Source organism: Lampetra fluviatilis, chromosome 35 (genome assembly GCF_964198595.1).
Source record: "Lampetra fluviatilis chromosome 35, kcLamFluv1.1, whole genome shotgun sequence".
NCBI lineage: Eukaryota > Metazoa > Chordata > Hyperoartia > Petromyzontiformes > Petromyzontidae > Lampetra > Lampetra fluviatilis.
In genome coordinates this window covers 2,663,692-2,735,379 of record NC_136309.1, presented here as the reverse complement: position 1 = coordinate 2,735,379, position 71,688 = coordinate 2,663,692, and the positions used below count along the sequence as shown (strand labels likewise).

Here is a 71,688-nt window from a genome sequence, read left to right as displayed (position 1 = left end):
TTCCTCGCACACCTCCAAACACTCACTTCTTGAAACTGGCCAAATATCTTATTTGCAGGAACCTTTGTTACCGAGGCTCTCCTGGGTTTCTAATTGGCATAGTTGGCATTCTATATTTGCCTGCAATTGTGGATTTCCAAAACGATAACTTTTACGGTTACCAATCGGTTATCTGCAATAGACAGAGTTAAACCGGACGCCCAGCAGACTTATCCTTGAGTCGGTCTTTACCCCGTTTTTACCACTGGCACATCCGAGCTGAGCCAACGTGGGGGGGGGGGGGCATCGCTGTACTTACTGGTGGCTTTCCATTGGCCATGCGCCGTGCCGGTAATAGCAGCTGTCTCATACACAGAGACACATACAGAGATACACACACAGAGACACATACAGAGATACACACACAGAGATACACAGAGATCCATACACACAGGTACATATACAGAGATACACAGTTACAACATTGTGTGTATATCATCTTGGTTCTTTCGGTAAAGTCACGTAGAAGGGAAATAATAAAATAATAAAAATAAAACATAATAAAATAATTCTCACGACGTTTCAGCCACAACGCAAGCAGCCGTCCTCAGGTGAAGAACAAGTCTGTCGGGAAGACAGTCACGAAAGCTTTAAATCGAAATTGTGTGTATATTTTGCGTGTACTGTGTGTGTGTACTGTGTGTGTACTGTGTGTGTACTGTGTGTGTATTGTGTGTGTGTACTGTGTGCGTGTACTGTGTGTGTATTGTGTGTGTGTACTGTGTGTGTGTACTGTGTGTGTACTCTGTGTGTGTACTGTGTGTGCTTCTCGGTAGGCAGCTGTCTCGACGTGCGGTTTCGCTTTGTTGCCCCCTTTCCTTGGAACGTTTCTAACACGACTGCTACCTCCGCGTAGAGCGAGTGTAATCCTGTACCTTGACACTCAAGCGCTTACGTTGCCTTCCGATTGGGTCCGTCTGCCAGGCGAGGCACACCATCAACGGCATGCGCAAGTGCTTCCTCTTCCTGTTGCAGTGTCAGCTGTCCCTGGTGCTGCTGCAGGTCGGTGCACGCTTCACGCTCGGCGACTCGCCAAACGCGGCGGGGACGTGGAGCCGTTTGTGCCGCACGGCAGTCGGACGAATTGTCGCGATTCGGTGTCACGATTCTGTTCCGAGAATTGACACCTCTAATTGGGGAAGGAGTTGGTTACGAGCACACCCCATGAGAGCAAGGCCATTGTGCGTGCTTAGATTCACACCTATTCGCACCTTCGATATGCACGGTTGGCTACGTGCGGTGCGACAGAAGTTCAACATACATGCATACATCCGAAAGAGTGTGCTTGTATCAGAAGTTTCACTTAGACTTCCCCCACCGGTATCATGTAGGCACGTGGTGTGAAAACACTGGTCAACAAAACTTTTTTTTTTTCTGGCCTGGACTTTTGCAGCTGTTTTAGACTAATTTCAGGGTGCTGATTCCAAATCTGATCTCAGATTTGCTCCATCACATCTCATTTTATGCTATCGGCATACCCCATTTTCATTGATTTTACCCGAAATTAACTCTGTCACTTATGATTGCAAGTTGTTGTGAGTCAGTGACTGCTTTAGTGTTAAAATATGGTGCTGTATTTTTAGGATAGTGTGTTTATAATATTATTTTATGTAGATATCCACATTTATTTAATATTTTTCGTCTGCAGTTTTTATTGAAAATGCAATATTTGATATCTCAAAAACCTGATGTGATCGACAAAAACTGATGCCAGATTTGGAATCAGCACCCCAAAATTACCTTAAAACCGTTGGAATACCTTATGCCAGAAAAAGTGTGTTGACCAGTGAAATATGAAGTGTGCTTATATCCAGCTTAAATTCTATATATCGTTAATACCATCTCGTTTGCATCGTTGATCAAACATTAGCATAGCATTAGCATAACGATTGCATGCAATTGGCACGAATTGTAATTAACTTGATACCGCACGCAATGCTTTCAACGCACGCAGTGTGAGCTGAATGTCGATAAGATATAAGAAAAAAAATCGAGTCATAACTCAAATGTGTTTTTTTATAAATTTGTGGCAGTAGAATTTGTTCACGTGACTTAGAGAGGGAGCAGAGTAACTCAAGGACTCTCCTGCCCCCTCCTGATTTTAGACGACTTCTCGGAACCGCTCTGGGATTAGCTTACCGGGAAACGGCCCCGTTGCCTAGTGGCCCAGCCCAAGTCGTGGATAGCAAGTTTGTGAATAACGAGGTGAATGTCTGTAAAAGTGATTTTTGTTTGCGTTGTGTGTGGCAGGTCGTGAGCTGCCTAGTCCAACTGCCGCCACCACTCAGCACGACCGACGTACTGTGGATGTCGTGTGTGTCACACCCGCTCATCAGGTACGATTATAAACTAAACTAGAAACTATTTTTACTACCAGGCAACGCCCACTGAGCTATATACAGCTCTTTTTCAGAAGCAACCCTGCCACAAATGATAGCTCAACGAAGTGGCTTAACACGTGGAAATTTGTAGCAGCCAAATACTCTGAACGCGTGATGTTGATTCTAAATGTGGAGGGGAAAAAACAAAGGACTCGGAGAAAAATCCACGCGATCACGGGGAGAGAGACACGCAAACTGCAAATATGCAGGCGTCAAGGTCGGGATCGAACCCCCAACCTCCTGCATGCCAGGCGAGGTGGTTAACATCTCGCCACCTTGCCATCCAGGAGTTCACAAAAAAAAACTGATTTTGATTCATAGCCATGGTGAGTGATGTATATTTATATATATACATGAATTGGTCACGTGCGCTCCATAGACCAACCTACACTGACCACCGCGGTGGACTGACAGATAATTGCGAAAAAATATATTCATAAACGACTTTACCGAAACAACCAAGAAGATGAATCCCTGCAGTCACGAAAGCTTTAAATCCAAAAATGATATCTGCTTGTTCAGATCATGGAAATTGTGACGGAGCCACGGTCGAGGGCCCTCCTCGTGTTGAATTTCCACCCCGTTCCTCTCCCTCCCCTGCCCCGTGTCTCCGCAGCGTGTCGCTCCTCGGCAAGCAGCCGGACAACTCCGTCATGACGATCGCCACCGGCAAGAATCTTATGGTGCTGCCACGCAGGGTGAGTGCCACAGTGGCAAGATGTTAACTCTCTCGCCTGGTATACGGGAGGTCGTGGGTTCCATTCCGACTCTGCGGTGTCTCTCCCCGTGGTCGTGCGGATTTTTCTCCGGATCCTCAAGTTTTTCCCTCCACTTTTAGAATCAACGTGCGTTCAGACTATTTGGCTGCTATAAATTTCCACCTGATAAGCCACTTCATTTAGCTGTTATTTGTGGCCCGGTCGCTTCTGATAAAGACCTACACAGCACAGTAGGCCTTGCGCCTGGTAAAGTACAAATGGTTTAGTTTAGTCTGCAGCGTCTGCTCCGCATCCACCGTCGACGCGAACTCGACTTGCCGCTCTTTCTCTTGCAGCGGCTTTTGGCTCGGCCATCGAATAAGAAGGTCATCGCATCTCGCGCCTTCAGATGCGCTTCTGCGACCGTCTGGAACGATATTAGGAAGCCATCGGAGCTATGCACTTTTAAATCTAGATTGAAAACTCACTTGTTTATAACTGCTTTTTGTGTTTAGTTTGTGACATTTTCCCCCGCACCTCCAATTAGCACGGTTGGCTACATACGGTACGAAAGAAGTTCAACGTACATACGTGCCGCCCCCATTCCCCCCCGCCCTTCGCTCACTGTGACAGACGGTGCACTACTACGTACTCTGCTTCCTGGGCAAGTTCCTCCCGTCCGTGTGCATTTACCTGTGCTGCTTCGCGCTCACGCTCAACGGCTTCTGCCGGGCGGGCAGCAAGAGCGTGGGAAACCACAACGCCACGCACTGCGACTCCTACCCCTTCAGGTACGGACACGGGGGGGGGGGGGTGACCGGTAGCAGAATGTGTGGTCCAGGTTGTGTGGGTGTGGTCTGGGTCGTGTGGTCTGAGTGGTATAGGGCAGTGGTTTTCAGCCTTATTCGGCTGCTGTACTACCCCCCTTGTTGAATTTAGTTTCAACCGAGTATAACCCCCCTTGCCTGACCCAACATGGTTCTGAGAAATAAATGTATCAATAATTTAATCAATTACCCATTTTGTGAGGTATCCTAACTTGAAAGGAACTGTTATTGTTTTATATTAATATTATTTTATTATTTCCCTTCTACGTGACTTTACCGAAAGAACCAAGAATTTGAAAGGCACTGCGAGCGAGGAAAAAAATTAAACGGACGCTCTGCGTGCATGACGTGATTTGTTCACGCTCGCTGGTTACTCTTGGAAACCCGCTCTGTTTACCATCAATGAGTTTAGAAAGGTATTTTATATTATTCGAGGTTACCCTGTGGATTTAAATGTTATCGTAGTTATTTTATATTGGCAGACGCATCCATGATTATTCACCAATGGCTCACGTATGATATAATTTCACGCATTTATAAATCATCTCGCGTACCCCCTGGGACATTGCCACGTATCCCCCAGGGGTTCTCATGCCCCCGGTTGAGAACCACTGGTGTAGATGGCCAGCCGCGGTGTCGTTAGGATGGTATGGTCTCCCATCACCAGGGTGTGAAAGGCTGCACCAAGGGTGTGGCCTGTGTGGTATGGATGTCCAGCAGAGGTCGCAAACGGGTTTTGATTCCTTACCCGTACCCGGCCGCACCAGGGTCGCAAATGGGTACCCGTACCCGTACCCGGCCGGGTACGGGTAGCCGTTCCCTACCCGTACCCTACCCGAAATGAGTGACAAACGGTTACTCACCAGTGACTCACGGCCTACCCGTACCCGTACCCGGCCGCACCAGGGTCGCAAACGGGTACCCGTACCCGTACCTGGCCGGGTACGGGTAGCCGGGTATCGGGTAGGGTACGGGTATCGGGTACCCGGTTGCGACCTCTGATGTCCATCCGCCACACGGTGGTCTAGGTGGGGTGGCCGGCTAGTCCCGGGTTGTCGTTTGATTGCACCGGGACATGGATGGCAAGGAACCACGGGTGGTGTGGCCTGTTCGGGGGGTTTGGTGAGTACGAGGTTTGTTCTGGCCGGTGTGGTTGTTTTATACCGAGGTGTTATCTCCGTGGTATGGATGTCCAGCCGCCACGTGGGTGTTGTGGCTGGTGTGGTGAGGATGGTTTGTGGTCTCCCATCACCAGCGTGCGGTTAGGATGGCACCTTGGTGTGGTGTGGTGGGTGGTGACTGCGGTGGCGTGGGTTTATCTGCCGATCCTCGTGTACGCTTACCGATCTAACCCGTGCGCTGTTCTCTGCCACCACCACTGCCACCATCACCACCATCATCTCTGCCACCACCACCATCACCACCACCAGCCAGTTTGATGGCACGCTGTGGTTCGGGGATTACTCCAACGCTCTGCTCCTGGCGCAGAAAATCACCGCCGGCTTCCTGCTCCTCAACAGCCGTGAGTGGCGTTTGATGCGGGGCTCCGGGAGAGACGCTCCGTTGGGCCGCGTGCTGAAAATAGTAATGGTAACAAATAGCATTTAACTATCGATTCACTTTTAACTATTTAGAATTTTATAGCTCTTTTTCAGAAGCGACCTGGCCACAGATGATAGCTCAACAAAGTGGCTCATCGCGTGGACATTTATAGCAGCCAAATACTCTAAACGCACGTTTCTAAACGTGGAGGGAAAAACCGGGGGACCCGGAGAAAAATCCACGCGACCTCTGGGAGAGAGAGAGACGCTCAAATACACAGCAGGCGTCGGGATTGGGATTGAACCCACGACCTCCTGTATACCGGGCGAGATAGTTAACATCTCCTAGCCACCGTGATGATGATGAGAGAGAGAGAGACGCAAACTCCAAATATACAGCAGGCGTCAGGGTCGGGATCGAGCCCACGACCTCCTGTGTACCAGGCGAGGTAGTTAACATTTCCTAGCCATCGTGATGATGATGAGAGAGAGAGAGACGCAAACTCCAAATATACAGCAGGCGTCAGGGTCGGGATCGAGCCCACGACCTCCTGTGTACCAGGCGAGGTAGTTAACATCTCCTAGCCACCGTGATGATGATGAGAGAGAGACGCAAACTCCAAATATACAGCAGCAGGCGTCAGGGTCGGGATCGAACCCACGACCTCCTGTGTACCAGGCGAGGTAGTTAACATCTCCTAGCCACCGTGGCGCCCAACTGCTTGGTCTCCACGAGAGCGAGTGCTCGAGAGCCGCTCTAGAGGGTACGCGCCCTTTAACCTCTCAGCAGCCGGACTAGCCGCAGCGACGTGTGTGAGACGTTGTGTCTGTGCCCTTGGCAGTGTGTGTCCTGGTGACCCACGTGCATCGTACCCAGCCGCTCTGGAGGCACAGCCCCTTCACCAACACGTGGTGGACAGCAATGGTGCCCTTACTGTGAGTACTATGCAGATTGCAGCCAGCCCCTAGCCCTTACTGTGAGCGCTGTGCAGATTGCAGCCAGCCCCTAGCCCTTACTGTGAGTACTGTGCAGATTGCAGCCAGCCCCTAGCCCTTACTGTGAGTACTGTGCAGATTGCAGCCAGCCCCTAACTATTCCTGTGAGTACTGCCTCATTAATCTCTCTTCCCTAACCCTTCACTCGCATGGAGTCGGGCTGCCATGCTGCCATTGCTGCGTGAAGGGCCCAACAGTCCCAGCCCTCGCACTGATCCTTCACCAGCACACTGCGTCATCCCACCCAGCACTTGCCAGCAGCCCGTCGTCAATAACACTCGGTTGTGTTTAAATGTGAGGACTGGCCGACCCAGTCCTAGACGTAACCCTTGGCTTGCATCGAGACGATAGCAACCTCACAAGGTATGCGAAACGTTGCGTCGTTACATCAGCAGTTGATGTTGCTGCTCAGGAGGCGCCCAGGTTTTGTTGTTCCACTGCAGCAACCGAGCCGAGACGTGCTGCTGATGTGTCTTTCAATACGCGTGACGTCGTACCTAACAATGGGGTTCACTCGACTCCCCCCAACCAACACAGATTGCCGAATTCATCACAAATGTGTGGAGTATAGAAACGATAAGAACAATTCTTGAATGGAATCCCGAGCGTGACGAGGAACGGCCTGCGCCAAGCCAGTCCGGCCGCGGGCATGTCCCGATCACGCCGCACGCCCCCCCGTGCCCCCCCCCCCCCATGACCCCCGCCTACCAGAGGTCGCAATCGGGTACCCGATACCCGTACCCTACCCGATACCCGGCTACCCGTACCCGGCCGGGTACGGGTACCCGTTTGCGACCCTGGTGCGGCCGGGTACGGGTACGGGTAAGGAATCAAAACTCGTTTGCGACCTCTGCCGCTTACCCCCCCCGCGTGGCCCAGCGTGACCCCCCCCCCCCCCGCGTGGCCCCACGTGACCCCACCCGTGCCCCCGTGTGACCCCCACCCGTGCCCCCGCGTGACCCCACATGCGCCCCGCCCCGCAGGTTGGCGCTGCAAGCGGTGCAGGCGGCGGTGGACGTGCAGCTGTGGCGGAACGGGGAGAGCCTCGTGGCGGTGTGGCTGGCCGACGTTCCCGTCGTCACGTGGCTGCTGGGCTTCCTGTGGCTCATTCCGCTCGTCGTGGTCAACGAGCTCATCAAGCTGCATGAGATCCGGTGAGCGTGCCCCTGGCGGCTGCTGCTTTAATTATAGATCATGAATACAAAATAACGGTCAGTCAGCGGCCATTTCATTAGGCTTACACGATTACTATTGCTACTATTTACTGCGCGTGTTTACCCAGGATAGCTTAACTGAGTCTCACGACTCGTTGTCAGGGAGGGTCCTGCAAAGTGTTCACAGTGGGGCGGCGGTGATTGCAGCTTATGTCTTCCAATCGAGTAAATTTACATCATTGGAACCTCATTTGCCAGTAAAAAATATGATAATTGTTTTTTTACCCTTCTATCTGGCAACAAAACTGACACCTTTTTTGGCGTCATCTGGTCCAACCCATGTGAGACTAGGCTCTAAGGAAAGCTGTCTCCGGTGTGGACCAATCAACTTCAAGGACAGTGCACATTATCAGAGTTATGTTTATTTTTGCATTATGACTGCAGGTATTGTGGTCTATGCAAACATGGTGTCAGTTTTGTTGCCAGATAGAAGGGTAAAAAACCAATTATCATAAATTTACATAATTTACTTAAAAGCTATGGGGGGGAATATTGTATTCCAGTTGTTTTATTGCAACCCTGGCTGCTGGGCTGATGGAGGTGACTGTGGTTTGCTTGGGGTTAAGTGGCTTGTGGGGGGGGGGGGGTGGGGCGTTGATAATGACACTGAGTCAGCGCCACCAGGATGCTGTGGGGGGGGTTCAAGTCCCTTGGAGCTGGGACTCACGACGGCCGCGTCGCTGCCACCGCACTAACGACGCCCTCTCTCCTCCCCCCCCTCCCTCCCGCTGCGACAGGATGCGCGTGCGCTACCAGAAGCGGCAGAAGCTGCAGTTCGAGACCAAGTTGGGCATGAACTCTCCCTTCTAAGCGCTGGCCAGGCGGCGCCGGTCGCCCGTCTATGCCGCCCACCGCTCTGCTGAGCTCATGGCGAGAGACGCGCTGTTCACCGCCGTGCTGTTCACCGCGACGTTCACCGCGCTGTTCACCGCCGTGCTGTTCACCGCCGTGCTGTTCACCGCCGTGCTGTTCACCCCAACCCCCCCTCCCCCCCCCCGTTGTCCCGGACATGACAAAATCGACGGACACCACGCCGCCAAACTTTGCCGGCGAGCACCTCCCTCCCTTCCTCCTGCCTTATCCTTGTTTTTCCCTGTTAGTGCGTTGTCTCAAACTGCAACGGAGGGGAATCGGCGATGAAAACCCAATACCTCTTTATTCTAGTTTGCTCTTTGCAACCGAGCCACGCCCGGGGGCCATGCTGAGCGAACCCGGCACGGCTCGGTGCATAGCGCAACGTACGAGCCGAGATGTAAGCGTGTACGTTGAACTACTTACCGTACGTAGCCAACCGTGCTAATCGGAGGTACGGGGGAAGGACAATAAACTAACACACAAAAAGCAGCTCTAAAGATATTAGTTTTCAATCGAGATGGTTTAAAGAGACGACGCGACGTGACGAACGCGTCGTTCGCCCCTCCGCCCCTGGCCCTGCTTGGCCCCCCGAGTCAGATTCAGATGCTGTCGCGAGGGCCCGCGTATCACGGTTTGGTTCCGGCTCGGCACGGCAAAGTGCCGGCGGCGGCGAAGCCACCGTAACGTGTGCCGCGCGGTGCCCTGCCACGCTGCCCTGGCTCGAATGCGCCAGTAGGAACAAATGGGTATTGAGAGAAGGATGAGTTTCGATTTAAAGCTTTCGTGACTGCAGGGATTCATCTTCTTGGTTCTTTCGGTAAAGTCACGTAGAAGGAAAATAATAAAAATAAAACATAATAAAATAATTCTCACGACGTTTCGGCCACAACGCAAGCAGCCGTCTTCAGGTGGAGAACAGGTCTGTCGAGAAGGCAGACAGCTGCTTGCGTTGTGGCCGAAACATCGTGAGAATGATTTTATTATGTTTTATTTTTATTATTCTCGCACTCGACGGCGGGAAGTTGTCAGCGGTTGTGCGGAGACTGAATTCCCGCATGGGATTGTGGGAAATTTACCACTCTCTCAGGAAAGGCCTTGGCGAGATAAGAGCGCCGCCCTTTCTACTTGTGCTCGGTTAACCACTGGGAGACTTTCACTCCGGATGTAATTATTACGTCACGCGTGTGTGTGTTTTGGATACTCGTACGCGCCGTTTGTGCGCACATTATTCTATGAGCTATATATCAATAATTTGCCTTGCTGCAGTTTGGCCAGGTTATAGGGATGGCTTCCCTGCTCAGTGTATGCAGTGTCCCGTCAGATTAGCGTATTCATTGACAGGTTCATATACACAAGAGGACAGGTAGGTGCTCTTACTGAAATTTGAGTCGGGTAATTTATTATCCAGTTTAGTCGTCGTCATCATTAGCCGTGATCAATCCACTGCTGGATGAAGGCCTCCCCAAGTCACTGCCGCCTCGTGATCCTGCAATGTAACACTTTCGCCTGGCTCCTCCACACGAGCTGAGTTCACCGCCCCATCTCCATGGTGCTCTACCTTTAAAACAAATCTCCCTTTTGCGCCACCAGTGACACCTTCACTTTTAAATATGCAATCAAACGAAAAAGGTCTTGATTGATTTCATGAATCCATTTCATTTTCGATGCTACCATCAGTCGTGCCAAATGTTTATTCTGTTTTATATCTGCTTTGGTTTTCATTCTTTAATTTTATCTCTTGACCTGGCTTTCGGATGCATTTCTCAGACTTTTCACCTTGGCCAAACTGCACAGCCCAGAGATGGGCCCTCATTCCGCACACGGGCCAAACAGAATGTGTTTAGTACAACGATCAGAGCGTTGGCCTCATTTTCTCACGTTCAAAGGTCGGCCCTGAAAATAGGGAACGCGACCACAACGTCCGTCCAGCAATCGGATGCCGTTGCGTGCAACTTGCAACTTGCAACCAGTTTCCTACCTTCAAAACCAGTCGAGCCTCGTTTTGGTTACGTCGAAAAATAATGGGGGAGGAGGGAACGGTGGGTGGTGGGGTTGCGGTTGTTTTTACGTTTATTTATGAAATATTTGCTGTGTGTTGCATCAATACTCACGTAATAGCGGAGGGCGACCTCCACACGTGGCAACTCCAGGGTTGGTGCTACAAACGCCACTTACGGGTTTTCCAGTTTCAGCCAACACTCGCAGTTGGTATAGTTATTCACGATAATGTAGAGACAAAACGCATAATAATAATACTGATGTTCTATGGGTGCTGAGCAGATGAACAGTTTCCAGACGAGCTCTCTCCATGGTTCGCGACGTGGCTGACAGACGGCAGTACGGCAATACATTCATGAATCTATCTGATCGGAGGTTTGGAGCATCGCCACTTTTTCATATGCGTGGGTATCCTCCTCCCGCACGCCACGCAATTGTTAATGAAATTAGCCAAGCGTCCTCAACGTAGCAGGACCCACCTGCAAAAGAATATTGTGACGCGGTGAGGCTTTGTTTCTGCGAAAAGGACTTTAGTATGATTACTATTATTGCATCAGCGCTGCCATCTGGTAGAGGGAGTCCTAACGAAGTCACAGCTATTGCATTACGATTGCACTCCTCGGATAAACCAATCTCTTGAAACCGAGAACACCTGGAGTGGAGTTTGTGGCCTGCCCCCAAACCCGGTCACAGACTACCCAACTCGCACACCTCGGCCTAGCAACACGCTTCGGAATAGTTGTTGTTGGTTGTTATTGCCATAGAAACATCGATGACTGGATTTCCCGAAACCCGGTTTGCCATGGCAGGGCCACTACGCTATTGGCTGCGGCGCAGACGGGCGGGCCTCTGATGTTTGGGGATCGGTTCGAGACGGTGTCGTTGCTTCATTGAGGGACATTTACTGTGGCCGAAATCTCACGCCTGTGGCTAAGTTGTCAAGTTTTACGTTTGTCGTCGAAAAACGAAAATGTGCATTTTTAAAAGCGTCTCCATGTTTAGTTGCATATTTTAAATGCGTGTGTTTTAACTGTGCCTAATAGATCAGGGATGAGTTTCAGTAAAAAAAAAGATTATTTTGAATTGTGTCGTGTTTGTGCTAACAAAAGTGACGTAGTTACCTGATGCCACGTGACCTAACTTGTGTGGTGGGGAAAATCTCGGAAGTGATGCGATTCGAGTGACACCATTTGCCGTGATGTCACGCGGAAAACAGCAGATCATTATTGACACGTGTTTTTTTTGTCTTTTTTTTTCCCACCCGGATCGTCTGAATTTCGTATACTTCGGATTAATCGGAAAATTGTTAACGCATGCATCCCCTACAATGGATGCTCTTTCTCGAATGTAAAGGAACTTGTTTGTTCTTGATTTGAAGCTTTTTGTTTATGCTACCTGCCATTGTATGCATCAGATGCACTATGAAGACATCGCCCCGCCCCCCCAAGTTGTTGACTGCTGCGATGGTTTCACGACGCGCAGCCTCGCGACTCACATTTGTTGCACTTTCTAGGGTTAGGTTTTCCTCGAGTAAAGTTAAACCAAAAAAACAAACAAACAAAAAAATGAGTCGATCAAAATTGCTGCATGTTGCCGACAGGATCGAGGTCACCTGTGCAGACGCGCGAGTGTTCGCCACGACATTTTTCACGTATTTTCGAGTTGTACCCCAGATGCGAAACGATCGGGCGTCGTGTTGAACAATGATGCGGCACATCGGGGCCCGTCCATAAATGACGTCACGCACCAGGGGGGGGGGGGGGGGTCAGACATTTGTGACGATGTGAGGGAGGAGGGTTTGAGAAATGTGACGTCACATCAAAATGCGCAACTTTAAATAAATATAGACAACACGTTCTACTTAATTAAATAGACTTTTTAATAAATTTTTCTACAACATCAGAGTGCAGCGCCACATTAAATACGCACTACAATGACAATAGTTTAAAGCGATTTGAAGCATGTTTTATATTTTTTTGGGGGGGCAGAGCTTTGTGACGTCATATTTGAGGGGGGGTCTGACTTTTTGTAACGCCGTGTGACGAGGGGGGGGGGGGTCAAAAATCGCGTGACGTCATTTATGGACGGCCCCATCCCGAAACACGTCCGGAGAGCCTGGATAGCGCAACCGTGGAAACCTACGCAAGTGGGTTTGTTCGTCTCCCTGGCTTGAGTTTTACCCTGACACCAAAGTCTTTTCTCTACCTCCTGAAAGAACAAAAACTAAAACTTCCTGAAATCCATCCGCCAAACGTCCACAAATAGTCCTGAGCAGTGCCCCCCAAACCAACCTTTGGTCCGTAATTCCGTGGGAAGTGGTCCGTTGAACTAATAATAATAACAATACGTGACATTAATAATTCGCCTTTCTACAAGGTACTCAAGGCGCTGTACTTCACAAAAATATATAAATCATTGGCCAAGGAGAGGAAAAACACAACTATCGAAGGGAAATGAATAGAGAACCAAAGGCGAGAGAGAGTTGGGGGGGGGGGGGGTTTAAGCACCACCGCTGTTTCTCTCCCAATCGCGGGCAGCACTGGGCAAGGCGTTCCACAGATAGAGAGCGGCACAGGCCACCGGCACGGGGCAATGCCCGGTCTGGGGATGGCACATGGCACCGGCCATCGGGGAACGAAGCCTTCGCTATGGGCCACAGACATCGTGGTGTTGGTCGGTCAAATCTGCGAGATCGCTTGGGGTTGTGCCAACTTTTTGAGAGCCCTACAGGTCATGAAGGAGGACGGTAAAACTCCCACTCGGAACTGTATCGGCAGCTGGTGACGAGAGGCCAAGACTGAACTCGTATGTGCGCATGCTGGGAGTTTTGATCAGGGGTCCAGCGGTGGCTATGAGATGTTAACTTCCTCGCCTGGTGTGCAGGAAGTCGTGGGTTCGATCCCGACCCTGGCGCGCGTTGAATATTTGGAGTTTGCGTCTGTCTCTCCCTGTTTGTCGTGTGGATTTTTCTCCGGGTCCTCCGGGTCCTCCGGGTTTTCCCTCCACGTTTAGAAACATGCGTTTAGAGTATTTAGGCTGCTATACATTTCCAAATAAGTCATTTTGTTGGGCTATCATTTGTGGCCAGGTCGCTTCTGAAAAAGCTACATAGCTCAGTGGGCCTTACCTTGTAACAAAATGAAAAAATGTTTTTATAGGTTTGAAACCAATGATGTTGGTGCCTTCAATGTGGCTTGTAAATTCTTGCTCTATGGTCAATATTAAACGGGTACCACCACTCTGTCAAGTTGAGCTTTCGTGCTGTGGAGAGACCTGGCTTTCGCCATACGAATGTTGACATTTACATCACCTGCTCAGGAGCGCCACGCACAGCGAGTGTCGCCTAAAGCTCGTTAGGGCAGCGAGACACTTTGAAGTAAATCAATTGCTGAGCTTGTTGTAATATAACCCCCAAACTGTTTGACTCTTGCCGGCCAAAACAAGGCCATAATAGATAGGGTGTTTTGGGGTTAGATTGCGTAAATATAAATGTGTCGTTCAACCTGTCGCCACCGAACACAGCCATTAAGTAAGGTTTGTCACGTATACAAAACATGCAAATTTGTTACGAGTTTAGCACACCGGTGTGTAAACTTACGACATTTCCAATTCGAGCACGACGTTTCGCCAATAGTTGCAACCAGCCTCATCAGGCAACATCCAGAATTGAACATAACAAGGCCGTTTGCTTAATAATACCCGCAGTCTAGTGATGTTACGTGACGTGCAAGGCATTATGGGATGGACCAGGCCAGACGTCACATTAAATCGCCTGTTGCGCGTGTTGTCATTGCTCTCGTTTCAGTTCCGGCCTGCACAACACATTGCTGTTAGTCACGCGTGTCTCGTCACTTGCGTAAAGTGTTTGAATTGGTCTGACTGCGCATTTCGGCAAGTCCTCGTTTAACGCGGTAGGAGTAGATGTGTTCCTGGAAAGTGTCGCGGTAAGCGAAAAACTTGTGAAGCACGAACTATTTCCCCCTAAATGATTGTAACGATAAGGTTTTAAGAGATACGATGTACTACTTTTACTACGCACGCATTGAGATGGCACGACTAATAACTGAGGGTACGTCACCGTTTTACGTTTTCATTCCACGTACTGTATCGCAGCGCACAGTCGTGCAACTGAAGTAGTTGATGATGATTGCTTGTGTTGCAATCGAAACGTCGTATTCTATTATTTAATTTAATTTATTATTTTATCTTTAGACGTGACTTAACCGAAAGAACCAAATAATAATTCCTGCAGTCACGAAAATTCTAAAATTAAGATTAGTTTGTCGACCGCTCAGAAACTGCGTCATAACGGGGCGGCGCTCGTTCCGTGTTGTGCGAAAACCGTTCCCCGAATGTAAGAATCGCGTTCTCGCGAAAACGGGTTGCGTGAACACCACCACGCGTTAAGCGAGGACTTGCCGTGTTGACGTCACAGCGTGTCACAATCTCCTGCAGTGTGATTGGCCCAAGCCCACGCTGCTGGGCGGCGAGGTGGAGCTGATGCTGTGGCTTCTCGACCAACGATCAATGATGAATACTGTTCACGTGTTTTAAACAAACAGATAGTCCACCGTCGGCTGCATTATTATTATCGAGGCTTCACCCCCCCCCCCGTTTACTATGCGTACGTACATTGTCAGTAGACCCCCCCCCACACACATACGCAAGCGTACGCGTTTGGGTTAACCCCCCCAATCTCCCCTTCATGCGTACGTACTCAATGGATGGCCCGCAGACACCCCAGCGCGCTAAGCACCGTGGGCTTTGCTGGAGGACGTCAATGGTTCACGACGCGTGGGGGGAGAGGGGGCTTGTGACTCCGTCGTGCAGTTTAAGGAGGTTAACTTTGTGTGGCTCCGTCGCGTGTTTATTTCGGTGAGCTGTGTGTGTGTGTGTTTTTAATAAAAACCGTTTATGTTGTGGTAGAAGCATTGTAATGCAGTCCAATCGTTGTTTCAGTATCAATAAAACGTATTTTACTATGTACGTCTTGTTAAACGGGGTTTGTTTAAAAAAAAATCATGTGCTGTATGTAATACGCGACAGTAGATCGCGACTGGGTCATAGCTTATAGTGCAGTAACAGCTATGCCACCACTCTGCCCAAGTAGCATTCTAAGCGCGTATAAATACACCATCGTCACAATAAGTCAACCGAGTCGCTTGCCTGCCCTGAGGTTTCACGAATACGTTGATAGAACAGCCTGCTACCGTTTACCAGGAGAATTCGGAAGCCACTGGATTTCTGCACTTTTAAATCACCTAGTTTGAAAACTCGTCACTTAGAACTGCTTTTTGTGTTTAGTTTGTTGTCCTTCCCACGCACCTCCGATTAGCGCGGTTGGCTACGTACGGCGCGAAAGAAGTTCAACATAAAGACAAACACACTCCGCCATGTATTCATCATGTGTGTGTAGTAGTGCATCGTATCTCGCCAAACTTTATCGGTACATTAATCATGGGGAAATTATTTTCGTTTAACGTGACATTTTTCAGTAGCGCATCTATCGCGTTAAACGAGGAATTGCTGGGCAGTATCTAATCAGATGACATTTTTGGAAAAAAATCCCTTTCTAGGAAGTTGACTCGGTTTGAAATGTCAGCTTATTACACGTGTCATAGTTTATTAGGGATTGCCTATTATGAACAAATGTAGTCGTAGTAGTAATAATTGAGATTTCCTAACCTGAATTATTTCAGCAATCCCAACATACAACAACTAAAGACGTGTGGCCAGTCTCTATTCACCGCTGAACCAATGCTTGCATCTTAAGGCCACCGTACAGTCAAAATGTAAGTGAAACACCGTTTAGTTCAGTAGTAGTAGGTTTTTACCCTTTTAAACTGGTACAAAACTGACACCTTTATACAAGGCATCATGTTTGCAATAACCACAACACAAGTAGTCAAAAATGCAAACAAAAAGAAGCAACTCTGATAATGATAATAATATGCACTGTCCTTGAAGTTGATTGGTCCACACCCGAGACGGCTTTCTTTAGAGCCTAGTCCCCATTGGTGTTGGACCAGATGACACCAGAAGGCGTACAACTCAAACACAGTGCAATATCAGAGTATTGAGAGCTCGGGGTAAGCATTTACATTATGAGATCTCTTTTACCAGTGGCAAAATATAGTAGTAGGTTTTTACCCTTTTAAACTGGTACAAAACTGACAGCTTTATACAAGGCATCATGTTTGCAATAACCACAACCTACTACTATATTTTGCCACTGGTAAAAGAGATCTCATAGTGTAAAAACCGTTTAGTTCGTGAGCTGTGTATATCTCCGGACATTATGTAGCTTAGACACGCACACGTTAAGCTCGCTCGTAACAAAGAACGATCGTGTATCCAACAAAGTCCTTGCTAACTTTTAAAACGCAGCCACGAAACACAATTGCAGTGTGTCAATTTAATCGCATAAAACTCATGCAAATATGGTTTCCCATAAATGTAATGTTTGACTTCTTTTTTCTTGGAAACGTGATATGAGGTGAGATTTGTTTGTGTGTTTTTTAACGTGCAAAATAAATAAAAATTAACTCGGCGGATAAAATAAAAAGTGATTCATTGTTAGAGCGGCAGCAGCAGCAACTAAAAGCACAACGCGGTCCGTTACGTCAGCCCGCTGAGCCGAAGCGCGTTTTTTCTCCTTCACACACACACGCACACCGGTCGTTAATTCACTTCTGAGCCGTGAAATGTGTTCGCCGTTATGGAGTGCCCCCTCTCCCCTCCTCCGCTACCCATCTCTGAAGTTTTGCATTACTCATCCGTAATGCCGGCCACTGAGTCAGCCTCGTAGCATCAACCGGGATAGATGGGAAGGGGTGATAGATGTATGATGAACTTCTTTCGCACCGTATGTAGCCAACCGCTCTCTGAGCCTCCCACTCTAAATTCTAGCCTGAACGGTCAGCAACTCCCCCTCTATCCCCGACTTCAACATTCTCGGTCGGAAATTATTTATCAGCAGCGGAGTGTTGTTGTTGTTGTTTTATTTGCCGCGTTGGCGAACGCACCGCACGCAGCCAACCGCGCCAATCGGAGATGCGGGGGAAGGACAACAAACTGAACACAAAAATGAGTTCTAAATAAATGAGTTTTCAATGGAGATTATTTAAAAGCGCATAGCCCCAGTGGCTTTCTAATATCGGAACGAAGAACGTTCCAGACGGCCATCTGAAAGTGCCGCGCGATGCGCTGACCGCCGCCGTCTTTGTTCGACGGTTGAGCCGAAAGTCACTGCGGTGAGGATTCAAGTTTTTCATTTATTAGGTATAGCCCTGTGAGCCATGCGGCTCTTACGTCGGGTGCGACCGCAACAAACAAAATATGAACACAGAACATCTTAAAGCGACGACGCGTAACAGAAACATCCTGGAATAAACCAGCAAATATAAAAAAACGTATTCAAACGCTGTGTGTAAAAATCCCAATGTGGTGCAAGTCAACAATAAAAACCATGAGACAATTTAGATTAACCGTGTGTTTTCGAATCACCAAAATAAAGCTATAAAACCAATGTAACAACAGTAATCATAGGAAGTGTGATTCAAATTTAACAAAAAACGGAGTTCGCGTGATGATGGTTTATGCTCCTGATATGCTCCTGCGCGTCTCTTCCTTCCGTTCGCGGGATCTGTGCCCTGACGCACAAACCGTCTGCAGTAGCCAGAGGGAGCTAAGGACAAATGCACAAATGAGAGTACAATGGAAATGTGGGTGTCTTCACAGCCTTACCTCGCAATACGTGTAGGGGGCGACAGCTGCAGCAGAATGCACGATAGATAAACATCATCATATCGTTACTTATTCCGCCTCGTGTTTTATCACAACGTTAACGTATAATAATACTTTCATTTTATACAGCGTCATTAGTGCTAATAGCATCCCATAACGCTGTACATTAATTCTATATAATGACCACATTTCCATATACAGTACAGCCACTAGCAAGCACGCGGAAATCCTTCTACCAAGCAAAATATTTTTTTTAATAAACAAATGAAGAAACGGAAACGAAACCAAAAGGACGTTTAACATTAAATCTGAATAGTTATTTATACTGATGAATCCGATGAGCTGTAAAGCTCTTTCTCACAGATGTCTAATAGGGGCGGGTAAGAACTTTACAATAACAACCAATTCAAAGTCATGATTGGAGTGCAAATTATAGCAAAGGTAAACAAATAACTTTTCAAAAAGATATACGAATTAAACTAAACTATTTTTTGTTAGCTTACAAGATAATGCCCACTGAGCTATTAGCTTATTTTTCAGAAGCGACCTGGCCACAGATGACAGCTCAACGAAGTGGCTTGTCAACACGTGGAAATTTATAGCAGCAAAAAAATAATAATCTAAATAATTTCGATTTAAAGCTTTCGTGACTGCAGGGATTCATCTTCTTGGTTCTTTCGGTAAAGTCACGTAGAATGGAAATAATAAAATAATAAAAATAAAACATAATAAAATAATTCTCACGACGTTTCGGCCACAACGCAAGCAGCCGTCCTCAGGTGGAGAACAGGTCTGTCGAGAAGACAGAGTCTGACCTGTTCTCCACCTGAGGACGGCTGCTTGCGTTGTGGCCGAAACGTCGTGAGAATTATTTTATTATGTTTTATTTTTATTATTTTATTATTTCCATTCTACGTGACTTTACCGAAAGAACCAGGAATAATAATCCCTGCAATCACGAAAGCTTTAAATCGAAATTGTACGTAGCGTTATGGAGTGTCCCTCTCGGCCACACCTGGTATGTGTGTGTGTGCGGGTGGAGCGGGAAACCCGCAAAAGCCGGAACGGAATCAGCTCACGGACGCGCAAACTCCACCGCTCTTGGATCCGGATTTGTGGGCGGTGGCCTCTACCATTCCAACCGGGGGGGGGGGCAAATGAACAACTCCCCTCTAAGCTGGCTTCCATCGACTGCCGCAATCGATAAAAAAAAATCCGGCTTCAATTTACTCACAAAACACATCTGAAGCAGGTTTATTGATTATTATGATTATTATTTAACAACTAACCAATGTTACTAGTTAAAGTAAAGGGGCGTGGTAAGATCGTCGATTTCTCCCCCCCCCCTCTGATCGCGGCGCACTTCGTGTCGCCCACACCGGAAACGCTCGCCCGCCATCTTGGCTCTTGTCCGCTAATCGGTTGTCGCTTGGACTCGGCGGCTCGAGGCTTTCGACGTTCGCGTTAAGAAACAAAAAAAACCACGAAAACATTTACAACAAGAACAAAAATACGCCACGAACAACAGCGACTTTAACTGCTCCGACCACTTCGCTGGCCGTCGTTAAAAGTTGCTGGCGGAGGCGACGGGTAACGCCGCTGAGTGAAAATGTTGAGGTGAGCGCTTTTTATATTTTTTGTGTGTGTGGGGTGGTGGTGGCCTTCTCTCCCTCACGGAGAGTTTATTTGGTTTACAACAAAATGTCTAACTCGCACTTTATCGCCTTTCAACTGCCGATCACTTATTAATCCGTTGTTGTGAGTGCCGCGAGGGTGACGACTGCTGCTGGCGGTGGCGTCGAGGGCCGCCTCGGGCCTCGGCGAGATTCAATGCCTGAGACCGACAAACAACCGGGCGTGAGGCTGACACAGCCGGGCGTGAGACTGACACAGCCGGGCGTGTGAGGGTTGTTGTTGCGTGCAACAGCCGTCACGAACCGCGTAAAAAAAATCTGCGTGAGACTTCACAGACGATGTTGCGAGTGTGAGACTGGAACAGACGACGAGAGAGACACAGAGACCCAGAGACACAGAGAGAGACAGAGACCCACAGAGAGAGACAGAGAGAGAAAGAGACCCACAGAGAGAGACAGACCCAGAGAGAGAGACAGACCCAGAGAAAGAGACAGTGAGAGAGACAGACCCAGAGAGAGAGAGTTCTAGAGACCCAGAGAGAGAGACACAGAGCGAGAGACACAGAGACCCAGACAGTGAGAGACACACAGTCCACCACGTATGTTGCACGACAGCATTGTGGTGTGTGTGTTTTATTCGCTTTGGATATCTCTGGACAGATATCGAAGGCCCCTGTCGTGCTCGAGAGCGTGTGCTTTGTTGCTTCGAATACGTGAGATATTCGGCATCTGTCTTGGTGTTTCTGTGAAGACACTCAGAAGCTTCAGGGTGAGAGGGAGATGGAAGAAGGTGACTTTGGGCCATGGGCGAAGCCTCGTTATTGTGCTGAAAACTTGCGTTTTAAAGTATTTCATATCGCGTTATTAGTGACTTGCAGCCCTTTTACAATCCAACTGCTCGAGGTTTGTGTCATACGCTTAGTTGATTAATGTCAACGCCTAGCGACTGAACGCAAGTTAAAATGTGCTGAGGCCTCTCGTTCTTTGGCTAATGCTGTACGGAGACTGCCATAGCGTCGTGTAATCATAGGACTTTGTATTTTAGTGGCCAAGAGATTTAACTAAAGCCTGATTATTGTCAAAGAGTCACCGATATCGTATCTTTCCCCTTTAGCTGTTACAAATGATTACTGGAGTCGATTTGATGATGGTTTACGACTACCAGATGACATGGCCCGTGGTCCATTCGTCACACACACGACTCAAGGGCTCTTGACACTCATGATTGTTTTTGGTGTGGTCGTTATTGTCTTTAAAAGTACGCTTTAAGAAATCAAAACGTCACTGAATGACGAATCTCTTCCTGGTTCAGGTCTGATAGTAGACCGCCGCAAGGTAAGGTAAAAGTTAAAAAGCAATGAGTCTACCTTTACCCTACCTTTTACCCTTACCCCATACAAATTACCCGATTACAGGGTAATTACTGGGGTACTACACATGAAAAAGGTTTATAACAGGTAAATGCTAGGTAGAGCGCTTTATTCACATAGAATACTCTCGAATTGGGCATTGAGGCTGTCGACGACACCGTCCTCCATAACCTCCTCGTCCCAATCGTCTTGGTCGATGACGATCTCATCAACAACCTGATCAAGTTCGTCATTGCCGTCGTCCTCGGACGAACGACAGGCAATAAGAACCTGCGCCGCTCCGGCCCATTTAGACGGGACCTTCAGGCAGCCGGCTGCGATTCACGAGCGCAAGCACATGGACTGGATGAAGAGCGTCGATGACAGCGACTGGCGAACGCACGTGAACTCCCGCCCGGCTCCGCTATTCGCGCATTCGCAGGGAGTTGATGTCGCTGGTGCTCTCAAGTAGTCGCAGGCCATCTTGTAGTGGGCAGGGAGCAGCTCTTTGCGGGGAGACCACTGCATTACGTCAATGAAGGCGCTGGCGGTCGTGACGCCCATGCTCAGAAAATGATGCACTTCATCGCCGTCGTCGATGGAGCTGCCGACGTTGCTGAACAGGGTGCTGAACAGCGACCCCTCCTCCATATGGGCAGCGACTGCCGTCGTCGGGATCGCGAGCACGTTCGAGTAGCGATGCTTGAGGAAAGAGCAGATCGTGGCCTTCAGTGTAGCCAGCTCGTCCTGGTCTGTCGTTTTCGTCAGCTGTGGATTCAAGTAGGATGCCACAATGGCGAGTTCCTGAACCAGGAAGTCGCGGTACCGCACCAGCTCAGCCTTCATCCCTGTCGCGGTCAAGGACTTATCGATCGCTCTAAGAGCGGCTTCACCGCGATCGCAATGACGGATCAGGTGCTCCATCGTCACCGGCATGAGATCCAATGTTGACTTGCGGTCTGCTGCCAACGAGGTTATGACCTGGCGCGGCATTCGCAGGAATACTGTCACGCCCTCTGTTTTCCCACTGTAGTTCAGAGAAAGCACCGACGTCAATCACATCCTGGAAGCACGCCATGATAATGTCCAATGGGACATGCTTTTTAATGGCGTCATCGCCCATGTCAAACGTCGAATTCCACCTGGTCGGCGAGTCCTGGTGCGTCGGCTCCTTGCTGGTGAGCTTGGTGATCTCGGACTCGCGGCGGTACGACTGTTGGACAACCTTTCTGCGCCTGATATTGACGAGCGCCTTGCGCAGTTTGGCATTGGTCGACTTGATCAGTTTGAGAACTTGGACGACGCTGATCTGGACCGAATGATCCGCGCAGCGAATATGGTGGCAAGCCCGCAACTGCTCATCCAGCGTCGACCAGGGCGAACAACGTCTTAACAGCACTGATTGCATCGGAGCCATTGTCGCTGGTGACAGCAAGCAGCTTGGTCGAGACATTGTGCCCGAAGCTTTGGAGGTGCTCAAACAGAGTGGTGCCAATGCACTTGCTGACACCCCTTCCGGACTGCACATTGAGGATCGTCAGCAGCATGGATTTCGACGCACCAGATTTGGTGTCGATCCAGTGCACCGTGACCATCCAAAATCCTTTTAGGTTGCAGTTCGACCACCCGTCGATGGTGAGCGAGATGGCGACGTCCAGGTTGGAGAAGAACGCCCCGACGATGGGCAGCATGATGGCGTGATGCTCGACAATCCTGCGAATGATGGTGCGGGTCGACGGGCCTTCGTATCCCTGCGTCAATGTGCGGACCAAGGTCTTGAACTTGTCGCTGGCGGCGGCTAGTAAAGAGATTGCACTTTGGATAACAAAATCAACCACCGCGTTCTCAAACTTTATCAGTAGGCGATCCGGGATTGCTGGCCAGCTCAGCGTTTGCTGCATTAGGCGGCTCGCCGACGCCGACGTCCCGACCTCGCTGCCTGGGGCGAAAACGTTGTGCTTCTTGAGGTGGGCTTTCCACCCCGATGCGTTCGTGTGGGAGGAAAACCACTTGCGGAAGTGCACTCACTGCCGCTTTCCTTGCTGTACATGGGGATCACCCTCCATCCAATTGTGCGTGTGCTCCCACGGGAACGCATGCCGCTGCCTCTTTCGATTGCTGTTCGCAGCAATCCGTTGCTGGCATCCTCGACCTCATCCTCTACCTCAAGAACGTGGTCCGTCTCCATCTGGTCCGACATCAATGATTCCAATTTAAAATGGAGGCCACGGACTGCGCCACGGAGCTTTTAGCGAGCGGTAAACAGGGTCTTTACCGGGTAATACTTCGCTACCTTTACCCTACCAGGTAATTCTTCCACGCTACCTTTACCCTACCCTTTACCTTACCCCTTGGCATGGTCGACACCTTTACCCTTTTACCCGGTAAAAAGGGTAAATTACCTTACTTTGCTGAGGCCTACCTGGTAGGCGATGATTAGTGCTTTTTTTGCGTGGTCTGGACAGTAATTGTCGCAACTTTTCGTTTATCTTGAGAATCACAGACAGAACCCTCCCTCTTCGATATGGTGGATAACAACCTCTGTGCGGCTCGTGCTTGTCACCACAAATATATAAAGTCGTTAAAGTACTGTGTACCTACATTTATACATCATTGTTACTTCGCGTCTGTGTCCGTTTCACTGACTTCACCTCGCCATGTTAATTCAAAACGTTTATTTCATTGATTTTTTAAACATATAGACGAACATTGCTTGACAGGGGAATACATATGCAGCCCATCCCAGATGACTAACACTGATTATGGGGTTCGTTCCTGTGTGTGGTTTTTACACGTTTGTGTTCTTTTTAAACACGTTATTTAAAGTTACGAAACGTCTCAAAGTGCTGGATTTCCACTTACGCTTGGTCACAATTGCACGCTGGCGAAACATAGTCTGTAGCAGTGGTTCCCAATCTGTGGTTTGGTGACCACACGGGTTGGAAATGGTCTGCAGAACTTTCCGATATTTTTCACAAAACAATATATATTTTTTATGCTTGTTGTCCACCTACATGTTTTTTTAGGGTTTACGGTGTTTCCATAAAGATTGGGAACCACGTGTGTGTGTTTTTTTCATAGTCGGGGGCACAGGTGGTGCATCGGCCAGTCATCTCAATCACTAAACCCATGGCGCCTGGGTCTGTCCCGTGGCCTGCCAGCGGGCGTTTGACACTTCAAGCGCCCCTTAAAGTGCACCTAGCCTGGCACAAGTGCCGTGGTTATGTCACCGCCACTTAGTGTCGAATGACGGTTGTTTTTTTTGCGTTGAAGTTTGTGACGTTAATGTTAAACGGAATGGGTTTGTCATTTGTTTTTCTTTGGTTCCATCTCCAAAAATAACGAGACAAAGTCCCCCGAAACTAAAAATAACACTTTCGCTTGCGTCCCGTATCGGTGAGCTGTACTTCTTGGGGTGGCAGTCCTCAAATGTTCTTGTGATTTCGTTGTCTCGGTATAAAACAAATTTTGCTACTTCGAGCATGTGTGTATCTTGGTAATCTGCAGTGTGCAGGTACAATATATGTGCATGGGGGTACAATATGTGCGTGCGGGTACAATATGTGCATGCAGGTACAGTATGTGCATGCACACTGGATTGAGGGCCACGCCACGCGAGTTTTGAGGTGGTTATTTAGAACTGCTTTTTGTGTTTTCGTTTGTTATCGGACCCCCGCACCTCCGATTAGCACAGTTGTTCACGTACGGTGTGAAATAAGTTGCTCACGAGGGTTGGTGAAGGCGGAAAGCAAAGGAGTACACGACAATGGAATTTGTTGCACTGACCTCTGTCCACAACATCGCCAGCCTTGCAGCCTGCAACACTTGTATGCATTGCAGTATCTTATCTTTGCATTATCCAGGCTCAAACCGGCCTAGCTTCTGAGGTTTCACGGCTCGGGCATTTCCTGGGTGATTTCTTGCACATGCCTGCGTGTGTATTTGAACGCGCGACGCGAGTAAAGCTCAGTGTCTCGAAAACATTGACAGGTAATGTTAACTCGTCCTTAACAGAGGTTCCATCGCGTAAATATAAATGTGTCGTTAAACCCGCCACCACCCGACCATAGTCAATTAGTAAGGTTTGTCAAGTAAACGAAGCGAAAGCCTACGTGTTAAACCAATCTTAACTCAATTCATAACCCACATTAGCAGGATGTAGTGTAGGAGAGGCGCGCTCTTGTCACAGGAATGTCAAATTTCTAGAACTGGCTCAGTGCTGCAATGGTAACTGAGCACCACTCTACCGGCATTTGAACAATGGGGCAAGATGGCTTTAACTTTCTGACTTTTATCAACAAATTTACGAGACAAATTGCCTTAAACACTACCTTTGTGCAACGCTAAGCCAGGTCTTCCGGGGTAATGTGTATCAGCGGACTCTGGATTGGTTTAATAAAGGCCAGTGACTGGGAATGTACCTGTAATCGTGCTGTATTAGTATAGAAATGCCTGCAGAAGTTAGCGCGGCTCCGGTAATTATGCGACGTTCTTCGTTTTCAGTACCCTCATATTTTGCAGAGGTATGTTTTGCAGGAGACTTATTTTATTTTTATTCCTTTGTGGAGTGTGGTCAGAAAACTTAAGGCGTGGGGGCTTTGCGCGAGCCAGAACTGGTCCTTGAGAGTACAGTGCTGTGCCCTCACCAGTGACATCACTCGTTGTAAAGTAGTTACGTGCGCGGGCCCCTTTGGTAATGAGCTGAGCAGCGAGTTGTGGGGTCAGAGAACTGTGCTGGAGCGAGAGAAAAAAACTTGTTCCGCATTGCTGCATTATTCATAAACACGTGGTGTGAAACTACTGATGGAACGTGACTTCACACGGATCAACGATATAAGCGTTTATCAGGGATCTGGAAACAAGGCATAATGTAAATGAAATACTTTATTTTTGCATCGCGGTTGCGTTCCATTATGATACGTTTCCCCCTTGACTTGTTTTTTTTTACCGAAGCACGATGTTTCGCCTTGAAATTCTTGGAAAAGTTGCCTGCAAGTCTCGTCGGTGTCTTGTTTCTTGTGCAATTGAGCGTTGTGGCGTGCCACTGCGTCGGCTTGCCACGGTTCTGCTTCGTGCCTCTTTGATACGTTTTTCGGTTGTACCGCATGTTTCGGCATGACATCTGACGATGTACCACATGTGCTGGCAACTTCCTCAATGACATGCTGGGAGTGAAACATCGGACATCGTGCAACACAAACACGATGCACAGCCTGAATACAGGTGGCAGCTAAGCATTAGGGCAGTGGCCCACCACCTCTCTTGCTAGAACTTGGCCATTCCCATGGTAGTCTTCATAGGATGACTACTGCTGCCTTTTGAACATCTTTCTTGAAATGTAACTATTTGCTAATTGAAGGTGCAGGACGAAGTATGGCGTGTGTTACGTTTATATGCACCTAATTCTAAATTGTAACTGAACTTTATGTTTGTATGCTTTTTTCTACAGCTGCTGTTTAGCGCAGCTTCGTGGGATCTTTTGATGCTCGGACAACGCCAGTGATCCTAAACCTAAACGGCCTTGTAATAAAACATAAAAAATCGCAACATAGTAAAAAAAAAACACACAGACCCAGAAATCTTCCTCCCCCGTTAAAAAGCGAAACACAACCGAGAGCATTTTGCTCTTGATCCAACAATTCTTTGAGCCCCGGTTGACTCGTACGGCTTTCAAAACGGACGGCGCAATGGCCACCTCCTCGCTCCGGCGGCAGATGAAGAACATCGTCAACAACTTCTCGGAGGCCGAGGTGAAGGTGCGCGAGGCGACGTCCAACGACCCGTGGGGCCCCTCGAGCTCGCTCATGTCCGAGATCGCCGACCTCACCTACAACGTGGTGGCCTTCTCGGAGATCATGAGCATGATCTGGAAGCGCCTCAACGACCACGGCAAGAACTGGCGCCACGTCTACAAGGTAATGGAGCGTGCGCGGGTTTGCGAAGAGCGGAGCAACGTGTTCTTGGGGAAATTCCTGGTTAACCTGGGTAATTAAAGGATTGCTCTTGGCTAGGCCGACGGCACGATGTTGGCAGCGCCCAAGATTCGGCAATCTTCAAGAATCAGTATATTTATTACTGGAGGAATCCGATGAGCTATAAAGCTCTTTTTCACATGTCCAGTAAGGGCATGGGGTCAGAACATTACAACAACAAACAATACGAAAACACAATAGAAGTCTAAAGTATAGGAAAGGTCAACATAGATGCCTTTGTACATGTGATAAGCCCAGCCTTCGAGGCTGTGAGGTGGCGCCTGGAAAAGGTGGTACAGCAAGTAGGTTGTTGACCTACAGTAGTACGTGTGTGCAGTTGGGAGTGTTTAGCCATCCTTTAAAAATGTATTTATCCAGCAAGCTGCTCACTAAATCTCAAGACATTTCCAAGATGGTCTGGCATGTGAATGCAACTAAGCCAATGCCATTTTTGAGTTTTTATAGGGAGTTGGCCAAAGTATCTATAGAAAATCAATTTCTTGTAAGGTGATAACACTCAATGATCCGCACAGACTGTTTAATCAACCAATTTTCACTTCTGATATCTCCAGACAGCAACCCTTATGAAAAAATCTGGAGACCCGCTCTGTGGCCTTCCTCGGTAATGAAAGGATTATTCTTATATAGCTCCCACAAGGGATCATGGGATTGTAAAGCTCTTCACACAAGCGGGCATGTAAGGTCACATTGCCTTTTCAAGCTGGGTTCACATTGATATTTCTGGCAGTGAAATGGCTATCTCGTCCGTGTATGAATTTCGCTGCTTTTAGTGGTCATCAGCATAGCAGAGTGTGAGATTTGATCGTTGCCACTCTGTGTACATTGGCCACTTCTGTCCAAGCCAAATAGGATCTCTCAAAGACCGGGAGTCGGCATTGCGCTTTTTGGCTTTGTCGCAAATAATTTTCCATTACATTGCACACAAACCAACGACGTGAATTATTAATTTGGTGTGGTCAATCGTGCTGTATGTTTTTCTTAGTTTTTTTCCTCTCCCTCCCTCCTCCTGCCACCCAACCTAGCGATTACGCCAGGGCGTGGCCGATGGATTTAACGTGGCATTGCATGAGTAAAGTCCAAGCCATTAGCGTGACTCTTTATCGGCCTCGTTGGACTTGTGGGAAATCCGAGCTGGTTCGATTGGGGGGGGGGACGTGTAAATTGAACCTTGGTGTCACGTCGGCTGGGTGCGCAAGGCTGAGTGGACGGTTCATCGTGATCAGACAATTTTTATTGTCTGTTCACCGCTGCTCTCTCTTGAGGCGGCCAACAAATTGAAGCCACGTTCAGTGCGTGGTGTGTAAATTTTGGGTGTGCTCAATGAAGATGCTTATGGATGTGGAGGTAAAACCGAAAGGCAACTTGGTGTGGTTGAATGTATTGTCTTTTATTGCAACTGGCTGGCACGGGGTCGAGGCGTTGGTCGATCGCACAGAATGCACATCCCATGTCGGTGTTAAACTCCAGCGCTGGTGCCACACGGTGGTAAAACTCTTGCTCCTCCGTGCTTTCGCATTACTTAGAAACAAGTATCACATCATCGATGGTATCAAATAGAGATAGAAATCTTACAGTATAACCGAAGCTGCATATTTGTAGCATGATTCTTTTTTTTCGGCGTGATGACAGATCCCGCAGATTGTTCGCATAATACAATAATCGTTTACAGAAATGAGTGCGGATTTTGAACTGTTTCTTAAAAATAGTTTGTGTTTATATTGTGCCATTTTATATACCGCTGCACGGAGGCACATATATTCAGTAGTTTTTGGCCAATTTCCGAGTGTTTACCACCCACTCTCAACAAACCCACCGCTGTTAATTCCTCAACCCGCTCAACCCTCCCCGTGTCCACTGGGGTCGGGCCCTCCGTGACTCGCGCAGGCCCTGACGCTGCTCGACTACCTGATCAAGACGGGCTCGGAGCGCGTGGCGCAGCAGTGCAAGGAGAACATCTTCGCCATCCAGACGCTCAAGGACTTCCAGTACGTGGACCGCGACGGCAAGGACCAGGGCGTGAACGTGCGCGAGAAGTCAAAGCAGCTGGTGGCGCTGCTGCGCGACGAGGACCGGCTGCGGGGCGAGCGGGAGCACGCGCTCAAGACCAAGGAGCGCTTGGCGCAAGGCGCCACGGGCATGGGCAGCAACAACAAGGTGACGTTCGGCCGAGGATCGAGCCAGCCCAACCTGTCCACAAGCTACTCGGACGAGTACGGCAAGGCGGGAGGATCTCCGGCGTCGTACCACGGCTGTGAGTGAAAACGCCTCTGAATATATAACGAGCACGCCGTATACAAGCATAGTTCTCGATATAAGCAACGCATGCTTGCGATACGCTTTATTAACACGTAGGCTTTCGCGACAAACGTGAATAAATCTTGATTTGAAGCTTTCGTGACTGCAGGAATCCATACTCTTTGGTTCTTTTGGTAAAGTCACAGAGGTTGTAAAAAATGATAGATCACGATGTTTTGATCGCCACACAAGCAATCGTCTTCACCTGAAGACGCCACGGGCAGAAGACGATTGCTTGTGTGGCGATCGAAACGTCGTGATCTATTTTTTTTTCTACCTACGTGACTTTACCGAAAGAACCAAAGAGTATTATAAGTAAAGGTTTTTATGTGTTAGATTGCATAAATATGTCGTTAACCCACCACCACCCGACACAGCCAATTAGTAAGGTTTGTCACGAAAACAACGTGCCAATGAGTGTACTACTTCAGCAAACCGGTGTGTTGGAGAGTACACCCACAACATTTACAATTTGTACAATTTGTGGCTTGTTAACGACACATTTATATTTACGTGCTTTGACCCCAAAAAAAAACCTTTATTATGAATTTCAATACACAGAAGGCAGAGGGAAACTTTCGTACGATCACACTTTTCGATGTAAGCACGGTTGGCCTTGCGCCCAGCGTGTGTGCGTATAACCAGCCTCTGTTGTACCATACTTTTGGAGGTCAACGGTGCTTGCTATGTGGAGAGACTGGCACTCACCTTTTGGAATGTGGAATTTCTACCACTTAATCATTTGAGGGGGGGGAGTGGTGGCGTATTGGGTTTTATTATGTTAGCAAACACATTCTGAATTCTGATTATGGTTGTTGGCAGTAGTCATTTTTTATGTTAATGAAGAGCAAAATGTCCAGTATTAAAGCAGCTTCCCCAGTGTTCTCCGCAGAGATTCAGCTTGTCGTGATCATGGCCACAGCTCAATTACCATTTAATATTTAATAATATTTTTTTTCCTTTAATTGAGTTTCAAACAGATGTGAATATGACAATGGCCAGCCTTGCTCATGCTTTAAAAAAAAATCTCATTTCGAATCTGATATATATTTAAAAACCTGCCTGTTCTTCATTTCTATATTTTATGAAAGAAAATGGTTGATTTTTTTAAACAAGATTTTCCTAGACGTTTATTTTGAAACGTTGATTTTTTTCTGCTTGCGTGGAAAGCTGCTGGTCCTGTATTTTCACTTTTTGATGCTCAGAGTCCACATGCTTGCCTAGTCCGCATGTCCTCTTGTAATGTTTGCAATTTGGTTTACATTTCCAAGCCACAGTGGGTCGTGTAGGCGGCATTAATAATTTGTGTGTGTGCCATCAAAACTTACGAGCCTTTACCTGTGACTTTGTCGACTACACTCAGAAAAGCCAGCGCCACTTGCAAATGCCAGGTTTTGAAGACAATTTCCTTTGTTGTGAATGCAGCCACAAATGCATTTCTAATTTCGGTGAAAGCAAAACGGTAAAGTTTGGAGGGGGCGCGAAATGATTTCTGATCATAGTGTACCATCAGTGGGGGCACATTCCCACACTGCACCTCTGTGCGTGTCACACAATGTCTTCCCGGTCTGCCGAGAGACAAAACAGTCTCCGTCTTTTTTTTTCAAGGACAACTTTGCTCAGCAGTGGAGGAGTTTGCTCAATTAAAGGAAAGCATAGAGCGACTGGGTGTGTGGCGACAAGGCTTTGCACAGCGGGACGGGGGTCCTCAATTCATCTGCAGTGGGAAGAGAGGGCTCAGCCGCCCTGAATACTAACCCGGTGGGACCGACTGTAGTGGTAGGATGCAGGTGCGCAGGATGGTGGAGGGTTGGCTATGATGCAGGCGTCGGAACGATGTCTAGAGGTCAGCGACCCGAGGGGTAGGCCCTAAAACTGGATGGTAGGATACCGTGAGACCTGGTATATAAAGTTTGCTGCTTCTTTGAAACTGTGTAGTGAATTGCAAGTAGGTGAAAAATAACCAATGCACTCTTTAACTGTCACTGAAAAGAAATAAGATATTGATGTTTTCCACCAGCTAGCCTTGACGACTTAAAAGGCACAACTTGAGGTCAGGTGTTGACTATAAAAGAAGACCGCAATGGTGAGGTGTGTTTACATCAACTTCTTGTGACTACATCCTGGTGTTGGCAATGTGAAATCTATACTGAGGAAAAGCCTCGCCAAGTCCCAATTTCCTCGTCTCCGAAAGTCTTGCATGTCAAATGTTTGACCATTTTATTTTCAACAAATGTTTCCTATGTGGAGAGAAATGAGAGTATCTGGAGCGAACCCACGCGTACAAGGGAATAACACTCACAATTCTGCATGGATATGTCAACTAGAGAGCCCACTTTGCTATGTGATAATTGGTTTAAAAAAAAAAGGTGTCAGCTATGTTGCCAGATAAAAGGATAAAAAAAACAATTATCATATTTTTTCTTCTGGCAAATGAGGTTCCAATGGTGCACTTTGCTATAGTTGCATACCCTGCCCATCTCGCAGTTCTACTGGTTTTGGAGTCGCTGCACTTGACAAGCTAATATTTGAAGCAGAAAGCTCCTCAAACAAACCAAAAAATAAGCAAAGTGTCTTGAAGACCCAGTTCTTGAAAGTCTCCTGATAACGAGCAAGGCTCAGGTGACCCAGTGGATCCGCACAGTGTACGAGGCAAGCTTGCCATCGGGCCCCGTATTAGTCTGTAAACATTGCCCCGGTGAGCGTCGGTCTTGCCACCGGGACATGCCGGCACGTGCCGGCCACTTTGTAATTCCATACCCACGTAACATTTACACGGCAAGACTCCATGTGCAAACCCACCGGGGCGTTGTCCAAAGCGTCGCGGTTCAGCAGCACCGTCGATTTCGTGGATTGTAGTTGTGTTACTGTTTAATCTCCGTTATTATCGAGTCAATCGGCTTCTTCAGTTGCAATTACAACCAGGCCATCACGGGTCGATATACAAATCACTCAACCACTTAATTTCCACATTGTCGAGTCCAATCGACTTTGTCACCCTAATCTCCGAGCTGCCACCATCAGGGTGGCCCCTCAACCACGTGGACGACTTGTGGCAGCTCCTTCATCACATGTTGTTGGGGTGGCAGACACATACACACCAAATAGTGCATCGTGCCAAATTGACACACCAGTCTGTATTTTAAACTTGATCCAAGCCAGTGTAGCTAGCCGGGACTGATGTGCACGTGTATATAGGGGCGCCATGGTGGTGAGATGTTAACTGCCTCGCCTGGTATACAGGAGGTCATGGGTTCGATCCCGACCCTGTATATTTTTAGTTTTCATGTCTCTCTCCCCGTGATCGTGTTGATTTTTCTCCGAGGGCTCTGGTTTGTTCTACATTTAGAAACATGCGTTTTTTTGTGTTTGGTTGTAAATTTCCACGTGATAAGCCACTTCTTTGAGCTATCATTTGTGGCTAGGTCACTTCTAAAAAGAGCTAGATAGCTCAGTGGGCCATACTTGATAAAATAAAATTACTAGTTTAGTTTTTTTTGTAGTGGAGATGTAAGGCGGTTTGATCCGAGTCCCAGGCTTTCCTGCCATTGTAGAGTAAGTTAGGAGCCGTTTGGAAATGTGTCTTGTGCTGATCGGTGGCAATAGTTGGGATAATTTACTCTGCTGTGAGCAGTGAGGCCCACGAGCTGCTGAAACGATGAAGGGTTACCTTGACATGGGCCTTGTTTTCATGGGTGGCACCAGGTTGATATAGCTGGGGGTCTGAGCACTGCTGGTAGATACTTCGCAACGTATGGCATGTTGCAGCCAGTTGAGAGCCTCGATTCAGCAGACCTGCGGTAAAATTCAAGCAGGAAAATCCTAGCTACCAGTAGTTCTGTGACGGTACGGTTGGTCATTATTATTACATTCGCAGCAGTAGTTTGAGGCTTTGTGTGGAGCATTTCTAGTGAGCTGGGATTTTTATGTTGACATGGACACGTTGGTTGGCTTTGTATTTGTGTGGCTTTTAATTTTTAATCGTTCTTTTCAGAGAGTATGAGTCAGGCAATATGCACACAAGACCGATGTCTGGTAATTTGGCTTTTAGCGGTCAATGTTTTTCACATTACTGCAAACCCATGTCACTTTCCCAAATTGTGGCTTTTGGTTACACCAGCCTGTGACAGGAGACTGCAGGGCCTTAGCGTTGGTGCTTTCCATGAGCTGTGGCTTGAGGCGTGCCTCCGTCCAGTGGTTTAAAAACCCGAATTTGGTCTCGAAAAGCAGCGCAGATGTCACTGTGCCTGTAGATAACACGTTCCTTCGGAGTGGGCAGGTAGGAACTTGGTTGGACAGCGCATTCGTGCGATCCGTGTCACGCGGCGCAAGCTGCAAGAGGCGGCGCGTCACGTGGTGCTGAGCCCGCCCGAAGCGCTCTATGAAATACAAATCGAGGGCGTGGCTATGCACGACAGACAGACAGACAGACAAATAATCCCTGGTGGGCAGTGTGGAACTGTTGTTCCTACCTGTAAAAGCTTTCTCTTAGCGGACACTTCATAAGTGGCGATGCGCAGCGCCTGTTTGCGTCGCTCAACCACTCCAAGGTTTATGATGCGCCATATTGAGCAAAAAAGCCAAGTTGGAAGCGGCATGTCTGAGGCACTGTTGGAAATTCCACATTCCTATGGTATGGCTGAGTCTAATAAAAATAAGGTAAAAACGTCAAGGCGTCACCCCCTTGTTCCAACAAGTAATGGGATATCCCTCATGGGCTTTGATGGCACTGAGCCATTGGTGTAAATTCCATATTACTATGGACGGGAGCAGTCTATTAATAGAAAAATCGCTCTTTTAAGTTACAACAGTACTTATTTTATGGACCACAAAGGGATGATTGATTAAGTCAGCCCCAGAACAGGGTTTGAAATTGTAACCTTGGATTTGTAAGACAGGCTCGCTTAAACCACTGCACCCCTGGTAGGATTAATGTGCATAGGCAGCGGTGAAGTGTGAATCGGAAATATGCACTCTGACAAGCAAGATGTAACGAAAGCTTCGGAGTGCACAAAGAAGCATTGGGGATGGTGCACGTTTGGAATTTACACTCGGCGATGACATAATAAGCACATTGATCAGGTAACACTTGCAAACGAGCCATCGTATTGACTGCCAAGCAGAATCACTAGGCTTGGGCAAGGCACATGACTAAAAGGGATGATAGCCATTGATCAATGTTGACAGTGCAACAGCCACAGGTAGAGAATTTTCATGCGAGAATGACCACTGTGGAGGTGCGGCGATGAGATTATTTTACGCGCAAGAATAAGCAATCGCGTGAGGGATGAAAGCAATTTGGAAGGACTTCAGTTGGCGGTAGATAGACCACGACATGATGATGATGACGACAAATTATGGTGATAATGATTTCCGTGCAGCTTCTCAGCCTGGCGTGTTCTGGAAATTTGAGTTTTGCTTGAGTCTCGAGTGGAGGGCAGGTGCCATGCAGACGTAGGGGAGTGTTGATCAACTCTCGGTTTGGTGCTGGTGGTGGGGGGGGCTGTTTGGCGGCGGGGGGCAGGGGGAAATGTTACGGTGGTAGAAGCTGCAGGGGAAGTTCGATGTGACCCACTGTGTACGGGACAGCATGTGACGATGACCGTTTCAGCTCGTGCACAAGAGGATGGAACGCAGTAGTTTCCACGTAGTCCATTCCCCGCTGCTGTTCTTGCTGACTACATGGCGACACATTCTCTGATTGTCGGGCGTAGCTCTTTTTAGGCTGGCCGGTATTGCTCAAGGGGAAGCCCTGTGTTATGTGTCGTGAGTCTGGTGGTTTGTGTGTTGCCATCTTCAGTCGGATAACACAATAAACCTACTTCTGTCATGTGACCTTACCGCTAGCGAGCCTTCAACGTGGCTTCAAAGTGCACCTAGCCTGGCCCGAACGCTGTGGTGATTTCACCGTCACTTTGAGTGTATTCCATTCTTATTTCCATTCGCCGAAGAGTAATCTCGCTCAACCACACCTCTTTCTCCGAACAGGCCCTGTCGGTTAAGCGAGACGGCCGTTGGTCACGAGGGACTTCTTCTCTCGGTCGAAACATTTGCGTTTTTCAGTGGCTAGTCCATCGGCAAGACGACACGCGTCCCACACCGTGACCTAATCTCAGGGCGGAGTGTGCGGTGCAGGGCAGCGCTGACTCATTTTGTGAAAGCCCACTGTGCCGGGGTGGAGGAGGAGGCTGCTCATCCCCCAGAGGGATCGTGAGCTCTGTTGCCATGCCCACCATGGCATACGGTGCTGGTGAGCGCACTGCTGTCTGCTGAGCCACCCCTTGCAAGCAGGCAGGTGTGGTCGGACCTGTTTTTAAACACGCGCCTTACAAACATAGAAACTCCTCGGACACAAGCGATGATTGCTCTCTCCCCACTGCTGAGGAGGAGGAGAATGAGAAGAAGATAGGGTGGTTCACCCCAACCTGCACCCCCTCCCCTCGCGTGCACTTACGTGGCACGCAGACGGCTCGCCGCGTGTCAGCACTGGGCTGTTCTCAGCCGTCACGGCACTGTGACTGCGTACGGGGGAGCCTAACTGTTGGGGTTAAGGGAACGCCGATGTCTGTGCGTCATGGGGGGTTGGGGCGGTGGATGGCGACACGTTATGGTCGCGCCATTCCTGCCATTCCGAAATGAGGCTGTTCAGCAGATGCCGTCAGCTGTAAACAAAGTGCTGTTGCGGTTCATGCATTTTTAAATGCCCTTAAGCTATGTGTTCGGATTAATGGAGTTGTGTTTGAGGACACTTTTTTGTCTACCAGTGAAGTGAGATAATTTAATAGGGTTTTATTTTTGTCTACCCAAGTAAGAGCAGGCTTCACTGAGTGATCGCACCGACTTTGATTGGATAAATCCTGGTAATTTTTAAATGTGAAATTAACCAGTATTATGCAGTGAAAATCCACTTATTCATATGAAGTGATTACAGTCAAAAATCCCTATATAAGCTTACTTATTTATTTCTCCTTTTTACAAACCACCTTCGTCATTGGCATCTCAAGTCAGCCATTCTCTCCACTGTTGGATGTAGTCTTCTCCATGCTGACGCCACCCCCTCGGTCTTACGATGCCGCAGTCCGTCTCGCTCTTCTGCGTGAGCCGATCTCATTGCCGTATCTCCAGGCAAGTGTCCTCTTTGGCATGTAGCCTCCTTTGTTTTTTCACCTTAACGATGTGTAAAATCCAGCCCTACCAAGGTTGCAAAGTTGTGCTCGGAGGCACTCCTTTTAGTAAACACAGCCATGTTATTAAATCTATGGGCAGATGTTGCTCAATGAACCGAACAAGTCTGGTAACATGACCGAACAAAAATCCAACTCTGTGCGATACACGGAAGTGGCACGAAAACTCTAGTTGTGGTCTCTTTTGGAATCGGCCACAAAATCTCGGATCCTGAAACAGTGGGCGCTGTGTTCCGGTTTGCCCGAAAGGCAGAGTTCAAGTTTTGGCCAAGGGACAGCTCTGCCCATCATTGCTTCAAATTCTATGAAAAGCATTTTGCGACATGTCAACAGTGGCCGTCCAGAGGAGAGAGACTGGTTCCACGAATGGCAATGTGGAATTTCCACCATTGGCTCTGGGCCCCAGTGGAAATGAGTTCCATCCCATGCTTATTTGAGCAGGGGGACGCTTTGACTTTATTCTGTGCACAAAAACGTATTCCAATTACCGATGATGAGTCACAGATGGTAATGAGCCTCATCCCATTGCTCATTGCAGTGGAGAGGCTCTTGGATATTGACCTGCACGCGGCATTTAATGATTCCATCGATTTTATTTCATCAATTGTTATGTTTTCAATGCATATATTGAATATTGTGCTTGCGATATGTACACCGTATGCAATTGTTTGCTAATGCTACATTGGGGCGAATGGAGCAAACCAAATGATACAAATGAGATGAAAAAAGGTGAGAAACTTCCGTACAAAAGGGATGGTAAAAATCCGAGAACAAGAGATTCTATTAAAAATGTATCATTACATCCCCCGACTTGCGACAATTCATGGAATCGCAGCATCGTGGAGGCCGAACCGTTCCGTGTTTGTCATGGTCGAGGCGTAGCAGCGTGACGCTTCAACTTGTTCCCACAGCCCGAACGCCCGTGACCTTGCACAGCTGAAGTGTTGTTGAGGCTCTGCTCCCGTCGCTTGACCGGGGGCACTCAGCCGCTCGCCGCCGATGCATTTCATCGGCGGGGGGTTGGCCAACATTTGGGTGGGCAGAAGCCCCCCCCACGCCATCGCCGCCTCAATGCGCAAGCAGCGCCGCCGGTTAAGCTTTACAACCATTTACCAGGCTGGGTTGAGTCAGAGTGCAGCTTTATGGGGGGAAGGCGGCCGTGGAAATGGCCCGACATGTGAAGTTTTTTTTTCTCAACCGTTTTACTTTTATCTTTCGATAGACATTCGTAGTCCCTTTTATCCGAATTGAATTGTTGTAATGTCATGACTTTCTTTACCGCAGAGTAGTGCTGTTGAATAAAACAGGAATTTAACAGGATCAACTCAATGTTTTCCTTCGTACTGCGTAGGTGCCGACGTCATCCAAGATTATAGCTTCTTCTCCCGGCACTGGTTGCCTGCCGCTCTGCAGAGAACCTGAGCTTTTTGAACAGGCGGATAAAAAAAAGGGAGGCATTTAAAATAAATAACTGAATGTTTAAATGGCTGGGAATGCACTTGATTACATTCAGCATAGTTTCCACATGCATGTTTTGTGAGATATACGACTTTTGAACAGGCATCATTCAACGGAATAGAACCACACAGGCAGGCTATTTTTGGCCGTCAAAATAAATACTTAATTATCTAAATTCCCCAAGTGTATAACCCTCAAAACAACAAACCGTACTGCGATTTGTTTGCGAACTGTTTGTGTGCAAGCAGTGCACAAACCGCGTGGTCCGGTTTGCCCCCCTGTTTTGGGGGGGGGGTGGGGAATGAGTGCTTGAGATAATTCTACGGCACGGGGACTGTACCACGCACCCAAGCCTGACGTTGCCATCTGATGATCGGCTCCACCACGCGTATCGGAGTGCAGCAGAGCCTGTTACAAATGTTCCCTCCACGCGGGTCAAAGAATGCTGCTCGGCCCCCAAATAACTGAAACCGTGAAGGGTACTTTCCACGCACTGTTCTGCTTTTACGTGATGGCGCGTGTGTGTGTTTGTGAAAGGACTTTGTTTTGTTCTCATCTCTGTTGTGGAATGCGCATCACGAGATGCAACCTTGTAGTTGCGTTGGGCGCGAGTGGCACAGTGGCACGCTGTTTTAAGTTTGCTGGTACCAGTCCGAGGCAATTTAAAAGGCTAACTCGGAGGCCACAGATAAGGCGGCAAAGTCAATTGCAAAGATGTTTTGTCAGATAAGGCAGTTACCCACTGTACGTGTGCTTAGTGTGGAATAATCTGAGATCTTGGCCTGTGTTTATTTGCTCGACGTAAGAGTCGAAGTGCCTTCCTGTTCAAAGAGCAGTGTGGTGGAACTTGTCTCTCCATTGGTGACCTTGAGCCCGTGGTGCAATTTCACATTCCTTGAGGGACAACCACGGTTGAATTGCCCAAAGTGGTACTCATTTTATTGGCCTCATACACGAACTGGTTAGTGTTGGGCCGAATGAATCTCAGACTTTGATTTTAACTCTTAACCTCTCAATGGTGAGACTAGTCCTCTGGGCCACCCAGAGCAGCGGTGGGGGAGCAACAGGGAAAATTTGCTCCAGGCCTTGCACAAAGAAGGGCCCTCAATGGGACGTGTTGTTTTTTCACTGACGAATAAGGGGGGGCCCACGTGACATTTTGCCTCGGGCCTCTGGCAATTTGTGCGGCCCTGCTAGTGCCACACAGCATTATGAATACCAGTGCCAGAATCTGGACAAACTCGTCCCTAGCACTGGGAAAAATCTACTCAACCTCTTGATGGTAATAAGCTGCCGTAAAAAAAACATTAACATGTTTACGTAGCGATAGCGGTATTTGTCCTATGAGCGCTGCCAAAGTGTGTTGTTTTATTTTCTTTACTCAGGGGCCATTTGTATTTGAAGCCACCGGTTGTTTTCATATATTGAGTGGGCAAATACATGAGCAGTGAATTTGTGAGGAAAACAGAGCAATTCGACAGAGAAGTCCCCAGTTTCAGGTTTTGTGCAGTTTCTCTCACTGGCAAACCGAATAGACAATATTTTTCAAAATTTTACATTACCCGACATGAATCGATTCTTTTTTCACCTCTGTTATTTTTGTCGTTTATTTGAAACCTGCGAAATGAAACCTACACCCACGGTTGCAATGCATTGATATAACGTATGGTGTTTTTTTTAAACAGAGGTGATATACATCAGCTCGTACTGTATAGCTTTCAGTTGCAATTTATAGTAATGGATAAGATGCCACAAAGTACGTTGGACTGTTCATGTGGCTTCAGATGGAGTATTAACGGCAATTTTATTACGATGCACACTTTATGTGACAACATTTCAACAGCAGTCATTTGTTGGGAATAATGGCCGTCAGGCATTTTGGCTTAATTACATTTTCTCATTTTATTGTTTTTCAAAATAACATGTTTGTAATCTACACAGTTGAGCTGCGTCAGTGAACCCGAAACAGTTGGGAATGTTAAAAATATTAGCAAATGTATTTTTTTGCTGTCACTGAGAGGAAAAGAAGAAGTTGATGTCAACAGAATGTATTCCATCCAATGTCTGCCAACTGGCCTCTTTCAGTGATCGTTAAACAAACCTGGTTACTCTTTTAAATTCACCTCTGCATATGTCACTTGATTCTACGGCTACGCGTAGGAGCGATATTGCACCTGAGGGATTATCCAGGTAAAGTTTTATAATGGATATATTTACTAATTTTCTCATTTATATTTGTGCAATTATTTCCCTTGGCCAGTTCAATCAGAATGTGCCCAATCCTGGAAGCTAAGCAGGTTTCAGACCTGAATAGTGTTTGGATGGGCGATCGCCATGCAATAACAATTTGTTTTGTGGCTGTGAGGCCACACGGTGGACAGTTGATAGGAGTGTGGAGATCTCAATTATTGTGCTGTACTTCTATGTCCCCGCATCTTTGTTCCCTGTGTCACCAAAAAGCACTGACCAGCGTGGTGAAGTCTATATTCTTAGGTTTTTTCGATAAAGTCACGTAGGTAAAAAATTAAAATTAATAAAAGTAAAATAAAAATAAAAGAAAAATCACGACGTTTCGGAGGCAACACAAGCTTCGGTCTTCAGGTGGAATAGTCACAGCACGACTGCTGCATCAAGTGGTGAAGTCTGGTCACATATTGTCTGCATGGCGTGGAATCGCCCTTAACCAGCAGTGGATTTGGCTGTACACGGACATGATATTGGGCCATTATAGTAGTTTTAAACTAGTTTTAGTTTAATGTGTACGCTAGCAAACATCGTTATCTGGTGGGAAGTGTGTTGTGGCACAGCGCAGAGCTTCTCTATCGGTCAATAAAATAAGCACCACTGGTTGTTCTAAAGTGAGAAAGGCCCTGCATTAGGAATATGGTTTTTCCACCAAGACCGCTAGTGGAGGTGAGCACCATCCCATACTCATTTTAGGTAAGACGTTTTCATTTTGAAATGTGTATTACATCAATGGTTATGCTATAGAATGATAATTTTCCAGTGCCCTGTTGCCAACAATCCATTCGTCATTGAGCTCTCAAACAGTAAAGGATGTTGACTCGCTGTCAATCTGCTGTCACCGAGTGAAAAGAACATTGAACTGACTTTTGTAATAAAATGCACTTAACTATATGTATTTGATAAAGTGAAGGACTGTTCCACTATGCCCTCTGTTTTCCAATGCCATTGTATCTACTTTTGCCCTTCTCTTGTGTGCGCGCAATGGTGTCCTATGAACTCAGTCATGGGTTAAATCATTGCTCACATGTCCACGTCACCGTTTGTGAAATGTATTATCCATACCTGGTTATGGCCTCAAAATGAGCATCCGGTGTGATGGACTGTGGTCTCCATTACTTAATCTGGGTAGAAAAAAGGTGGCCTGGTAAGCTGGTTTCGCCATACGTTCTTGTGTGTAAACGTTGATAGTTGCTCACTGCGGACACTTAATCCTCGTGTACAAGGCAAACATGGATTATGCGTGCGGGGAGTGCTGTGGCTGGTTCACACACTGCACGGTAGCTCCAGCTTCCAGCCATGCACAACAGTGGCGTGCGGTATGGTGAACTCTGCCTTTAGATGAGTACCCAGAGTGGTGTATAAATAACAGCACTGGGGAAACAGGCTGTGAGGCGAGGTTTTGGCCACACCACTGCGTTAACAGAGCTTTTCCCATCAGGTCTGTTAGGCTAAATTGATCATCTGTGTGCGCTCGTCTGTCTTTGTGCGTGTCTGTGTGTCTGCCTGTGTGGGTGTGTGTATGCGCGCGTCTGCGAGAATGTGTCTGTGCGTGTCGTGCGTCGTGTGTCGGTGTGTGTGCGTGTGTGTGTGTGTGCGTGCGTGTGCAGCCACATCGCACATACCTTCAGACCTGGAGCAAGCCCGACCTCAGACGAGCGGCGAAGAGGAGCTCCAGTTGCAGCTGGCGCTCGCCATGAGCCGAGAGGAGGCCGAACAGGTTAGTGCCAGCGCCTAGGAGGGCACAAGCGTGTAGTGCTGAGACGATGAATAGATTGGGTCGATTAGCTGGTTTTAACAATAGCTGATTATAATTTTCTTTTAGAGTAAATTTACACACCACCCGTTTTAAAATGACAAATGGGCAGCTATGGGTATCCGGCCTCCCAAACTCTGGGAATGCACCACAGTGTGCGCCCAGCGTGACGCGGTGACAACGGCCGATGAGCACACTGAGCATGATGACGTCATCAACCCCCGCCCAATGCCACGTTTTGATCCCCGTGCGTGTATCAAAATGAGTAGGTGCTTTTTCCGAACCTATCTGGTCAATGATTCAATAGAATAATCGATAGTTCGATCTATTGCTTCAATCGTCCGGTGGCAGTCGCAGCTCTGACAAACTTGCGGTCACGTGGACTCGCGCGTGCATGCGCGCGCACTCGGCGTGCAGACGCAGGCGGCCGTGTGTACACACGGAAACACAAATACATAGCCACAGATTTGTTTACGTACACAGGTGTGCGCGCAGACATCGAGTAGAACTGTTCACCGATTCATTGCTTCGTATCGATTCTTAAGCTCATGATGCATGCGTCTTGGCGGGGTTTCCTGCCGTCAGGTGGCAGAATGTGGGGAGGGGGTGTGGGGTTTCATTTTAAAGAGTCCCGAGTAAACTGTGAACAGAGTGGATTATGTTTTTGTTGCTGTTGATTAATCGACTTAGTCTATTAATCGTCCCAGCTCTAAAACACACGAACAACAAATCACTTTAGACATCTACGCTCATAGGACACATGTGCTGCCACCTACACAGGCAGACGCGTACTCACATGTACACACACACGTGTACACGTAAACAAGCATTTGCATTTAGAGCTATCCACACACACACACAGCACCACATGCATCCACACACACAGACATGCGTGACACGTACACATGCAGACACGTAGGCCCGCACTCACAGACATGCGCAGTGCAATGCACACAAACATACTTACCAAAAATTTATTGACCCATTTTCTGTTGATGTCTTAGCCTCTTGTACCAGGCTAGGTATAACTTTGAGGTCACGTTCACACACCAATGCATACAACAGTGCCTTGTCCTCCCATAATGCTCCGGTGAGTACAATGTATCTGTGGAACTTCGCACCCATTGTAGCATGATCGTAGCATCACTCAACAATTAATACTTCCATTTCAGCAGTACGGAATGTTCAGCAGTACATACGTTCAACGATAAATAATTACATGCACGTTAAATCTAGCCGAACAACAAAACAAAAATAATACATTTCCACTTTATTTCCCAATCTGTTATAATTGTTGTGTTGCAAGGTAATACTTTGCTGAAAGATGGTGATTTAGATGTGTGTACAATTTGTTCTTTGCTTTGGGAAAATAAGACAGAGGGCCGATATTTTCTTCAGGGTTTTACTTTAAATGTATTGAGTAATTCCTTTAAAGAAAAATGTGTTTAGGAAAAAAAAACGGATTTTAAGGAGAAATGTCTTATTATCTTTGCTCATATTTTAATTCATATTTTATAACCTGAGACAATATTTCACAAATGACAAAATCACAATAATTAAACTTCTAAATACATTGTTATTGTCCTTTGTAAACGAGTGCTTCGCAAAATGTTTTCCAGAGTAACTGATGCGTGATGGCTGTTACCTCATTGCTTCCCTAGTTCATTTAGTTATTTAATTAGGCCTTTGCATAACTAACAGAACGTGAGTGATAAGCATTATAGGTTGTGATGTTGCAGATATTAAATTATTTATGGCAGGCATATACCGAGTCAACTGTCGTTGAAGTACAAATCCTTATTTTGTGCTGGAGTACAGCAAAGCACAAATCGAATACGATAAAATTGTGGAAATTCACTTACAAATCTACAGGAAACTGAATTGTGATAATCATATCAAATATTAACATTGTACTTTGAAAAATGATGTTGTGGCATCCCTACTTAATAGTCCTGCTGCAGTACCATTGACACACCCACGGGATGAAACGCATTTGGAGGTTTGTGATTTTGTTTGGCCTCGCGAATACACATCGTGCTGTAGACCTCTTCAAGCACATTTGCCCTGTTTGGATGTCTGGTCGAATCGGTCGGTCGGTGCTCTAGTTGTATTTATCTACTACCCCTTGTGTAACATGAGTTTGTTCACCGTTGGGGTTGGGAGACATTTAGCCGAACACTTTGTTCATGGCCGCTAGCTCTTTGTCATTACCCGAGCAGCATTTGTAGGAAAATAGGCCTCTGCTTTGCAACTGATAATTAACAAGAAACTTAATGCCAGGCCCTCATTCATGAAAACCAAAAAAGTTGAGCAATTCGATTTAATTGTATTTTTTTAGTGATCGTGATGGCGACGGTTTGCGAGGCAGACCAAAAACAAAGTCCATCCTTGCTCTTGGGGCTGTTTGGCAATGGGCCTAACCTTGTGGAAGGCGGCGGGGTGTTGATGCTGTGTGTACACCCGAGGGCCCGCACACGCAATCTCTCTGGAGCAGGTTCACCTTGTGCCCATTGGGCAAAGCTTGATCGGTTTTCTGGGAAGGATGAGGGCAGCACTTTTTGCACGCATTCGTTTCTGATACTTATCTGTTAATTGTTCATTCAAAGTCAAAAGTCAAAGAGTGTCTCCCCTGCGCAAACGGAGGTTATGGGGGCGGGCGTCAATGGCTCTGAACCAGTTGTGGAAATTCCATGTTATTATGGAGGATACCAAATAGTTTCGTAGAATATAACCACCTCCCACAAATTTGTACTAGTTTTATCAATCCTGGAAAGATAATAGGCGGATTTGACCACAAATTTGAACGCTAAACATTCTAATCATCAGTCGGGTGCCAGATGTGTGAATTTTGGAGCCACTTTAGGCATGCTAGAATGCTTAAATTTCATCCACTAAAATCAATTTTTTGTGCTCGCATTACATTATATTGAATAGCAATTATTTTAATTGGTATTTTTTGTGCTGTGTTCACAGTGAAAAAAGTGTGTATTATTGAATCAAATTTTGAGTAGTTTATCAAATATTCATGGATGAATTCAGATACAAGCTACATTTATTTCTTCTTTGCACTACAATTACATTTAAATATCACCTGTTTTCACCCAACAATCATTGATTTGCCCAGTGAAAAAAACATCAACAGCAAAGGACATTGATGCACCCGTTGATGCAACCGTGGCTTGACAGTTAATCCCCTCACACCCATCAAGTGTGAGGCGCACTGATTTGACACTGGTGATTTAAAAGTAGTGGGAGGCGAGGTTTTTCTGGGGTAGTCTGGTCAGATTGTGGGTTGCCTTTGACGCGCTTGCTGGTTCACCCTTAATGTTGGCATTTACTCCCTTGGGGCCCTGTTGGCATGCACCGGTTAGTGGGTGGGTGGACGGGCAGTTCTGCCAACCTCATTGCACACGCGGTTGTGCGAACAGTAAGAGTCATCTTTGCGCGTAATATTGCGCTACATTTTCACGGTTGTGTTGTACAATTCTGCGGTGTGTGTTTTCGGCGGGCGCCGCGTGTCATTCGGCGCGATGTCTGTTGTGTCGCTTCGCATGCGGAGAACTTCTTTAGGAAGTGAAATTCGGCGAGTTGAATTGCGAGAGTGGAGCGTCGAGCCTTCACTGAATTCAATTCACTGAATTGAATTGCGCTCCTGACTACGCTTCCAGACAACACCGTGGTACAACACGAAAACGCATTAGACAGTAAACCTTTTCTTATCTTGCAAAGGACAGTGTTTATGTTTTGAATGTTCGGCAAAGTTGTCAGGGTTGCGAATGGGTGCACCTTTAACGCTAGCATGCACAAGGTTGAGCAGTGTAAATGATCATCACTGCTACTACATGAGGCTCCTGGGTCAGTTTACTCAACGAGCCAAAGTCCATGCTCAAACAAGCATTGGTCACCATTTATCTCTTTTGTGGCCAGTGGTGGAAATTCCACGCTCCTATTTAAAGGAATGACTCATCACTGTCGACTAACCACTGTAGAGTGATGGCCAGAGTTGACCCACACAAATTCGCAACCTTCCATTGTTTGCTTGAACGCTCAAAACGATTCCATGGATGCATGTGCTGAAGAATCAATATTGATGGATAAATGCATCAGTGTACCCATAATACTCGGTCAAGGTAGCTGCATAGGCATAGATGTGCACACGTGTGCGTAAGCCTTTACGCATACATACATCGACGTGCTTTCACTTTCAGCCGTTGCTTTGCAAAACCTCATTCACCTCCTTCGTAATAACATGAGTGCATTTGGCTGTAGCACATTTTACAAAAGTAATTCACATTTTGAGCTGTTCAGCTCGATAGTCTGACACTTTCGTCGGGAGTACAGCAACTTGTTGAATAATGTGCAGTCCATGATCTTCGCCGCTCACTTGCGGTGCATTTACAGAAAGCTGCATGTATAACATTGGCAAGCATGTCATGGCCGTGCTGACATATACGCTCTCAGAAAAAACCTCGCCCGGCTCGGTTTGCTTACCCAGGGGGGGGGGGGGGGTGGGGAGACGTGAAATTGAGCTTAATTCCAGAGTGTGTGCACCGAAGGCCTTGGAAAAACTCCACAAAACAATGACCCTCGTGTGAAATAGCACAGCGGTGTCCCTTTAATAGCAGTGATTCCAGGAATTGATGAGGAGCGTATGGGTCAGCAAGCCCGGGGCTGCCTTGCTCGAATGAAACCTGTAATCTCACTCTCAATGTAAAACATCCTGAGTGATGGGGGGAACTGTAAGAGCAGACCTTGGAGGTTAGGCGTTGACTGCAACCACCGCGGGATCTGGCAGAAGGGAGGAAGCGGTGGTGTAGTGACATCAATGGGAATTGCCCTCGTTGACCCTTGGTGTGTCCCAAGCCACCACCAAGAGGTGCCCTTGATGAATGGATAGGCACAAGGGGAGGGGGGGACATTGGTGTTCATTCGGAGAGTAACGGGGTCCCCTCCTAATGAATTGTCACTGCTTTCAAGTGTTAGCTGTTGCACGTGGTGCTTTTCGTAATTACTAGGTGATGCAATAACGGTGCAGATGTGCAAAGAGCATTTGGCGTAGCGTTTACGTCTGTGCTTTCTGGCGCGAGGGGGAGATTGGGCAAGAGGTTAGTCTATTCAAGGTTTGGCATAAAGGGTGTAAGGATTGGCTTCCCGACGATTCCATGAAGTGTCACGATTCAGGGTCACGATTTGATTGAATAACCGATATAAAATGTTTTTGTGAATATAACTATCTCAACAGCTGCAAGGGCCATGTGACGCAAGTTGAACAACATTTATTCTTTAACAAACAATTCGATGTGTGAATGGTGAGCTTCACCTGTCAGTATTAATCGAAGCATCGTGACCCCCTAGAGGGCAATGCTTTCTGAAGTATTTGGCCACTGGGTTGTGAGAAACAAACCTAGAATCCCAGATCATGTACTCTGGCCATCTCGTAACAATGTCCTGAACGGAGGGATCGGAGAGATGCATTGAGTGAGGAGGTCTTATTTGCGGCGTGACGTGTGGGGTGGTGAGTGCGCCTTACACTGGCTTGCGTAATCTGGCTCGTGAGTCACGCGCTGGGCGACCTGCGCTGGTGTCGCGTTGGCAGCAAATGAGCCGCCCGTCGTATTGTACGTGCCCCGTCCCGTCACCACACAGTTCACCCTTGGGTGGTTATGACTAAGTCAATGAAACACATTCCTGCGGAGGGAACTGGTAGGAACGTTGGGTTGCTCAGTCAATGGCCAGAGTCAACGGCGGCGTGGTGTATTCCGCAAATATGCCCGATTGTGAGGGCGGGCACAAGCCGGCGTGAGTGGGTTAAACGTTGAGTTTTATAAGGGCACCACGGGGTGACCAGCCCCTCCCCACCCAGCCCCACCCACCCCCCACCCAGCCCCACCCTCCCCACCCAGCCCCTCCCCACCCAGCCTCTCCCCACCCAGCCCCACCCTCCCCACCCAGCCCCTCCCCTCCCGCCCCACCCAGCCCCTCCCTGCACGACGGACGGACGGACACAATAATCCCCTGTGGGCTGGTGTGACCAGGAGGTTCCTACCAGTAAAACACGTCACTTTGGTCTACCATTGAGGCATTACGGCTGGCCACATCCCTTCTGAAACAAGCGCAAAGCACGGGTCTGTTATCTCGGACATTGTACATGCAATGATGTTCGTGAAACGTACGATTGCTGCGAGTTTGACAGTGGTTAAGCAACTCACGTGTGTAAAAAAACACTAATTCTATTACTCACTGCCATAACTCGGGAGATTGCACCAATGTTTGAACCAGACTCGAGGGGACACTACTGGTCAGGAAGTCACTAAGCTCGCCAAGGCACTGAGTGTGAAGTGGGCTCGAACTGCGCGGTGTACTGGGTACAATTCGCGTAGAGATGTTCAGTCATTGCTCCGCCGAGGGTAACATTCAAATGCGTGACATACCCGCGAGGGCCTCGCATTGTTATCTTTACCGAAAGACGTTTTTTTTTTATCGGCGTTAGAAAACTCGTTTTGACCAAGAATGCCCGCCGGGATCTTGGTAGGTGGGCTTTGCCTGGCCCGTCCCGTCTCGAAGTGCCCTTTTAGGTTTATTACACACGGCCGAAACAAAACACCCACGCGGGGTGGGGGGGGGGCCTTAATGGCTTCCGAGACACAACGAGAGGGGGAGAGAGAGAGGCGCGTCGAATACTCGAAGATTCGAGCGGCCGATTGATTTCCCGAGACGCGAGAGTGTGTACCTGGCTCCACGTGCCGCCGATTTGAGCGTCCGCGAGAAGAAGGCATAATTCGGCGTCGGATGTCGTCTCGGCGAGAACGTCTGGTCTGGCAGCTGCCCCCCCCCCCTACTGCTCCCTGACCCACCCTGCTCACCCCCCTCGTGTCTTTTGGGTTTTTTTTTTAACAGGAAACCCCCACCCCCCCCACCCGCCCCCCTTACTGCCACCCAGCGCTCTAAAGACTTCTGGTGTTGCGCTCGTAAACTGATCCCATGTGAATGTGTGAGCCAAGCTGGCAGGATGGGATCACCCCAGGGGGGATGGGGGCGGCTGGGAGGGGGTGGGGTGGGGTTGGTGGGGTGGGTGATGTTTTTGCATTGTTCCCATCCTACGTTACTATGTTCCTACATCTACACTGTACATGTATATAATCGTGTTAAAAAATATATATATTGTTTACAAGCACGAGTTGCAAACGATGAAACTCACCGCGTTCATTATGACCACTACATAATATCTAGGCATGTACATAATTTGTAAATTGATCTATGAACTCTATTATTATCCACGCAAACATGTAAATATAATCGTCCCAGTGGGAGTTGATTATTATTTGCCTGTCTGTGTGTGTCTTCGATGGGACGCGGTGGCGCAGTGATTACGAACCCAGCGTCCTAGTGCAGCAGTTAGTGCGCACTGCCTTGTGAACCCAGCGACCCGAGTTCGATTTTCACTCACGGTCAACACCGGTGACAATTATCTGTGTACCAGTTATGCGCCTGCCCTAGGTTGTCTTAGCCGCAAATTAGTACCTCGTGCGATGTGTAAACATGACCACTAGGGAGACAAAGGCAGCTGGGCGTGGTTCTGGCCCACCACCCACCCCTCTCGTGTGCTCTGCTGGCCTTCATAGGCGCTCGCTAACAAAATTTGCCCCATCAGTCTGGTAAGGCTATACGGGGGGATATTTGTGTATATAGGCTACTGAATGGTGGCATAATGGTTCGCACAATGCTCTGCTATCCCAGTGGGCTGAGGTTTAATTTCCCAAATTGTGTAACTCCAGTGGAAGCTGATATCTGAACCAATGCTTGGGACTCCCCCTGAGTTGACGTGGCCTAAAAATCAATTGCAGTCAGGCATATGCATGGTGCTGTGGCCCTAACATCCCCTGCTGTGCGTTGGCCTTAATAGGTGCTCACTAATAGTACTTGCCTGACAGTTTACAAGGCCCGGTGGCGCTCCTTGTCTTCGGTTCGTGTGTTTTATATCAGCAATTCTGTATTTTATGGAATTGCCACTTCTGCGATGTCACGGAAAGATAATTTTCAACTTTTCTATCAAAGCACGGTGCGACACTGTTAAACACCATTCCACATCGATCATCCAATTGCAACACAATGGGAATCTATATCCCGTGGCCTTAATTCTGTGACTCTGTAGTTGACCACGTATATATGCAGTGTGCAAGCGGTTGTTGTTGTTTTTTTTGGTGATGTGCATTTTCACAGGCACGCCCTTTTGGTGATGTAACAACTGCCACCTCTAGAATGTTTACTGACGGCTTTGTTTATAATTACTCATCGTCTTTTGGCGCCGATTTATGAAAGCAAACGCCACGTTGTTTGTCCGTCGTACTCTTGCCTCATTTACCTCGTTTCCCCCCCCCTCCTTCCCTCGCCTGGCTAAACTTGGTCGGGAAGTAACGATTCACCCCCTTCGTGGTTCGATTGGCAAAGGTTTGGAGCCGCAATTCAATTGTCAACAGTGCCGTGTGTTGCATTTATAATGTGTAGTGGGTAAGACAAAAGAAGACTTTTAACTTGTATCGATCAACAATAATAATTCTGGCCGTACACTATTTGATTCTTGCATTATGAGCGTAAAAAATTAAAATGTTTTTTAACCAGTGAGTCGTTACGGCCCCCTAACACGGACGCATGCTGGCGCCGTCGTGCAAAATGCCGCTGCTCTGAAAAATACTGCGGCTGCTGCCAATCAGAGTTAGTTTAAGGCCCACTGGGTGCGGTGGTAATTGGTGCTACATAAGATGTATGGGAAAGGGAGATGGGGGGGGGGAAGCGTTGTGGTTCGGGTTAGGGCCAGACCTGCCGATCAGCCCTAAGCACTGTTTTGCAGAGCAGCGGTATTTCCGACTACAGCGCCGGCTCCGCGTGCGGTTCTGCTGCCGCTTCTGAACTCGCCTGGTGTGTCCACAGTGCCCGGGGAGGGCAGCCGAGTGAGTGAGCGAGTGAGTGAGCCAACAGGCGGGGCGGGCGGGCCGGCCGGCGAGCGAGCGGGCGGGCGTGCATGCGTCCGCGCGCGTGTGCGTGCGCGCGCGCTAACACCCTCTCTAATACTCTGCACTGTAGCCGACGGCCCCGCGGGCCCCTCCCGCCAACGATGAAGAGCTACAGCTGCAGCTTGCGCTGAGTATGAGCAAAGAAGAGCATGACAAGGTAGAACGCGGGGGCTTAACCTGCTGACTGATCCTTTTGACCCTCCGCCACGAACTAATACTGACCTCACTCTTGGCAATTTTGATTTTTAAAAATTTGGTTGGCGGCGCTTTGTGCAGCCTTGAACGCTGGGAAACCAGGGACAGAAAATAAACCGCACCGCTGATTCGTTGTTCTTTGTTTATTTTGCCATGGTGGATTTGTTGTTGGCCGTCCCGTCGACAGGCAAATCAAAGCAGTTGTCCACACTGAATTTATGGCTCGCAGTAACATATCACCTCATTCACTGGTCTTTAAAAAAAAACATGTAAATAAAATTTTGAATGATGAAAGTCCACTGAAATGTGACCACCAGTTTTGCGCATCAACAAAAATCTCCTGCTAATATATTTGACCATGTGAGGTGTGGTCAGAACGCCAATGGCACAGCCGTGGTTTTATTTTTGACCCCATAAATATACCGTTAAAGTAACTGAAGCCAAATAGACCTTGTTTTATGATTTGGGCAAACAGAGAATAGCTTGGTTCTCTGCCAGGATGCCGCCATACTAGCATGCGGAGGTTTGTTTCCGCGTAGACTGTCCAATGTGAAAGCGGTGGCGGCGGTGGTGGTGGTGATGAAATGGACCCTGGTTTCCTGGCAAGTTCTGGAGCTGTTGTAAAGGCTGGTTGCAAGGCTGCTGATTGATTGCCTCATGACTCTTCTAACTTCACTCGATTGACTGATAATCAATTGATTATTACCTGCTTCAACGTTTCGCACCATTACTTCCCAAATCGGGGATCTAAAGTGTGAAGGACAAGCAATCTCACGGGTCAACCCCAATGAACGAACGAGCATAGCAAAAAAAAATTGCAACCTTTTCTTCCTCCCCTCGGGGTCACGTCGATGTTGTGTCGTGTTCTGCCTTTTTGTTAAGCGGGTTAAAAGGAAGGAATGAACGATGACAACGGAAGCACACTTCCAAACGCCCTCGCAGCTGTTCAACAACTCGGTCGACTTTGGGATCTGCCACACGTGCCGTTTCTCACCGACACCCGTTTCTCACTTGTGATCGTTGTCGGGAAGCAGAATAACGAAAAAAATCCCCGCCCTTCCTCTGCGCAAAAAAATAATAATAAAACCCACCACTAATGAACGCCAATTGAGATTAACACTTCCATCCTCGGGACATCATCCTCTTTCTCCTGCGGGTTCTCTGCAATGAAACGAATGTGCAGCTGCAGCGACCGTTGAAATGACATGCTCATGATTCTGCTCTGTACAGCCTATGGTTAACTCGGTCCATAATATGTCAGTGTCGTTTCATAGTATTTCCCGGTAAGGCTTGGCGACAGATTTGTCAAATCGTGCGGTTATGCGGCCTCTCTGTGCCAGCTCTTTACGTGTCCAAAGTGCTGTTGTGCGTGTGTTTGTTCACGTTGTGCATACGTGTGCGCTGTCCGCGGGTGTGTGCTTGTGTGTGTCTGTCCGTGTGTCTCGTGTGCGTGTGTATGCCTGAATTGTGTGTGCCTTGTGCGCGCGTGTGACTTGTGCGAGAGTGCCGTTTGTATACATTCATATACACGTCTGGTGTGCGCTTGTGCGTGTATCTGCGCGCGCGTGTTGATGTGCGTGTATGTATAATGTACGTGTGTGTATCTGCGTGTCCGTGTCCACACGTATATCCACGCTTGTGGCACCAGGAGGAGCGGATGCGACGTGGGGACGACCTGCGCTTGCAGATGGCGCTTGAGGAGAGCAAGAGGGCCAAGCTCGCCGCCAAGAAGGAGGAGGTCTGCGCCTGTCGCCACTCTCGCTGCACGCGCCGCGTTCACACCCAGCGCCACTTTCTTGGTTCTTTCGGTAAAGTGGCGTAGAAGGGAAATAATAAAATAATAAAAATAAAACATAATAAAATCCAATTCTCACGACGTTTCGGCCACAACGCAAGCAGCCGTCCTCAGGTGGATTTTATTATGTTTTATTTGTATTTTATTATTTCCCTTCGACGTGACTTTACCGAAAGAATGAAGAAGATGAATCCCTGCAGTCACGAAAGCTTTAAATCGAAATTTACCCAGCACCACTGTCTGAGAAAAGCTGAAATGCGTGCTGGCAAATTACCCCATGTTCCATTCTCGCTCATTTTCCTCTTTTGCCTCCATAAACTGGGGACTCCCTTCCCTCAGCCATCCGGGCCGTTGATTCTCTGCCCCTGTTCAAGTCAAATCTTAAGACTCCCTTTTTTCCTGCGCCTATGACCGACTGCCTCTCGCTCTTCATAAAATAAATTCCCACCGTCAGCGCGACGCACGGACCCGGCCCAACCCTGCGTGATGGCCGGTGACGTCACCACCGCGCACTTGCCCGCCCACGCTTCAGACTGTCAGCCAGCCAGAAACAACTTTTTAAATAATTGAGTGTGATCCTTACTATGCCATTAGGGTGATGTCACTGGAGAATGCTTCTTAAATCACACTTAAATCCTTTCATGTTCTCGTTATCAAACCTTCAATCCCAGGTTGACCACCCTGCAACACACACAGCCTGGGTAAAGATCTGCAAAATGGAAGCCGGGTTACTTTTTGGGTTGCATCTTTAAGTTGGTTGTCTCGTCGAAGCAGGCGGGGAATCTGTTGAGATTCAGCAGCGAGTCTTTCGCAAGGGGCCCGGGGGCAAAGTTGACGGCGAGCAGTATAAACCGCGCTCCAGGCGTGCGAAGGGTGAGGCGTTACCGCGCGACTGGGTTAACGGCACGACGGCGTCGCGCTGTCGCGAACCGAACTGCAAAGATCGCGAGCGAGGGATCTAAAACAAAAAGACGACGTGCCCGTAACATGCATTTTTCTTCGTCGGCCTCTCGTGCCTCGTTTTCACTGTGCAACCTCAAGCCGCCCGGCGAAACTCGGCAGGCCGCAGGTTTTTTTTCCCCCCATCCCATCCGCTGCGGAGGCAGAACTGTGCCTGCCATTGTCGCACGCGATTAACGGGTCCAGAGAGGCGTGTGGACGATCGCGGTGACACCGTGTAATCGCGGTGTGCTGGCTATCGTTGTGCACAATGCATTGACATCGTGTGTGACGCAAGCCAATTTTCCTCGTTGGCTTCCGGTTGCCGAACGAATGCATTGTCAGGTCGTGCTCATTGCACACAACGTGCGCGCCACAAATGAAACACAATATCTTGCCGTTCTTGCCAAAGAACATAAACCATTACACGAACTCCAGTCATCTTCGCAGCAGCAGCTTTTGGCTAACCGTCGAGAAAACACTTGCCACCACATTGCACGCGTTTAGATGCGCTTCTGCGGCCGTCTGGAACGCTCATCCTTTTGATATTAGGAAGCCACTGGAGCTATGCACTTTTAAATCTCGATTTAAAACTCACTTATTTAGAACTGATTTTTGTGTTTAGTTTGTTGTCCTTCCCCGCACCCCCGATGAGCACGGTTGGCTACGTACGGTGGGAAAGAAGTTTAACATGCGTAATTACACACTGTTTGGGTCATTAAGACTCGCCACAATCTGCACACTTAGCTTGCAGACATCTATGATGATTATGACAATGATAATAATGCTGACAACACTGCAACTTCACTTGGAATCTGCAAGGCATGGACGGGGTTTATTCTACATCTGTGTTTGTTAGTTGATTAAGTTGAATAATCGAACTGATAATCGATAGAGTAATAAATAACTTAATTGGATATCCCATCTCTAGTTCATGCAAAGTGACGGAGGCGTCGTTGATGTGCCCTGTTGGCTGCCCGATCACTCCCAAGTCCAAGGTCCTCCGGCGGTACATGATAGTGCGCAGCGCCCTCAAGGTTTTTACAAATCTGCGTGAACCCCGACCGTCGCGTAGTGTCCGCTGTGCTGCATTGGCAAAACTAATTTTAACCGACCGCAAAAACAGGGACAGCCCACGTGTAACGAGATTTGGCGAAAAATACGTTTTATTGTGTTTCCCGTCACCTCCTCTGCCGGCAGAGCTCCCTGCTGGACCTGGTGGACGCGTTTAGGCCGACCGTCCCTCAGCCCAGCGCTGATCCGTGGGGCGCTACTCCTCCCCCACCGGCCCAGGCCGATCCGTGGGGGGCGGCGGCTGCTGCCGGGGGCGCCCAGGCTGACCCCTGGCCAACCATCGCGGGTGCGTATGTGTTTGTGTGTGAGAGGGTGAGCGTGTATTAATTGGGTGGAGCAGTGGTATAGCGGTTCGCGTGCCACACTTCAAACCCTGAGTTCGATTTCCATTGGCCAACACCGGTGATGGTTATCTGAACCGGTCTTAGGCCACCCCGAGGTCGACCCAGTCTCAAATGAGTACCTGGTGGGGTATACCATGCCAGCCTTCATAGATGCTAGTCAACAGCACTTGCTCCTACAGTCTGTTAAGTCTGTACGGAGGACATTTGTGTATGGCTTGGACTTTCCCGATGACTGTTATCAGCCAGTGTCAAACTCGGCCTCTGTGGAGGAGGCTAGTGGAGGACGCTACTGGGCAGTTGGGAGGGGGCAAGTAAGCGACGCTCAACAATGAGCAGAGCGCCATGTGGCTAAAACGCAGCAAATTGGCACAGTGGGAAGTACAGGTGGTGCATCTGCCAGTCTTCTCGGTTAAGCTGTACGTCCGAGGTCTGCCCCTTGACCTCCTGCCAGCGAGCCTTGCTCAATTCACGCGGCCCATTGTTGGTTTGGGCAGGCACACTCTTTCGCTTATGTCTATTGCCAAGAAAATGCCAAAAACTTTGCTGTCATTGTTGGAAAAACTACACAAATTAGACGGCAACTTATATACGGAGGTCCTGTATCTTGGTAGTTGAAAAAAAACCCGGAGAGATCATAGATATCTGAAATGTCAATTTTGTATTTAATGAAAAAAATTATGATTCAGTAATAGTCATCAATACCAGCACACAGCGAATGATAATGATGACGATATCACTTGCTCACGATCATTGTGGCACCTTTGGTGATCACGGTAATTCCCCGTGAAAAACACCGGGCCGTGTTAACAGGAATCGGTCGATCGTTTCCATGCGAACTTAACGCGTCGCTTGCCCATGTTGCGGTGGCGGAAGTTGAAATGTTGGTGTTGGGCTCTGCGAACGATTCCTGATTAATTGACCAAAATGCATTTGTACCTACTAGGATTGTGCATGTGTGTATAGATTAATCATGTTTCGTAGTTTTTTTAGCAACGTAACTTTAGTTAGGCTCACGGGTGCGATGAGTGTACACGTGAGGTGGTACTAATAGGATGGCACAATCGAGAGATGATGGACAGTTCAAATAAAAAGACATTCGGGATGAAATGGAACAAACGAGACGGTACAAACGTGATAAACTACAAATTAGACACACACGGACTAGAGAAAACAAAGGAGACGCTGGTTACATCGGAGTATAAACAAGACGTGACAAACGAGACTACTGACAACACTCTCTAATGTGTTTGAGATGCACAGTACAGAGCCGCACACAGTACAGACAGTACGGATGAAACTAGGCATGAGATAGTACGGATGAGACGTACAATCAACACGAGAGTGTCGACGAGACTGTAAGAAACCCTACAGACTAGACGAAGAGACACAGGTAGTACCGACAGATGGTACCAACAGTGCGATAAAAATTATACCCCGAGTCCAGACAGTTTATTGACTTGCAAAGGAGTTTGGTGAATCACTCCACGCGTTGTGACCATCAGCAGCATTGCTTGCGTATTTGTGGATCAAGTATTGGCATCGTTATACATGGTAGGTCTGTTCTGATTGACCGCAGTCGCACACTACTCCTGGAGAGTTTAACATTTTCCATTTGTGCATCGGGTATCCCCATCTAACATGGTTGTGCGATGCGGTTTAGGGCGGGGAAGATCATACCCAGGTATCATCTGCTTTGGGTCTTTTTTTTATACTGGACGAATCCGATGAGCTATAAAGCTCTTTTTCACAGATATCGGGCGCCGCCTGTGAACCAAAAAAAGTTGCGAGCGTACCCCACGTGACCACGATTCACGTCTGCTGCCACGAGGGACATAGCTTTGGGATGGCTCCCAGGAAACACTTTGCACCTTTGTGCGGGATTTATTGTAATTTGAACGTTTTATTCGCTTTCATCCTGGCTGAGAAATACGTATGAAAATAGTAAGCGCAATTTATAGCGCCGTGCGTGCTTCGCGTAAATCGGGCGCGTTGGATGGCGACGGAGCTCGGAAGCGAGGTGTCTGAACGGTGCATAGTTTTCGGCGAAGGAATGGAAGCCATATGACCGTGCCTAATGCCCCAGACATCTTGCGACAGGTTGCTTTGAAGCCGCTGTACTTTGTTGAGGTGTTTTGTCTGGTGTCCAAGTAAGGATGGCATTGCAATTAATCGAATCGGAGACTTCACTGCGGCCATAGTGGCCTTCACCGGCAGTGGATTGATAGCTTTGGGGGGGGGGGGGGCGGGGGAAGCTTTCATTCAGCAGTGTGTTATTTATTTCGCGAACGCTTTTTCGCGTTACTTTCACACAGAGCACCAGACACGTAAGAAAATATATGTAATTAAATAAATACACCTCCATGTCGATGTTATGCGAGTGGACGTAAGCCCACGTAGCCGCACAGCCGCAAGACTGCCTCCTCCTCCAGCACGCACAGGGCAACCAGCCTGCCCGGCACGCCCTGACCTGACGCACTTCGCACCCGGAGACGATGTGCACCACGGGCTCCTGGTCCCCGCGTTCACACGGCGGGCTGTCGCGCGGTAGGACGCCCCATCGATGTTCGTGAAGCGGCGCGCTCCAGCAGTGCATTGCTCCTGGCTGGCGACGGCGACGATGACGTCGGTGACGTACGTGCGCGTGTAAACCTCGTCGCTGTCTCGGGGTGAGCGCAGGCAGAGCCGGCGTCCAGGCCGTGTCGGCGCCGGACCCTTGGCTCACGTCCCAGCCCAAGGCTGCCGACCCGTGGAACGCTACAGGCGGCGGCGCCGGCATCAGCATCGGAGGACCCTCGCCCACGCGCTCGGCGCACTCCGACCCCTGGGGGCCCCCGCCCTCCAAGCCCTTGGCTGCTGCGGACCCGTGGGGAGGGGGCGGGGGGGGCACTCCGTCGCAGGCGAAGCCGGCCGACCCGTGGGGGTCGATGCCCTCCCCAGCGTCGTCACAATCAGGCGAGTGGCGCTCGAGTGTTGGCGGAGAGTTCGTGGAGGTGCCGGTCGTCGCAGCATGGGCATTCCACAAATCGGGCGACCACTTGGTTATAGTTTTAGTAAACATAGCTTACATGTGGAATAAGTAAAATGTTAGGCCCCTCCGCACCTCCGATTTAGCCCATGCCTCCGATTAGCACGGTTGGCTACGTACGGTGCGAAGGAAGTTCAACATACAGACTGCTATTCCACCAGTAAGTCTTCCCTCGTTAAGTTGTCAACTAATTTGTCAAGGACCGCTCTTACGGCATCGCATTGAGTTGACACTCAACCTTTGAAGCACCATTCACAATTTTTCCATCATCGCCACCGTCACCTGGCTTTTAGGTGTTCTCTTTTTACACGGTTGACTTGTCTTTAACGAGCATCGTGACACAAACACTACGCATGGCGAGCCTGGTTTAGTTGCACTGCGCTACCAAAAAACCGGCGACCCGAATTCCATTCCTGGCTACGGCTTACATTGGTGGCGATCATCTGAACCGATCCTGGGGCTTTCCTTGGTCAACTCATCCTTTTGAATTGTCTTAGCATAAAGCTGGCCGGGGCGTGTGGTGCTGACGACGAGACCGCCCTCTGGATGCCCCCGCCGGCGTTGATAGATGCTCGTTGACCACACCTACCCGCCCCCCCCCCATTATGCTTTACACGGCTATAGGTGGGTTGGGTATCTCTGTCTTTGTGTCACGCAGGTGCCTTTGACCCTTTCACAGGGGTGAACGGCTCGGCTGGGGACGACCTCTCGGAATTCGACAGCATCCGCTCGTCGTCGCGAGGACACCGCGGCATGGCAGGTGGGCGCTGAGCGCTCGCGATGTCGTAGCGCCCGCGTGCCTGTCGGGCGTGCGGGTTACCGGCAGCCTCTGGCGAGTGTTAGCACTTTTCCCCGTTGATGGGGGCCGCGCATGTTCGGCCGAGGTTGGTTCAAGTTGGCACAGTAGGGGGAGCACAGCTGGTGCATCTGCCGGCCATCTCGGTAAGCCGACTCATGGCACCTGCTGGGTCTGTCCCGTGACCCCCTGTTGGCGAGCCTTCGAAACTTCACGTGGCCTCAGTGTACCTTGCCTGGCACAAGGTGCCGTAGTCACCGTCACTTCGCGGTGAATGTCAGGTATTGGCTCAAGGGACAGTCGAGATGCAATACAGCCAAGGTGGCCTGGGTGCGTGTGTTGTATTTCTGTACATTTTAATCATCCTTTGCACTTTACGTAGCCAAGCGTGCTAATCGGAGGTGCGTTGTAGTGAGTTGATGGATTCAGTCTTGTCACCGATGACTGTTTTGTCTTTTTAGTTTTTCTAAGTTTTTTTTTATTATTTCAAACTTTGAGGAATAAAACGTTTCAGTTTGATTATCGTACACTTCACGTAACTTTAATGTTCAGCGTTGGGTTAAACGAGGCCGATTTGAAGTGACTTTAAATAATTCTCTGACGTAATAATTTTTTTTCTCAATTTCACTCCAATCATGCTGTTGTTGTCCACGTCATGTGATGATGGTTCTATTGAGCAGTGCAATCCCGTACGTGTTAGGTAGCGGCCCACAGAAGCGAATATCACAGGGCTACACCTGAGATTCCTTCAGGTGACGCTAAGGCGTGGAACTTTCCCACAGAGTATTGTGACATGAGTCAAACCAAATTGTTTTTTTAAGTTGCAAGTTTAGCCAAATCCAGTGCAGAGCCAAAACTTTACGTGGTGATTTTTTTTTTATACACACGGTGATGGATGACCGGACTGGGACCATCAACTCCCCACACTTGCGAACACGAGTTGATCACGGGGCGGCTGAAACCTGGATGTTGTCCCAGGATCTCGGCGGTGTCAGTACCCGTGCTCTGACCTCCGGAGCTTCCTGACCGCCTCCCGGTTTCAGAATAAAACAAAAATAACAAAAACCTTTCGGGACGCAGCGGGCGTCCAGTTGCCAGGAAACGCGAGCGCTGCAGATGACTCGTTAGCGTTGGCAAGGTAGGTCATTAGCTGGGGCGCAGGGAGTACGCAGTGGGTGGCATGGAGCTTAAGTGTTTATTATTTATGTAAAATGCAGATAATTGGGCAGCGGTAAACCCTTTAGGAGGTTATTCTTTTTCTCTCTGATTTGTATCGGCGTTGTCACAAGTCAATAAATAAGTAACCTGATTTTTTTTGTTATTGAGTTCAGAAGTTGGTGCGTAATTGATTGATAAACAGAGGAGGGTTGAAATTGACAGGGGTGCTTCCCCACATGCTGTTGTGTGTGCATGATGCACGGTGTGCTTTGTCAGCTCGGTCTTTCATTTAAGATTTGTTTTTTAAAAGATTGACAAATTAGACGTTGCGTCACCTTTAGTCGTTCCGACCGAGTCTCGATGTTGTGTTACGGTTATGTTTCCGGCGAAGTGCGTTCTAGTTTATTTTTTATTGGAAAAGTTATGGGACGGTTCATTCATTCATTAAAAACTTACAGGCTGTAGCTTATGCCGCTTGCCCCCCTCTCCGCATTTATTGCTTTTTCACAGAAATGCAAAGCTTCATAATGCCTAATGCACTCTAAAGGCCTTGGTGACGAATTGCGTGCGTGTTAAAAAAGCACAACTCTCGTACATTTGAAAAGAAAAAAACATTTCTCATGGAGTTAAGCCAACGAATATAAATATTACTTACCCCATAACAGTTTTAAAAGAAAAATACCAAACTCATGCAAGGGGGGGGGTGTCTGCTGTTAATGTGCCTGAATGAAAGTGCACGAAATTGCCATTCTGGCAGCAGCAGAGTTGGGTCCGCTCCTTTGATCAGGTTAGACGTGACGTCAATTTAACGTGTGCATCTCGTGCTCAGGAGTGAGGTGACGTTCTAGAGCAGTAGTTCTTAACCTGGGTTCGATCGAACCCCAGGGGTTCGGTGAGTCAGTCTCAGGGGTTCGGCGGAGGTTAAGACACACATCCGACTCATATGATTGTGCACCAGTAAAACATATACCTATGTTTTGAATTTGAAAAAATCATATTTTATTTTTCCAATTAAGAAGGGTTCGGTGAATGCGCATATGAAACTGGTGGGGTTTAGTACCTCCAAAAAGGTTAAGAACCACTGTTCTAGAGGAATGCAACATTCGTTATGCCATGGCGTTTGTTTTTGCCCGCATGGCACTCGCTGGCAGGAGCAAGCTTTTCCAGACTGCGAGTCGTGCAACAATGCGTAACATATGTTAGAGTTAACGTGCGTCCAGTGTGGCATGGGAATGCAACACGGCGTATTTGTTGGAATGACATTATTAGGTAGTAATGTCAGCAGATAAAAAAGCAAGTGTAGATTATAGTGCAGCTACGTTCAGTCTGGGACACTAAATGTTCTTTGTAGAATTCCTGCACGTTCAGAAGAAGACAAAATTGGCTGTGTGATACAGCCATTCAACGCTGTCATCATCATTATTGTTGTCATTGTCAGCCATTGTCTTACCCCTGCTGAATGAAGAACCTACCCACACACCGTCACCATTTTTCATTGTCCAGTACTTTTAGCATCCATATCACTCCTTGCACGTGAACTAATCTCTTTGCTCCAATGAGCTGTTAAGATTATTTTGAATCTCTTTGCTCCCAAGAGCTGTTAAGATTATTTTTAAACACTTATTCTAGTAACGTTATCTCAAGCTCTACGAGACGAGTCATTTGTCCGAGTATCAGACCACAATGAAGTAGTCGATTACAACTCTTAGTCAACTAACCGACTTGATCCACTCACCGTTCCAGCTCTGTCCACCATCAGCGCCATGGCGATGGCAGTGACGACCGTGGCTCCCGTGCTTTATTGGGTGCGGTTCTTTTTAAATTTTCGTGCATCCGTCCACCCAAATCAAATGTCCTTCCGGTAGCAAGCAGTGCAAGGGGACCCTCCTCGAGCAGCAGCGGGCAGACCAAGTGGTGGGTATCGCACGGCCTGCTTGGTAAGGTGGGGGGAGAAGGTGGGCGGTGGATGGGGGAGATGGTTGGTAGGGGGAACGCAGCAGGCATCTTTTGCAGCGGTGGAGAGGGCTGACCACGCGCGCGTCTCTCGTCTGGAGCAGGCGGCATGGACCTGCTGGGCGGGGACGACTCGGGCAGCCGGAGCCCGGACGCCTTTGAGCTGTCGGGGCTGTCGAACTCGCTGTCGCAGCAAGGCATGATGGCGCCGCCGTCGTGCCGCAAGACCCCCGAGTCGTTCCTCGGGCCTAACGCGGCGCTCGTCAACCTGGACTCGCTCGTCAGCAAGTCGGCGCCGCCGCCAGTCCCGCAGGCCAAGAACCCCTTCTTGGGTACGCGGTGGGCTCGCGCGGGTGGGCGGGCAGTGACTGTTTTGGAAAGTCGTAGGCGGCGGTTGTGGGATGGCTCAAATGTGGAATTTTCTGCCACTGGCTGAAGGCCACGGTTGGAGATTAATCCTGCCGCATTGCCTGTTTGAACAGGTAGATGCTGACGCCGATTCTGATGGTGTTCGTCCAGTTGAACTGACGATTACGATTTTTTCGTAAAAAAACACGTTCACTTGTCTATGCATGTACTCACCCACGTGCTCGCTTAGCACTTGTCCACACAATCGGTATCCTAACCGTCGCACTCGCCCACGTGCCCGCCCATGCACTCACCCACCACTTCACCAAGTCATCCTCACCTACATACCCACCAATATACTCACCCTCTCGCACCAACTTGCTCGCGCTCGCCAACGAGTACACCCACGCTCCTCCTGACCTGTGTTCGTTCACCCACACACACTCGTCAACACCCTCGCCCACTCACGCACGTTCTTACACACTCGCCACCCACATCTTCGCCCACACGCTCGCCCATGCTCTCGCTCATCCGCCTGTGCACCCGTCCGACCGCGCGCGCTTGCAGGGGTGGCGCCGGCTCCGGCACCGTCCGCCTCGTCCACCCCGTCGGCCACCAACCCGTTCCAGCTGAACCAGCCGCCGTCGCTCACGCTCAACCAGCTGCGCTCCAGCCCGGGGCTGCCCGCGCAGGCGTTTGCGGGCGGCGCCGTTCCCCTCGCGCCCATGCCCCTCGTGGGCGGCCCGCCGCTGGGCGTCATCGGCATGGGCCCGTTGCCCATCGGCATGCCCGTGATGCCCGTGATGCCGGGCATGCCCGGCGCCCTGCCCATGATGCCGCCGGGCATGATGGGAAACATGCCCCTCTCCATCCCCGGCGTCATGGGGACGTTGCCCCCGCAGCCGCTGGCGTGGGCCGGCGACGTCTCGTCGGCGCAGTCTGGCCAGCCCGGCGGCACCAACAACCCCTTCCTTTTGTGAGGGCCGTGGTGCGGCGGTGGTGGCGGCGGCGGCGGCGGAGGCGATGGCGGGCAAAGGAAGGGCGCTGGCGGTTGGGGTTTTGTCCGCACGTGGCGACTCGCGAGTGTGACTCTTGCGTGTCGCGCCAACGAGCGGAGGGACCCCGCCGTGGCCCCGTCACCTGGCCCCCCCAGCCTAGACGTAACTGACGCGACTGCGGCACGCAACGGGGGGGCGGGGGGGGGGCTGTTCTGCCGGAGCCTCTCGACAATGCTCGCGGACTCGGTGGCTTCCGAGTGCCACGAAGAGGAACACTCGACCCTCAGCGCTGTGAAGGCAGCTGCTCCGGTTTCCCCACCCCCCCCACACTACGTTGATTTCTCTCCGTTTGCTCGCTCGCTCGCTCGTCGGTTGGCAAGTCGGTGAGTGAACGAGAGAGAGCGGGGTTTGGTGCGTTTTCTGGCAATTTAAAGCAGCACACTGACTGCGTGCCCGCCCGCTCTATTGCAACGGTAAATGCAATGGATGTTAATGCGAGTGGCGGTGGTGGCAGTAGCTGTGGTTGGTGTGTCGGGGCTGCACGGGAACCGTGGTGGCGAACCTTTGCGTCGAGGTACAATTTGTGCAGTAACGTTAGGCGGCTGTACTTTACCACTCTTCATTGGCCGGTGTAGGTTTCGTTTAAAACATTTTATTTTGTGGGAGTGCGTAGTTATTATTATTCCACCGCTGTTATCATTATTAATGGGATTTTTAATATTCATGGTTTTTTTAAATTGTAAAAAAAAAAAACTATAATTATATTTTGCAAAACGACTAACTTCGGATGATACAGTACTGGGCTTATTTCCTACATGTTTATTTTTTTTTGCCCCATGCTCATTTTTCCTTTAAAGGTGAGGCGTTCTCCGCCCGGATTTTTCCTGGTTTTAGCAGTTGAATATTTATCTTCTATTATAATTTATTGTGTATCCCTGCATGTGGTGACTGTATTTCTCAACGCACACAGTACCCGCGTCTCCGTCTGCCGCAGCGTCACGCCCGAGGCCGCCGCTTCATCTCTGCAGCGACCCTCTGAAACGTTCACGTGTCCTCCGTCGGCCGCTCCGTCCACTCGACTGTATTTGCATAAACCACTGTTGACCTACCGTCGGTCGGTTACCACGGTTAACGAACTCCACATTAGTGCCATTTTAAAAACGATAGTAATAGCCAGGACCGGTGGCGAGTAGAGGTTTGTGCGAATGGCTTTCTGGAAAGAAAAGGAATTTCATACCACATTTTGCAATTCCATGTATGTACACATTAATATAAATGCTTCTGTATAAACGTTATGCCAATAGTTTGCTGGAAAAAGTGGGTGTAAAGAGAGTGTCGGGAGTGTTGTTAAGTGGTTTTCTTTTTGCTTCTTTGCTCAGTTTAAGACATCGGCTACCACCGAAGGGCGTGTTACAGCGCGACGGATGACCCTGTGGTCTGGTCCGGATCGTACCAGCGGGAACAGGGGGGTGGGTGTTGAACAGGAATCGTGTTCTTGATGGAATTGGATCCCAGTGCAAGTTGACCCAGGCGATTGGACTGTACACACACACAGCTGTTGAAGAGTCCACAGTCGACAACGTGGACGCTTTTGCCATCGGTTATCAGCCGGCTGATGGGCGAGCGACGAGTTGCACGCAACGGTGTAGACGCTGGGTGGCAGTGGGGTTGGGTATCGTGCCAAAATTGCACGGGACCCATTGGCTCCCGTGGGAATACAGCAACGTGAAGAAGGGTAATCCAGTTGCGTTTAGTTATTGTTTGGTTGTTTGGTTTTATATAAATAGCTACCATTAATACGCCTTTGCCCAGGAGAGCCTCGCCGAGTTTTAGTGACGAAAAACATTTATTTCAGAAGGGAATTTTGGCAAATTACCGAGTGGTTTGTTTTCTATGCTTCACCTGTAAATTTGTGTGATCACGAAATCGTTTTACTGTAATCTTTCATTTTTTTTTTCTCTAAGCGTTGGATCCTTTCCCCGTGTCATTTGCGTTCGTGTGCGCGCACGCGTGAGCGTTAGTGAGCAAAGAAAAGCAAGAGATATCCTCCCGTATCTCAAAACACTTTCTGCCAACCACTTGGCGGCGAGACGAATTGGCGCTGGGCCTTGTCGGGTCTACCCTCTCCGCCTGCTGGACGGCACCACGACCCTCGTGGGTCGTTTGAACGCGCGCACCGCGCTCAACCCCTACCACCCCTTCCATCGTTACACTTTGAGTTGCTCGCTCGTTGCTTTGCGCACTTGGACACGCGTGGGTGTGGACCCGCTGCTGTTCCGGGTGACCGCCGCGTGCGGTGGTGGATCAGCGGTTGGCGCGAAATCTTGTTTAAGCGACATCACCAAATGCCATTAACTTTCTTTTTTCGAATGTTCGTGAGGTTTTCGCCCCGCGAGCGGGACCGCCGCTCGCTTGCATTGACCTGGCCGACCTGTATCGCACGAGCGCGCAACCACGAGGCGCCAATGTTTGCACCCACGTCAACTGAATGCCTCACCAAGTCTGTGTGACCGCCCCCCCCCTCCTCAAGCGAGTGTGGAGTCACATGTTTGGCCAATTCCTTACAGTATTTTGCACGTGGGAGGAAACTTGGGAAGTGCCGGGAGGAAAACCCGCACCGTACGAGGGGGATGACGTTGACAAGTACACCCAACAGGTTGCCGCAGATTACTTTTTAAGATTCGGTCCTACAAGTCGTCCTGCCGTTTTCATAACTGTGTAAGAAAGGGAATGGAGTTGCGCTCACACTCAAGTTTTTTGTCTCCCGACCCGTCGCCACAAGCGTTAGACGGCGCTCAACTCCGTCGGCAGTCTCGAGCCACTCCACATTCCTATGGTGGGGAAGCACACGTTTTTTGAGTGTGGTCATTAAATGTGGCGGACAGATGCATACGACCATCACGGACGTGTGGGCACCACTTAGCATCAGGGCCCGGCGCAGATATTTCACTCGCTAGTAGTGCTTCAAGTGGCAAAAACGAAGAGGTATTTTAACGTGATGACCGAACACCGTTTGCACCACCACCACCTTCCAGCGGAACCCCACCGCGGAGCAGTGTGAGATTAGCTTGCGCAAGGAGACGGATGGATTGTTGCATAACTGATGATGATGGTGATGATGATGACGACGATGACGACTTGGTAATGTTGTGACATGTTGACTTTTATTAAAAATCATAAAGAAATTGATACGCGTGGTGACGCACTGCATTGTGGACCCGGGCCCCAAGCTGAGTTTCGATTCCTGGCTGCAGCTTCCAGCGCGGCGGGGCGAGCGATGTCAGAAACCAAACGACAATAAAACCTCTTGGGCTGGTCAAACAAGCTGGGTAGGCGGTCAGCCAGCAGTGGGATTGACCGCTGTGTTTTGTGAGCGTTGCCAACCTTTGTGTGGTTGGCCGCACGTTACATCTGCTCCGTAACTCGTTGACTCAAAATGTTTTTTTTGCCAAAAAACGCCGTCAGCTCGCGGTCCACCTACCGCTCCGGGTTTACCAGGCTTGTTTCACATCAGTATTTTGAGTTTTTTTCGGTAAAGTAACGTAGGTAAAAAAATAAAAATGAAAAGCAACCAAGGCAGACTTAGGCGGTTGTTCTTTCGCTGTCTGTCCTCACCTGAAGACGGACGCTTGTGTTGCACCCGAAACGTCGTGATTTAATTTTGTTTTTCATTTTATTTTTTTTTAACTACGTGACTTTACCGAAAAAATCAAAGAGTATGGATCCTTGCAGTCACGACAACTTCAAATCTAGAATTGTTTCACATCGTCATCTGCACGCGCGGCACGGCTCCCATGATTGTGTTATTCGTGTCCTAGGCGACACAGGTGCCGATTCAAATTGAAGGGCACCGTCATTAATTTTATTTTAACGAAATCTCTCCAATTGAATCGTTGGCTCTCTAGGCGCCCACTTGAGGGGGGGGGGGGGGTGTGCATTTTAGCACGTGATGACTTTTAACGTGAATTCAAAAGAAAGATTTGGTGATGCTGCGTTGGCTGCGTGCGTGTGTGTAACGAGCACAGTACAAAGAATATAACGCGTGACGTGTCGGGCAATGATTGCGTATGATGGCGATACGTTCAATGAGCTACAATGCCAACGTCGAGGCCTGCTTCCCCACAAGAGGGCTTCGGCAGAGTTTCGTGGAGTTTGTCTGCGCCAGAGTTTGGGTTGCGTGGCCCCAGTTATGAGTGAAATGCGTGCATCGGCCTCGTTGGCGTTCCGAAGCGGTTCGTGATACAATGACCCTTCTCCATAGCACACCAGAAGAAAGGCCACTTGCCCGAAACGTCAGCTATTCCCCTCCCATTTAAGGCCACAGTGTTCGTGACGAATGAGTGGTTTTTCGTGCGTGCGTGTGACTATGAATTCGAGCGATGATGACGACGACGACTGGTTAACGCTGACGGCCGTACCGCGGTGTGTGTGTGCCGTGCGAGAGGTGGGGAGTGGGGCAAGAAACCTCGCGGCGAACCAAACAACCATCACGAACAAGCCGGCGCACATCGCCGTGGCGAGGGCGCGCCCCCTTGTGGACACAGACGGCACCGGTTCGCCTCCCGCCTGCGGGTGGCAGAGGTCGCAACCGGGTACCCGATACCCGTACCCTACCCGATACCCTGGTGCGGCCGGGTACGGGTAGGCCGTGAGTCACTGGTGAGTAACTGTCACTCATTTCGGGTAGGGAACGGGTACCCGTATCCGGCCGGGTACGGGTACCCATTTGCGACCCTGGTGCGGCCGGGTACGGGTAAGGAATCAAACCCCGTTTACGACCTCTGGCTGGTGGTGGTCACACGTGGGCTGGTGGGCACGCCGTTCACGCGGCGGTCGATGGGTTCGTTCGCCTTCGAAGCTATCGCACGAGAGCGCGTAGATCGCGCACCTTGGCGCATCCGTCTGTCCCGTTCACTGCCTTCCTTGGTGAAGACATCTGGGCATGAAAGGGTGGTCTTGTATTGTGTACGAGTACATCCAGCCAAGCGATGGGACGGGGGTCCATCGATGGGACGGAGCAGATGAAATTATCTCTGTGCAGGTGCTAGGTAGGTTATTGATTGTATCGCACTGTGAGTGAGAGGCCTTCATCCAGCAGTGGATTATGATGGTGAAGAAAGTCTGCCCCGTTTTAAGCCTTTTTTTATGAGAAACGCGAATCCCCATGCTGTACGTAATGGATGCGTTTCTGCGCTGTATATTTTCTCTCGTTTAAACTTTTGCATCCTGAACCAATTTGAAACGTAGGTACATGTGCACACGTGCCCGCAACAAACACACTCGCACACAGCCGCCGCGGAGACCCTGAAGGCAGTGAAGATATTTTTTAAAACATTGTCAACGCGTATGTACATACTATGTAACCTTGCTTATGTTGCAACAATAATAACTCTTACATTTCGATTTAAAGCTTTCGTGACTGCAGGGATTCATCTTCTTGGTTCTTTGGGTAAAGTCACGTAGAAGGGAAATAATAAAGTAATAAAAATAAAACATAATAAAATACAATTCTCACAACGTTTCTGCTTGCGTTGTGGCCGAAACGTCGTGAGAATTATTTTATTATGTTTTTATTATATTTTTTAATGTTTTTTTTAATTATTTTATTATTTCCCTTCTACGTGACTTTACCGAAAGAACCAAGAGGATGAACTCTTACATTATTATTAAAATTAACACGCACCACACACCAACAGCGGTGGGAATGCATTTTGATCCATTCACGGGGTTTACTTTGATTTAGAAAAAATGTTTTACTTTAAACGATAATTATAACAAACGGGAAGTTAAATGAACAAGCATAGATAGCGTTGTCTCTGAAGCCGTCGTGAATGTCATCGTCAATGCAGATCGACAACGATACAACAGCCGGTTTTTTTGTTATTTTTTTCACTTCGGTTTAAATTTTATTTTGCTACTTTTATGAACATCGAATTCACTGTGGTATGGAACTCTTTAGTAACGCCGATCCCAGCGAGTTTATGGTAACCGATGTAATAATAAGAACATGTCGACGGCGAATGATGATGATGATACTGGGTTGTCGCCTGATGCATTAGAAACTTAAATAAAAAAAATACTCAACGTTGTACACACAGTGACTGTCTCCTTTGCATGTCTTCATATCGGCCCTGTTGTGCCGTGCTTTTAGTAATCGCAATGAATAATGATGTCAACTTGTCACACGCAGCCGCATGCGATCACTGTCACACACAGAGAGAGGATCACTCGGGGGCGGGAGACGACACCACAGACAGCCGCGTTCGTTCGAGCATTGGTAGGAGGAGGGTGGTAGAGCTGTTTGCGCGCTGCGCTACGAACCCGGCGACACGAGTTCGATTCCCGCTCACGGCCAACATCAGTGGCGACTATCTGAACCGGTCCTGGGCATCCCCCCTAGGTCGACTCGGCCTCAAATGAGTACCCGGTGCGTTGTGTAAACATCGACACTGGGGAGACAAAGGCGACCGGGCGTAATGCTAGACACCCACCCCCCCCCCTCGTGTGCCGTTCTGGCCTTCATCGGTGCTGCTCGCTAACAGCACTTGCCCCAACAGTCTGTTAAGGCCATACGGGGGATCTTTGTGCGTGCGAGATCAGGTTTGTAAAACTTCATTGACGCAGGGGACAAGTTTGGCGTGCGTTTTACTTTCTGGAGCATCGCACGATCCGGGGAATACGCCAAGTACAGAGAAGTGTTGTGACATATTGCCAGATCCACAAATACGACATCGCAGCGATACAACTCCGCTGCTCCTGACTCGGTTCTCCGGCTTTCACCACCACCTGAATGTGAGATTGTAGTCGTTGCTCTGCATCTACATCAGCAAGTAGTAGAAGTATTATTGTGTACGCGTGGGCATTCGGCTCTAACGGAACTGGCCAAACATATCAACGCAAGACCCCCCGTACAGCAGTGTTCTGAACTAATTTTCAGCCGACAAGACATCAGCAGTGTGAGGCTCCGCCACACATTTGAACCCATTGTTGGGTTTGGCCGCGGCACGACGATGATGATGATGGTGATGACGGGGCGGTGTTTTCACGATTTGTCGATTGTCCGGCGCCGCACTAAATGCCCCACCAGGGGGCCCACTAAAGGCCACCAGGGGCCGCACTAAATGCCACCAGGGGCCACACTTAAGGTCACCATGGGCCCCACTAAAGGCCACCAGGGGCCACACTTAAGGTGACCAGGGGCCACACTAAAGGCCACCAGGGGCCTCACTAAAGGCCACCAGGGGCCGCTCTAAAGGCCACGAGGAGCCACACTAAAGGCCACCAGGGGCCACACTAAAGGCCACCAGGGGCCGCACTAAAGGCCACCAGGGGCCACACTAAAGGCCACCAGGGGCCGCACTAAAGGCCACCAGGGGGCCAGACTAAAGGTCACCAGGGGCCGCATTAAAGGTCACCAGCGGCCCCACTAAAGGCCACCAGGGGCCGCACTAAAGGCCACCAGGGGTCACACTAAAGGTCACCAGGGGCTGCACTAAAGGCCACCCGGGGCCGTACTAAAGGTCACCAGGGGCCACACTAAAGGCCACCAGGGGCCGCATTAAAGGTCACCAGGGGCCACACTAAAGGCCACCAGGGGCCACACTAAAGGTCACCCGGGGCCGTACTAAAGGTCACCGGGGGCCGCACTAAAGGCCACCAGGGGCCGCACTAAAGGTCACCAGGGGCCACACTAAAGGCCACCAGGGGCCACATTAAAGGCCACCAGGGGCCACACTGAAGGCCACCAGAAGCCACACTAAAGGTCACCAGGGACCACACTAAAGGCCACCAGGGGCCGCACTAAAGGCCACCAGGGACCACACTAAAGGTCACCAGGGGCCGCA

At 48.9% G+C, this 71,688-nt stretch overlaps 2 protein-coding genes across 8 annotated transcripts in view; both read left to right on the top strand.

The window, feature by feature from the left end:
* TMEM94 (transmembrane protein 94) overlaps nucleotides 1-8,626 on the top strand; it is a 40,806-nt gene extending 32,180 nt beyond the window's left edge. For all 3 annotated transcript variants that reach the window (XM_078872715.1, XM_078872714.1, XM_078872716.1), the window contains 8 exons: nucleotides 964-1,041; nucleotides 2,290-2,375; nucleotides 3,037-3,118; nucleotides 3,752-3,909; nucleotides 5,376-5,467; nucleotides 6,329-6,422; nucleotides 7,466-7,636; nucleotides 8,434-8,626. In XM_078872715.1, coding sequence (XP_078728841.1) covers nucleotides 964-1,041; nucleotides 2,290-2,375; nucleotides 3,037-3,118; nucleotides 3,752-3,909; nucleotides 5,376-5,467; nucleotides 6,329-6,422; nucleotides 7,466-7,636; nucleotides 8,434-8,506 — 834 coding nt within the window. In that variant the 3' untranslated portion in view covers nucleotides 8,507-8,626. The remainder of the gene's footprint in view (nucleotides 1-963; nucleotides 1,042-2,289; nucleotides 2,376-3,036; nucleotides 3,119-3,751; nucleotides 3,910-5,375; nucleotides 5,468-6,328; nucleotides 6,423-7,465; nucleotides 7,637-8,433) is intronic.
* Nucleotides 8,627-19,614: 10,988 nt separating this feature from the next.
* EPN2 (epsin 2) lies at nucleotides 19,615-65,775 on the top strand. 5 transcript variants are annotated; one of them, XM_078872708.1, is made up of 11 exons: nucleotides 19,615-19,912; nucleotides 26,728-27,193; nucleotides 29,156-29,522; nucleotides 42,063-42,172; nucleotides 51,290-51,376; nucleotides 53,063-53,152; nucleotides 55,349-55,508; nucleotides 58,243-58,518; nucleotides 59,250-59,351; nucleotides 62,603-62,830; nucleotides 63,414-65,775. In XM_078872708.1, exons 2-11 carry the CDS (start codon nucleotides 26,966-26,968, stop codon nucleotides 63,824-63,826), a joined length of 2,061 nt encoding a protein of 686 aa, XP_078728834.1. In that variant the 5' UTR covers nucleotides 19,615-19,912; nucleotides 26,728-26,965; the 3' UTR covers nucleotides 63,827-65,775. The 5 variants fall into 5 exon arrangements, with proteins under 5 accessions (XP_078728834.1, XP_078728837.1, XP_078728838.1 ...); XM_078872711.1 differs by having other exon boundaries at nucleotides 19,616-19,912; nucleotides 59,271-59,351; XM_078872709.1 differs by having other exon boundaries at nucleotides 19,618-19,912; nucleotides 42,084-42,172.
* Nucleotides 65,776-71,688: the final 5,913 nt, after the last annotated feature.

Coding starts and splice junctions, on each gene's coding strand:
- EPN2 (XM_078872708.1), top strand. CDS start 26,966: ATGGCCACCTCCTCGCTCCGGCGGCAGATGAAGAACATCGTCAACAAC. Junction 58,519..59,249: donor CCCAGCGTCGTCACAATCAG/GCGAGTGGCGCT, acceptor TGTGTCACGCAG/GTGCCTTTGACCCTTTCACA. Junction 62,831..63,413: donor GGCCAAGAACCCCTTCTTGG/GTACGCGGTGGG, acceptor GCGCGCTTGCAG/GGGTGGCGCCGGCTCCGGCA.